Source organism: Mixophyes fleayi, chromosome 1 (assembly GCF_038048845.1).
Source record: "Mixophyes fleayi isolate aMixFle1 chromosome 1, aMixFle1.hap1, whole genome shotgun sequence".
Lineage (NCBI taxonomy): Eukaryota > Metazoa > Chordata > Amphibia > Anura > Limnodynastidae > Mixophyes > Mixophyes fleayi.
This window is the reverse complement of record NC_134402.1, coordinates 4127858-4199946: the sequence shown is the minus strand read 5'-3', so window position 1 is coordinate 4199946 and position 72089 is coordinate 4127858. Positions and strand designations below refer to the sequence as shown.

The following is a 72089-nucleotide window of genomic DNA, read 5'->3' as shown; positions in this document are numbered from 1 at the left end:
TCACATCAGTGGTACAACTTGCCTATTGCAGACCACTCACGTTATCCGGTTACATGCCTGCGCTAGGACAAGGCTTCCCTACACATTAGTGGTAAAACTTGCCAATTGCAGACCACTCACGTTATCCGGTTACATGCCTGCGCTAAGACAAGGCTTCTCTACACATCAGTGGTAAAACTTGCCAATCGCAGACCACTCACACTACCCTGTTATATGCCAGCACCTGGACAAGTCTTCTCTTCTCATCAGTGGTGTAAACTGCCAACTGCGGGTCACTCACGCTATTCCGTTACACACCTGCGCTGGACAAGTCTTCTCTACACATCTGTGGTGAAACCTACCAGCTGTAGACCACTTATGTTTCCTTGTGATATAGCTACTACTCCGTATGGTACCTATTAGCTGGACTAAGTCTACAAGTGCCTCTGTATTATAGCTGCAAGTCGCTGACTCTTCTACTGTATTGTTGATTGGTCTTTGCCTAATGTTATCCAGTTATCTAGTACTGGCCTGCTATATGCTACCTGCGTGCTAAGGCACTTGGACTCTTTCCTCATTGTATCCTGCTTACTAATCTGCTGTACCATCTCAGTTCCACGGTGCCAAGACTCAGCATTTATACTATTGACATTCCTTTCCTCTATTCTATTGTATGGGTCTACTGATTCACCACACTACCCAGAGGTCCATACCTCTGGTAAGTGTAGCTACATCTGGTGAATTCTGGGTAAAACTCCTAGTGCCCGTGACACTCGAGCAACAACAAAGAAGTCTGAACCTGCCATGCCATCACCTCAAACAAGAGGTTGTGACACGCTGGAACTCCACCCTCTATATGCTGCAGAGGATGGAGGAACAGCAAAAGGCCATTCAAGCCTACACAGCCACCTACGACATAGGCAAGGGAGTGGGGATGCGCCTGAGTCAAGCGCAGTGGAGACTGATTTCCGTGTTGTGCAAGGTTCTCTAGCCGTTTGAACTTGCCGCACGAGAAGTCAGTTCGACACTGCCAGCTTGAGTCAGGTGATTCCCCTGATCAGGCTTTTGCAGAAGCAGCTGGAGAAAGTGAGGGAGGAGCTGGTAAACCATTGCAATTCCACCAAGCATGTAGCTCTTGTGGATGAAGCCCTTCATACGCTTTGCCAGGATCCGAGGGTGGTCACTCTTTTAAAGTCAGAGGAATACATTCTGGCCACCGTGCTCGATCCTCGGTTTAAAGCGTATGTTGTGTCTCTGTTTACACAAGTCTACAGCGGTGCAAAGACCTGCTGGTGTCACAATTGAAAAAATGGTGGAGGATTACTTTGCTGACACCATCCAAGTAGACATGTCAGACAGTCCATATTCTTACTGGCAGGAAAAAAAGCCAGTTTGGAAGCCCCTGTACAAACTGGCTCTATTTTACCTGAGTTGTCCCCCCTCCAGTGTGTACTCGGAAAGAGTTTTTAGTGCAGCGGGGAACCTGGTCAGTGAGCGGCGAAGGAGGTTGCTTCCGCAGAACGTTGAAAAAATTATGTTCATAAAACAACATCAGGGTGGGTGGGAGGGCCCAAGGACAATTCCATCTTGCAACTCTTTTTTTTGGCATTATGTGCTCTTTGGGGCCTAGTTCTATCTCCATCAGAGATAGTCCTGCAGGCCATGTCACCGGCACAGCTATGTTGGTGTTAGACGTGCGTCTGGTGTCCGCCATCTGTGCAGTGGAATTTAGACAGTTGATGGAGGTATTGTGTCCCCGGTACCAAATCCCGTTGAGATTCCACTTTACTAGGCAGTCCAGAAATATTAGTATCAGATATTAAACTACATTCACTGTTCCTGCAGTGCAGAAATATTAGTATCAGATATTAAACTACGTTCACTGTTCCTGAAGTGCAGAAATATTAGTATCAGATATTAAACTACGTTCACTGTTCCTGCAGTGCAGAAATATTAGTATCAGATATTAAACTACGTTCACTGTTCCTGCTACATCAAAAAAGCATGAACCTGCCCTGCCATCAACTAAAACAAGAGGTAGTGACGCGCTGGAACTCCACCCTCTATATGCTGCAGAGGATGGAGGAGCAGAAAAAGGCCATTCAAGCCTACACAGCCACCTACGATGGGCCACGTGTTTGTGCCGCCCACTTGTGGCGCTTAGCTTAGACATCCAGCTACCTCGGTGCAACCTTTTGGCCTAAAAACAATATTGTGAGGTGTGAGGTGTTCAGAATAGACTGAAAATTAGTGGAAATTATTGTTATTGAATGTTATTGAGGTTAATAATAGCGTAGGAGTGAAAAAAAAAAATGGATTTTAGCACTTTTTATGCTTTTTTAAAAATAAATCAGAACCCAAAACCCTAAATCAGTACCAAAACCTTTCGTCGGGTGTTTTGGCAAAACAAATCAGAACCCAAAACCTCAAGCTAATCAGAACCCAAAACAGTAAAAGTGGCCGGTGCACACCCCTAGTCTATATAGGACTATTCAGGACTGGACAGCTAGCCAGGGGCCTCATCCGATTCATCAGACAGTGACTGTACAGCACATCTAGATGTATTCCATCTTGACCAGAACTTACAATATTTCTGTACTTCATACCTGCTATTGTAGTTGTATCTCTCATGCCCCACCGCCTCATTTACCAAAGCAACCTAATTGTGAAAGTTAGGGTTTTTATTGGCCATCCAGGTTCTGGAAATCACAACTTTAGCCAATACCAATATTTTAATAACATATTGAGATATACAGTTATTTAATGAGAAATCTAACGAGATTCCAGACAAGCATATTTTGGGATACAAGAGAGGAGCTTGCACACCTGTTCTTTGTATAACTTCCACAACAGCAGCCCAAAATTATTGAATCAATGGACACACCCATAATAAATGCCAGAATGAAGCAGAGTCACTTCCACATTTAGGGTCTCTGGAACTATTATTTCTTCCAAATAAGTTAAATCAAAGGCGTCCCACAATGCTTTGTTCTTAGCTTTCGCTCTCAACATTCCACAGAGACTGAGACTCCAAAATGCAACCATTGTGTTTACCCAGGAATTTAAATTTGAAATTCTCCTGTGTTGAATATATCTAACCCATCTGGCTTTATTTAAGAACACGGTGGGCCTCTTCAATCCATGTCCAAAGAATACCCTGATGTGATTAATAAAACTAAAATAAATGAATTTCATTAATGACTAGCTGAAGTACCCGTCGTCGCCCAGGTTTAAATCTTCAAGTTACTAAGTTATGGTAACTGTCAACATTTTAAAAAATAATTATCAACTTAGCAGCTTTTCCAACACACTCATGAGGTGACTGACCAGTGTTGTTTTTGTCTTTATATTAAATGTCATCCAATTCCATCCAGTGGAAGGCGCAGAACAGGCTCCCCGGGTCAAAGTCCTGCCCAGCGTACACCAACGGGAGGTCCAACTGGGATCCTAACCCCCCTAAAGCCTGGCCAGTATCCAACTGGATCACAAACAAACAAACTTCTTCTTTTATATATATAGATTACATGTTAGGGATTTTTTTTTATTATTATATTATAGTGGCATACTATTTCATTACCACTGGGGCAATAATTATTTTTTTCTGATGTGGCAACACTTAATATTTCGAGAGGGTGACAAGGTTGGGTGCATGATAAGAGGGACATCAACATTATGCAATTTATTTGGCCACCGTATGATAATTAAGAATAATTTTTGCCCCTCTAAACAAGAAATGATTACCCTCATAATTAAAACTTGTATTGTGCCCCTTATTATGTTAACATTGGCCAGCAGTGAAAAGCTGATGTGTTTGCAAGTCTCGCCTATCCAAAGCAGCGTGCTGAATCTGGCAATTTTCACAGCAATATCGGGCGAGATTGCAAAATCGCAGCCTCATACATACGGCGACATTTTTTGTCCAAACATCAGGACAGCGATTGTAGTAATTTGTAGCATGACGATTTTGGTAAAATCACTTTACTGGCGATTTACTATCAACTCGCACGTTTATACATCGGTGAGTTTAAACTCGCTCGAGAAAATCACTGAAAAACTAAAATCACAGCTTGATACATTTACCCCATGATGTCAAACCAATATAAGTACCACTCATTATAAATGTTCAAAGTCAGAAATGGGGAAGATTGTACATGTCAGAACCATCTTGTCACACATATAGGTTTCGGTTATATGTTCATAGGACAAGCAGGACACCAGCTTTCCACAAGATTTGATACATTCAGTAAAAATAAGAGAAGATCTTCTCGCCCCCTATATATAATTACTGAAAGGTTTAGCAATCCATCGAGTTCTAGACTGAGAGAAAGGACAAAACCTCCAACTGTTCTCAGTAGGGAAGTATCATAATAACATGGTGTATTGCAGTATAAAATACATTCTAAAGCAACTATAAACAGGGAAACTGATTAAAAACACATGGAGCAGGACAATTCATGCAGCAATGCAATTTGAACGCAACAAACGCAGCCCTGGTAGATGTATTTGTTAAATGTGTCTATGACTAATTCCCCCAGCTCACAGATGAAAATCTCTAAAGCGAGAAACAGCCATATTTGTATTCTCAAGTGAAGCCACTATTAGTACACCCAGCACACACCTCTATTTGACATGAGCAATGCTATGAAATGCCCTATATTTAAAAAAACTAAACAAAAATGTCACCCCTCAAAGGCACTCATCTATCACTATAGCTTTCTAGCAAAACAAACCCCTAGTCTTAAAAAAGCCCTGTATATGGAGTTACACTCTCCCAAAAAAATCTGAAAAAACAGGAAGTGGAAAAAAGGGTGAACTTTTTAAATTTAGATTATTCCAAATTTGTCATTTTTTTAGTCTTATTTTCTGAAATTTGGCAAGCAGTAACCATAGCCGATTCTCCATTTGCATGCCAAATTTCAGCTATATAGCACTAATAACTTTTAAGATGTTACCCTTCAAACACCATTTCCCCCCTCTTACAAAATTAACATTGCGGACTTATTAGAGTTAACCTTAATATAAGGACATGACTGTGCCCTTATAAAACATATACATCCTGATTCATTACTGATCTTATCTTGTGCGGAATTTGGTATGAGTATTTTAAGCAGAGCCATAACTTAGAATTCTAGCGCCCTGGGCGAGAAAGACAAATGCCGCCCCCCTAGCCCTCAATTTTAACCAAATTAACCTAAAATATTCCTAAATTGCGCCCTGGGCGGTCGCCCCTGTCGCACAGCCCTAGTTACAGCCCTGATTTAAAGTACAAACGGGGAGATAAGAAATTCACAATTCATCAAGGAGCGGAAAGTTTAAAGACACGCCCACCTTAAGTCTCTTACGCAACTGAAAATAAGATGCAATGGAACTTAAGCAATTAGCTCATCTTAAGATCCTCTTCTTATTTAAAGATAAGAAGGTGTGACGTAACGGCAAATGTGGGAAGTGTGAAGGGTTTATTTACACACCTAAAAACACAATCAGAGTGTATTATTATTACCATTTATTTATATAGCACCACTATTTCTGCAGCGCTGTACAGTAGATATATCAGGCAGAAAGCTTCTGTTTTTGGGTGGGAATATTATTAATTCAGTTTTTGAAAGATTGAGTTTCAGTTGGCGAGAAGACATCCAAGATGAAATGGCAGAAAGACAGTCAGTAACAGGAGACAACACAGATGGTGAGAGATCAGGAGAGGATAGATAGATTTGTGTATCATCCGCATAGAGATGATACTGAAATCCAAAGGAGCTTATTCGTTTTCCAAGAGAAGTGGTGTAGATAGAGAATAGCAGAGGACCTAGGACTGAGCCTTGTGGTCTCCAACTGATAAAGAAAGCAGAGCAGAGGTGGATCCAGAGAAATTAACACTGAAAGAGCGATTAGATAGGTAGGATGAGAACCAGGATAGGACAGTGCCTTCAAGACCTAGGGATTGTAGCGTTTGTATGAGGAGAGTGTGGTCAACAGTGTCAAATGCAGCAGAGAGATCCAGGAGAATTAGAAGAGAGTAATGGTTATTATTTTTTGCTGTGATCAAATCATTGACGACCTTGGTCAGCGCAGTCTCTCTGTAGTGTTGAGAGCGAAAGCCTGACTGAAGAGGATCCAATAGGTTGTTTGCTGTAAGAAAGTGTGTGAGGCGTGTGTAGGCAATTCTCTCGAGAAGCTTGGAGGGAGCTGGGAGATGGGGCGGTAATTTACGAGAGAGTTAGGGTCAGAATTCTGTTTTTTTTAAAATGGGAGTAATCTCTGCATGCTTGAATAGTGATGGAAAAATACCAGTAGAAAGAGATAGATTACAGATTTTAGTTAGAGGGGGAATGAGCACAGGAGACAGGGACATACCAACTTGTGAGGGAATAGGATCAAGAGGACAGGACGTAGAGTAGGAAGACGAGAAGAGAGTAGAAACTTTCTCTTCATTTGTGGGATGAAATGAAGAGAGAGTGTCATAGGGTGCTACAAAGGAATTGAGCTGATTGTTTGTCAAGGGAGATGATATCATTTCAAGTCTGATCTTATCAATTTTGTCCTTGAAATAGGAAGCAAGATCCTGGGCACTGATGGTAGTTGGAGGGTTTGGGGCAGGAGAATTCAGAAGAGATTTAAATGTGTTAATGAGGTGTTTGGGGTTAGAAGCCTGAGCATAGACGAGAGATTGGAAGTAGGTTTGTTTAGCAGGGTCCAGAGCATTTCTATAGGGGTGGTAGATATCAGTATATGTTATGAAATCATTAGAGGTGCAAGATTTACGCCAGTGATGTTCAGCTTTACCAGAAAGTTTGTAGTTTGTAGAGTTTGTGTTACTTTAGTGTGCCACGGTTGGCATTGAAGTCTATGTGGAGTATGTAGTGTCGCTGGAGCCACTTGATCAAGGGCAGTTGCTAGGGTTTGGTGAAAATGAGGTACTGCCCGATCAGGGGAGGAGAATGTAGAAATTGGGGAGAAAAGGTGTTGGAAAGAGGTGGAAAACTGTTGAAGATTAATAGAGTTGATATTCCTGCGGGTACGAGGAGGCTTGGGAGAGTTTGACACTAGGGAGAGTAAAGAACTGGGGGTGAGCGAGTAGCTAATTAGGTGATGATCCGAGAGGGGAAAAGGAATGTTAAGGAAATCAGAAACTGAGCATAGTCTAGAGAAAACAAGATCAAGACAGTGGCCGTCCTGATGAGTAGCGGATTCAATCCACTGGGAGAGGTCAAGTGAGGATGTTAAAGAGAGTAGTTTGGAAGCAGCATTGGAACGTGGTTTAGCAAAAGGGATGTTGAAATCACCCATGATGATGGTGGGGATATCAGAGGATAGGAAGTGAGGGAGTCACTCAAAGAAGTGTTCAATAAATTGTTGGTGTATTCCAGGGGGGCGATAGTTGACAGCAACACGCATAGAGAATGAGTTAAAAATCCTAACAGCATTTACTACCAAAGATGTGAACGTGAGTGATGGGACATTTGGAAGAACTGTGAACATGCACTGTGTGGAGAGAAGTAGTCCAAACCCACCTCCTTGTCTGCCTCCAGGTCTGGGGTGGGAGTGAGATGGAGGCCACCATGTGAGAGGGCTGCAGGTGAGGCAGTGTCTGATTGCATGAGCCATGTTTCTGTTAATGCCAGAAGGTTGAGGTTTTTTGAGAGGAAGAGATCATGAATGGAGGTAAGTTTGTTACAAACAGAGCGCGCATTCCAAAGGGCACATTTAAGGGACTTTGGAAGAGAGGAGAGACAGGTGATGTGTTTGAGGTTTGCTGGATTTCTGTAATGTTCAGATATATGCGTGTGGGAGACAGTGGCAGATCCAGGGGGGGGGATCGGGGCAATCGCCCCCCCCCTAGCGGGGACTTGCCGCTGATGGCTGCACACTATGTGCAGGTCCATTCGGCAGTGACAGTGTGCTGCCCGGCTGCTCTGATTGTGTTTAAAATACAATCTGAGCAGCCGGGCAGCACATTGTCACTGCCGAGTGGACCTGCACATAGTGTGCAGCCGCTGGCAGCCTCAGAAGTCAGAAGGGGGCGGGGCCTAAATCGCCCGGGGTACAACCATTTTATAGATCCGGCCTGGTGGGAGAAGGGAGGGTGACCTGGATTAGGTGATATATCACCAACTAATAGAAGCAGGGAATAAGAAAGGTAGGAAAGATGATTGTAAGATCTGTCTCTTTTTAGTTTCTTGTGACAGGATTAGGCTGTTAAAGTTATTGAATTTAAATAGGAAAAGAGTGTTAACTAGAGGTGAGTGAAGTAATGAAGGTGTAATGTGGACAGAAGTTTGTGGTGCAGGATGAGTGGGGGATGATATAGTCCAAAAGATAATGCCATGAAAAGAGAGAAAGAAAAATATTTTGGCAAGCATTGGGATTTGTGAGTAAAATAGCAAATAATGGGGGAATTAAAAGAATTACCTAACTGCAATGTCCTGTGTAATCAGAGAAGTAGTGCAGAGTGAGGCTGTAGTAGATGTAGTTTATTTGTGGATGTCTGGACAGCATGGAGTAATGATGTGGGTGGAAGTGTTGAATGGAGAGTAATAAAGAACAGGCGATGGAGTAGCTGAGCTCTAGCAGAGTCATGAGAGACAAAAAACAGGGATACTCTGTACTCACCAAACACATTCCCTGTTTTTAATATAGAAAAGTAAAGAGTACAGCATTAATTATGTGTATCCCTGCTTTTTGTCTATACATTGTGGGCAACCCCCTCTTACACCCCAGTCTGTACATGGTGAGTGCAGAGGATCTACGTCTGTTTTTGTTTATACAATGTAAGTCCTGTCAGTCTTGCACCCCATTCTTTACATTAATTAATTCCAAATTGTGTCAGGTGAGTCCCAGGTCTCCCATGGCTGCTAGTGCTTGGGAGAGACTTGCCTTTACTAGCTGTGTGCAGGTCAGCCTTAAGCCCAGATAAATAGCATAGCATTTGATCATGTTAGGACTGACCAGAATGGGAAGACTTTGGTGTCAATTGGTCAGCTTAACATATGTTGCAATATGTGGAACTAACATTCCCTGTTTTTAATATAGAAAGGTATTTAGTACAGCATTAATTATGTGTTTGGAGAGTGCAGAGTATCACTGTTTCTTGTCTATACAATGTGGGCAACCCCCTCTGGCACCCCAGTCTGTACATGGGGAGTGCAGAGGATCTACGTCTGTTTTTGTTTATACAATGAGAGTCATGAGAGAGAGGAGTGGTTCATTTCTTCCTACTTGTGATGGCAGACAAAGCCTTGAGTAGAATTGTAAGTACAATGATGAGATAGGGGACTGAAATAGCTGTAGCATGGGTAAGGAGTGGCTGAGCAAGTAGTGTAGCAGGCTGATTAAACAGAGGGGATTTTGCAGGGAAAATAAACTGACAGATAAAACAAACGTTTATGAGCTGAGTAGAAAATAGGAGCAGACTCCAAAACAGTCGTCTTGTGGTGTGAAGCTTGTAGCCAGAGAGAGATGGAAACATCAGGCGTAGAATATGGAGTTTCAGGTGAATACTGACTGTTGTCCTTGTGTAGCTGCGGTAATAGACAGAATGTTCTTCTCCTGTTTAACTCCGCTATAACTCCGCTATAACTCTGAAATATGTTTTTTAAAGTTTTTTCACTTAGAGCTATACACACTACCTATGCAGCCATTCTACAATGAATATATCTGGTTAACAAACACATGTGATCAGTGTTCTTCAATCGAGCCCTCAATAAACTCCCCCAACAAACACTTGTAATAAAAGGTTTAAACAAACAGTGAAAGGACAACATAACATTAGAAATACAAATGCACTTTCTTAATTCAGTTCAAACACTAGTGCAATAAGGTTGAAGTAATTACCATTACAAATAAAAATGCACTAAATTGGTTCCTCAACTACTTCTGTGCATTTGATCAGACGAGTATTATTACCCTGCTGACCAGCAGATCTTCAGCAAGTAAAGGATCAAAAGAATAATTTATATTTCCAGGGACATTTTGCTGCTGAGCCACTGTACCCGAGCACATTACACCATACTATCCCCCACGATCTTGAGGCTCTGCAGTTCCCATCATGTCATGTTTGCAGAACTTAATTACAATGTGCGTTTTTTTTAACAAAAATAAAAAAATTATATATACAGTAGATGCACAATAACTTTTACGCTATAAGTAGAAATGATGATAACGAGGGGCAGGCTGGGCTGGGGGGCAGGGGCCACATGCCACCCGGGCTGGCCCCATAGTAGGCTACTTTGGGCTGGGTCACCTACATTTTTTTTTCCTATAAATTGTTCCTAATAGGCTGCTGAGTCGAGTCTGCCCCATGGGCTAAAATTTGCCAGCCCCCCATTGATGATACCCTAAAAATTCCACTTGTGAATGGTTGAAAAAAATCGTAATTGCCACAAATTTCTCAAACAGCGATTGGCTCGCCAAAATGTAAAAATTCAAGTGTTTTCACAGAGTGGAGATGGCTATGGTCCCTTCCGCACACAAGTAATGCCCTTAAAAAAGCTAATTCTTCACCCTTTTATGTTGTTAAATAATCTTCCTTGGCAAACAAAATCCTGCTTTGTGCCCTGATCAACAACAGTAGGTGCAGTACACTCTCAGCAAGTAATGACCTCTCTCCGCTCAGCTCCCACCATTGGCTGATACAAATACCACTAATCTGCCCTGTAAACCCACCCACGTTGGCAGGAAAGCTAGGTACACCGGCAGATGCCAAGTCATGTGGTGGCACTAAGGAGGATTCCACAGTTATTCACATAGTAACAGTAATTGTCAAGGCGTTGTCAGACTGGAAAAATAGTCTGATGATTGTGTAACCCTTTATGGAGATGCTTCTATTGGATCAAAGTCATGTTTTAGTATATCATTATATTTCTTGTTATATATTTAATATGTCTGAGCTGTCTTTTTTTTACCGTATTCCTGTGACACTGTATATTACATTACATTTTATCTATCTGTATCCTTATCTCACTTAGATTGATCGTTGCATATAACAGTTACCCTGATCTGCAAACCATCATGTATCCTAAGAGGGTTCTGCTGAAAAATTAAACATTTATGATAAAACGTTTGTATTAAGACTTTAACATTTCAGTGAATGTAGTGTCTCTGTACTTGTATATCACCCATGTTATTCTAACGAGCTTGTCTGTGAATTTGGTTGCGTAAGTAGTATGTGTGCGTGTCTGAAGCCAATCTTATTGTACAGTCTGATGGCATCACCCTGACTCGTAGTGGTGGACAGGATCGCTGCTTCACACTCTGACTTCCGGCCAAAGGTAAGCAATGTCCTACACAAGAGTTTAGCGATTCCTTTGCCCCGATGGCCATATGCCCAGTCGTGTGTCTAGGCCCAAAGCAGGTCCCGTTGGGTCTTCTGGTTATCATTCAATCACATACTAAATTGCTGCACACACTGTATGACTCTAACGCGCTGACTCTGTGATATCAGAATTATGACACAGGAGACAGAGATTTGCTCTGCTTAGAGGTAACACATTGCCCCGTGTTTCTTACTAATCAGCACATCTCATCATATACAGGTAAATAGTTACAAAAAATGATTAAACAAGATGCTAATTACAAATCAGCAATTAGCATCCAGTCTGTGCGTATCACCATTTACATTTATATATGGATAGAACCTGTGAGTCTTTTAAACGTTAAGCAAAACTCCATATTAAGATATGTTAGAAGTACAGATACAGTTACATTTCTCAGAGAGAATTATTTAAATTTAATAGAAGAAAGTTTCTTTCTGGGACATTTGAACTTCATGTTGGACACATTTTAATAAGTAAACAAACCCCATGAAAGTACATTGCTCAAAGGTGCAAATAAAAAATGGTAAAACTTGGTCGTTATGCTGTTAGTGCAGATTTACACCCATCACAATATTAGTAAATAACCTTCTCTATTCTGTTCTTATAGGAAAGAGCAACTTCCTGTATAGATTGAAATTGGCCTTAAATCACATTGTCAAGTCTCACTCTAGGAGACCCCATTTCAATCTAGAAATGTCTCCTGCCATTACCGGGACTCACCAATCACCCGCTCTACACATTTTATTTCATTTTACAAATGCTGAGTAAGTAAAACGTCTTCTCTCCCTGACCTTCATACAGTCAATCTCTATCTGGAACGAGTGATCATGTACAGAAGACAACTCCCTGATGGGTCCATATAGCTTCAATAATACACTATTCTTTCAGTGCTAGAATGTCGTACTTATAGAATAAGTGCTTAAAATCTACAAGTTTTGCAAATGGGTGTTTCGGAAATATTGAACGTTGCCACTTGAAGCCCATACTTTGGTACAAACCATGAGCAGCCTGATGGCTCTGTGTTGTCTCCAAGATTACCGCACTACAACCGTGGTGACGGGCAAAGTCAATGACTGCTCTACAAAGTACTTTGCCGATTCCTCTGCCTCTGTGGCTTTTGGTCACTGACATTCTCTTTAGTTCAACATGGTTCTCTCCTCCAGCGTGTGATGATGGTAAGGCTACCACCATTCCTACAACTTCTCCAGAAGACTCGGCCACCCAGAAGCAGTAACCATCTCTCTGCAAGTAGTATTTCTGGATGTCCAACATGTCGTCAGAGAGTGCACGTCTTATGAGGGAATCAAAAAGCTCTCTTGTGCCAAACCAGAGGACAACGAAGGCTATGAAAACAGATATGAAGGAGAAGGCGATTGATCCAAAGTTTAATAGAGGAATTAAGAAGACAACTAATAGCAATAACCAGATATGTGGAAGGGACAGGCCATGCTTGAAGGCTATTCGCGTGTGTTCCAGGGTCCCCTGAGCAAACAAATCTCTCACCGTCTCATAATCTGAGTCCTTGTACAGCCGGATGATGTAATCGGACATGTTTCCTGTAGATTAGAGATCAGTTACACGGTTGTATTACAAAGGTTGTACCACCAAAGCTAGTGCTGTACTCGTCTGTACCTCGGGCTACAGCTACCGACATCGCTTATTATTATATTATGCTATTTTATATTATTCAATGAAGATACAGTTAAATCTCAGTTATTCTCTTCTAATTTGACATTTCAATTCAGTCCAAGCTGGTTGTATCCTCGTCCATCTGGACGATACAAATGTAGCAGTATAAATATATATATATATATATATGTAAATAATATAATAACATCTTTTGTATTAATATATTTTTCCACTGATGGCACAGTAGTCATCACTATAGAGTGGTTACAATTATATTTCTTCCTTCTATTTTGACCAGCTTGTTGTTTAAGTGATGATGAAATTATTTTACACCAGTGTTAGCTGTTATATATGGTTTGTTTACAATACTATTTTCACCTTGTTGTTGCTCTTTTATCACTTGGCTTCTTATAGAGCTACTTAGATATCAGGTCATGATATTTTAATTAGTATTAATAGATTCTATTTGGTTATTTCTTCTTTAGTAAAGCGGAACTACTATCCTAACAATTAATGATTAGTGACGGCAGATTCATTATATGTCCTTTTTATATAACTGCATTTGTAAATGATAGTACTCTGTTCCATAAATCTACAAATATGTGGTTTATCTTCAATATACAACTTAATGAGATAACATTAATATCTTATATCTAGACCTTAACATACCCATCACTACATTATCCATCTAATTGATTAATGTATTTTGTAATGTGCTGTGCTATGAAGCCCGTGGCTAGGCTTCAGTGTGGAATATTTTCACATACTTGTCCACTCTCCCTGAATTCTGGGTAGTTCTCCCGCACTCCTAGAGGCGTCCTGCCCACTACACTAGGTAGCACCCTTGACGCGATTCACAGCATATCACGCCCCCTGCCCTCCTCGGTCCTCCTCCGTTCCCCTTTTCTCTGGGATCTCTCTGAGAATTGATAAGTGAAAAGTCGGCAAGTATGTATTATCAGCCTTCTTTACAAATAGTGCACTTATTTATTATTGTGTATTTATATAGCGCCGATCATATCAAGCCGCGCCGTAGAGAGGATATGTAGTCATTGTGGTTCCAGAATACTTTTCTCCATTTTCATGAGAACTTATGTGGAATACTCATCTGCCTTCAGTTAACTACGACCTGTCCCCTAGTTATGTAACATGTTTTACTGATATCCATTGAGATTAGTCTATCATCTATTACATTTTACGTGTCATTTTCGCCATTTAAGTTTATGGGCCTGATTCAAAGTAAGGCAAAAAAACCAGTAGGTTTTCTCCTGGACAAACCACGTTACAATGCAAGGGGCGGAAATTAGTTTATTATTTTGCACATGAGCTGATCTGTGTCGCACTTTGTCCTGATCTTACCTTCTGAAGTGCAGTAGTCGGATTTTATTCATTTTAAAATAAACCTGACGCCCACAGATACATGAATCAGCCCGTGTGTGTGCTGGACCCACACGGGGTAACCATTCACCCAGCAGGTAGTAGATGATTGTTAAATTCTTGTATGGATCACAGACACAAATACGTAACACAAATGCATTAATCTGCTTCCTGAGGACATGCAAATCCAGGTCAGATATAGGCAGTGGCATTAGAATGTATTTTAAGCTAGAATACACAATATTATTATGATACTCTTCTACTGAGAAATATAACAGAGGGATGGCATGAGACCGAGGTGATATAAACGCTGAGGGGGCTGGCAGTAGAAAAAGTACAGGCATACCAGGAGTTAACTTATCTGGGTGGTGGTAAGAATCTGAGTTACCGATCAGTAGAACCGGAAGGGGAGGAGTTAGGTTCCCAGAAGAGGCTTATAACATATAGGAAAAGGATATGACTTCCTCTTGCCTCTGGAGTTGTTACCCACCCACCCATCCCATAATTATAGTATTGGTATTGGTATTTGTGTTTGCAAGTGGCGGTAAGCAGCCCAATCAGCGGCCATTTTGTTACATTTAAGGCGTAGTAGGCACTCTCACCTTAAAGGAATTGGGCAATTAGTCAGAATAGCCCTTCGGGGTTAAGGGGCTCCGCTTAGGCGGGCGGGCCTCAACTAATATGCCAAACTGGGGAGTTTTGGCTTTTTACGCCTGGTTGGGTTCAAATTAGTTCGGACGGAATTTACAGCTAGTAGGTGTGGCCTGGATGCTGATTGGTCTGTTTATATTGGCCACCAATTTTCCCCAGCAGGTTCGCATTCAATAAATTCCTGATCTTTCAAACGCCAATTCAAGTCTCTGTGTCTTTATTATAGTTTGTAAGTTTACTCTGGTAAAGGTAAAAAATGGTATTGTATGTGGTCCACCATAAGCGGTTTATAGTTATGGGTTCCTGTCCTTCCTCTCAGTCTAGAACTCAATGTCTTTCCACATATTCCAGCAACTATATTTAAGGGGCTCAGTATATTTTCAGTGTATTCATCTATCAAACCTTGTAGCCAGCTGTCCAACTGGTGTCCTGAATTCAGTAAGTGTGGACAGCACTGCTTGGTACATGAACACGGAATTGGCACATGTATGATGACTCTTCATGTAAATACTTGGACAGAACTGAAGAACAGATTATTAATTTAATACATTTCCTAGAGTCAGTCAAGCCAAGGAGCGCTGCTATAAATTAATGAGATGTGTACAAGTGAATAAAATCAATTGAGAGAGTGCAGCCACGGGAGTATTGTGTATGTGCAAACAAAATAAAATATATTCCAGTGCTCTAACAATATATAAATCACTAAGTGTCAGCAGATACAAGGAGTCCTGGAAGTGATGATATGGCCCCCACAGAGCTCTGATCTCAACATCATCCAGTCTGTCTGGGATTACATGAAGAGACAGAAGGATGTGAGCAAGTGGTTAGTTCTCCAAGATATTTGGCTTTGCCTTTACATTTCCACTTTGACCACTTATTTTATCTCTCTCTCTCTCTCTCTCTCTCTCTCTCTCTCTCTCTCTCTCTCTCTCTCTATATCTATATATATATATATATATATATATATATATCTCCAGAGCATCGCATATATATGACACATGACCCTCAAAGGACAAATCAATGCATTTTACCCCTTAATTCCTAAATATCTGCAGTTAAATAATCAGACATTGGCGGAGTTTAATAATGTGCATAAATGCTCTACACACTCCATATTGATGTGATCTATAATTAAATATTTTTGCATTTTCGCCTATGTCTTTTTTATGCATGTTATTGTAGCTGATAGACCATATTACTACCATACCTGTCCCAGTGAGTGTGAGAAATCCACACGTTTAGCCCTGTGTCCTGTACACGTCTCCAAGTACTGTACATTACCTGCTCATAGTGCAAAGTCTGGTGTCATGTGACTGCAGTACTGACCTCACATTTGCCAGGAGAGGCTGTGATCAGTGTTACAATGTAACACAGCTTGTGTCATGTGACTGCAGTACTGACCTCACATCTGCCAGGAGAGGCTGGGATCAGTGTTACAATGTAACACAGCTTGTGTCATGTGACTGCAGTACTGACCTCACATCTGTCAGGAGAGGCTGGGATCAGTGTTACAATGTAACACAGCTTGTGTCATGTGACTGCAGTACTGACCTTACATCTGCCAGGAGAAGCTGGGATCAGTGTTACAATGTAACACAGCTTGTGTCATGTGACTGCAGTACTGACCTCACATCTGCCAGGAGAGGCTGGGATCAGTGTTACAATGTAACACAGCTTGTGTCATGTGACTGCAGTGCTGACCTCACATCTGCCAGGAGAGGCTGGGATCAGTGTTACAATGTAACACAGCTTGTGTCATGTGACTGCAGTACTGACCTTACATCTGCCAGGAGAGGCTGGGATCAGTGTTACAATGTAACACAGCTTGTGTCATGTGACTGTAGTGCTGACCTCACATCTGCCAGGGGAGGTTGGGATCAGTGTAATCAGCTCAGTATAACGGTTCAGTAACTATTTATGTTCAATTCATAAAACTGCAGTTCCCATTGTGTCATTTATGTTCATGTACAATGGGGGGTAAGTTAAACATCATTGATATCTGCTCAAACCTCTATATGATGTTTTACAACCCTTATCCTGCAGAGTCTCATTATGCAAGACTCCAAAGGGACTTCGTAGATAATTGAGCTCCTCCCAATAAGTCTTATTTTACAAGTAGAAGTGTTTAAACCCCAAAAATCTATTTGAACTTTTTTTTTTTTACTAAAATTCATAATTGCGCCAAATTTCTCAAAATTGTGATTGGCTCCCCAACATTTCAAAGTGTTTTTGCAGAGTGGAGATTCTTCCCCAAAGAAGTCACACCTCACATATGTGGACTCTTCACCCCGTTATCTCATTTTAATATCCTCGCACCACAAAGAAAATCTCTCTTGTGTTTTGTGAGAATAAAAGTGTTGGCAATATAATCTTTATTCCCAATGTTCTTTTTTATTTATTCAATTTTAAATTGTTCATAATTATTATTTATCAGCAGAGTGCAGGGTTTCGGAATATTTTGTGTCTTTGTAATTGTAAAACAGCTTTTTGTAAGCCTGAATACCTATAATATCCGAATCTTCTCTGTGTGCCTCAGGGAGAATTTACCGTTTCTAAAATTTCACTTTTGGATCCACAAAACCTCTCTTCACCCATCTCCCATCCCAGTGGCCAATACAAATACCATTCTCCTGCCCGTAACCCCACCCACTTTGGCATGAAATCTAGGCACACCAGCGCATACCCAGGCATGTGATGTCACCATTTAGGATTTGGGCTATATGCTGCGGCAGATGCTTCTTTGGCTGGATCATTTATATATAGCTTAATTGTGGCTGGATCATGTAGAAATAACTTATTGTAGATATTTATTTTAATTAGAGGTGCAGTGAACCTCTGTATATAATTGCAGATGTACTTATCCTTTTATGTTGGTATGTATTTTTTTGGAAATGTATGGACTTCTGAGACAGTATGTCATGTTTGGGTTTTGTAACTGTCTGGAGACAGGTAATCTCTAATTAGACCTTTTCATCGCTGAGTGACCAAAATGTCTGTTGAGCCTTAAAGTAAAGGAGGAGGTGATTATACTTGCTGGTAGACTCCCTATGCAAGTATTCAAAGATGAATTTGAATTTTGCAAGTTAATTTGCATTAAAAGCAAGATTAGAGAAATGTTATATCCTGATGGTAAGCGCTCAATATAAAACCTCAGACGTAGTGGTGCCACTAGCAGCAATGTAAAAAGTTGATTTATGTACAGGCTGCATGAAGCACCTGGATTAGTTAGAGCGTAGGAGGCTGGATTACCTCCTGATAGACTAGCTGTTTAATCTGTATAAAATGCACGCTATTTGACCATGTATCAGTATTATACCATCTGTAACTTCTGGATATCACTAGTACCTCAAACTAGTGTGTAACTGTCCTTTTTAGGACTTCCTGAGCTAATAAACATAACTGCTTGAGGATCCTGCTTGGACACCTACTTACCTACTGTAATTCCTGTGACCTACAGATTAGACCCATTCTAATTCGTTATCCGTCTGTTCTCAGGCTGGGACCCAGCATCCAGTACCAAGGCTCTGCCTGCTACCCTGCAGCTCTGGCCACTGTAATAGGCCAGGGGGAACCATCCACTGCAACCTGATCCGAAGGCAAGAGGTCAGGGCTACCAGCAAGGGGGTACACTGGCAGGGACAGTTACGCAGAAGGTTGTGGTTCTAGGTGCTGCTTAGGAGCCCAGTGGTGGCAGCAGCAAAAGCCCCTCCTATTGCGTTTAGAGGGGGCATTTGAGATAAAGAAAGGGGACTGTGGCAAGGGAAGCCTAGCTGGTCCCCAGTAATGCAACAGACAGGGTGACATAGGAGGTCACAGGTTCTATTGGAGTTTAATCAGAGCTGTAATTTTATTTACTGTATTCCTGTGATACTGTATATTACATTGCATTTTATCTATCAATATACCACATTGAAACAAACTTTATTATCTCACTTAGATTGGTCGTTACATATAACAATTACTCAGTTCTGCATCTACACAAACATATATCCCAAAAGTGTTCTGCTGAAATATTAAAGAATTATGATAAAACATTAATGTGAATCATATGACGGCACACGCAGTGAGTGACCCATCAAACCTTCATGCACTACAAACCCCATAATGTCCTCTGATTATAATCTCATTATTTAAATAATCTCCTTTATTAAATAGTACCCTTTATATCCCAGAAATAAAGAACAAATGGTGACAATGCTACAAAAGAATATAATTATACAGAATTGGACACATTGTAACATGTAAAATAGGGACATTTGCAGGTAAAAATCTTTAATTCCTTGGACTGTTGCTGTGGATGGAATCACATTGTAAAAACTGAGCATCAATTTATCTTATCACGTAAGGAAATGTTAATGTGATGCCCGTTTGTAAAGCATTTTAATCAGTAACATTCTGAAATCCTGCTCCTGTAGCACAAGGAAAATATATCCAAAAACATTTGATAATTTTACACCCGTTTTTGACATTTTACTTTTAGTAGAAGTGTAGGATTTTGAAATTGGTAAAGAGCCGTATAAATTACACTGGTCATCAAGGGTTTTGTTAGATGGATAATTTTGACTGATTTTTACGTATTTTCTTGTGTTGATTCCAAAAATGAGGTCAGAATTGTTTTTTAAAACCAATTTTTTTCAAAACAATCTGGTATGTAAGTATTTTTACATTTTTTAAAAATGATTTATTTTTGGTTTATGATTTTCATAAGAATCAGTTATGTATATATAAGCAGAAAATAAAGTAGATAACTGTGCTGCGTATATGATAAACTGTATGAGTCACTCCTTCATTTTCATTTTCAGTTTATATTGTTACTGTGCATACTGCCACAAAAGTTTTGTTACGTGTGTGGAGAAAAGAAGACACATTAATCCTTTGGTAAGCAGATCGTATGGGCTCTAGTTTGGGTGAAAATTGGAGAACAGGACAAATCTTGGGCCCCTCATATCTATTGTTCTTCGTGTGTAGCTTTGCTTAATAGTTGGCTGAATGGTAAATCTCATCACATGCCATTTGCAGTTCCCATGGTATGGAGACAACCGAAGGACCAGTCCACAAACTGTTATTTTTGTATCTCAAAAATCAGTGGAATCACAAGCACGTTTAAGGATTCAGTTAAATATCCTGATATTACTTCGGCCATCAGACCTGTTCCTCACAGTGCAGAGCCACCAACTCCAGGGCCACCAGCAGCATGGAGCTTAGATTCAGAAGATGTTGGTGACGCAGTTTCCTAGATTAATTGAAGCAAAAATCAAAAAGGGTAAATTTATTGGACCACAAATACAAGAGTTCATGAAGGAGAATGATTTTGTAAGAAGCTTGAATGAGTCTGTGTCACAATCCGCTCCCCGGGTATCTCCACCCGAGCCTCAAGACACTGACTGTCACTTTAAACCTCTTCTTGGTACAGGCTGTCAGCCATGGTTTGCACCTGTGATTACTTCACCTGTGTTTTTAGTCAGTTCTGCCATTGGTCAGTCCACCTTTATAAGGCTCCTCCTTTCACCTAATCATTGCTGTTTCTTCAAGTCTACACCTGACCGGGTTCAGCTGCCTCTTCCCATTATTATCTATGCTGTTACCTGCTCTGCCTGCACCGCTGACTGCTACTGACTCGTTCCACATCCCTGTGGTAAGCTGTGGCTCATCGTTTGGTGCATATCTGGATTCCGCTGATCTCTGCTCATCTATTCCACTCATTTGTGGTAATCGATATCAACGCCCGCTATCTACTCTGCCTGCACCGCTGACTACTGCTGGCTCATTACTGGTTGTTGCTGTGATCATCTCTTGCTATTTACTCTGCATACATCGCAGTCCTCTGCTAATCCCATCCACAGCCATGTGGTGATAGTTGTGGCTCATCATCTGCAGTATACTCAGCAGTCCATTGAACTTTACATTTATATTCCACCTTAGTGGTACTTGCTGTAATGAACGCTCATTCTGTCTGCACTGCTGAACTCCGCTGACTGTTCCTACCCTCCTGTATAACAGCCGTGGCTCATCATCTGCAGTATACTCAGTACTCCATTGAACCTTGTATTTATGTTCCACTTTTAAGTGGTAATTGCTATTATTTATCATTTGATATCTGAACGGTATCTCTCTGTATGCTGTTTAGTTCTGTTTTCTCATCTGTCTCATTGGAAACTTCCCTGGAGGGCCGCGAACTGCAGGGTGGAAGCTGCTGGAGTCCAAATTCTCTTGCGGGAATCCCTGTTGAATACCTCCCATCCTGTTAGACTCCGCGCCTCTAGGGAAGTCTAGTCAATACCAGTTGAGACAGCAGGATCTCTCTCATTTCTTCGTTACCGACCTTCCTTTACTGAGTGGAAGGTCGGTAACGAAGTCCATACTGATATGAGTCCAGGGTTTAGTGGGTATGGACAAAGGTTGTAATAGACCCAAAGAACCTGCCCGGGGACTTTTATGTTGAGCACATACGTTACAGGCGGCTACAAAATCCTAGACGTCTGGTCGATGAGTGGGCCACCAATAGGAGCGGGATACCAGCTCATAGGTTTTAAGAAAGCCAGCGTGTCTAGAGAACCTGGAGACATGAAACCAGCGGAGCAGCTTCTTCCGAAGAGAGATGGGAACAAATGCCTTCCCAGGAGGAGGAGAATTGGTAGCAGTTAGTTCTAACAAACATTTAGGATCCAAGATGGGACGACTGAGGGGTAGATCAGAGTTCAGGTCAGAGTTGAAGGAGGTTAAAACGAGAGAAAAACAGTGACCAATGGGCCTGGCGAGGGTTGAGGTACTGGGCAGATTGTAGATATAATAGATTCTTATGATCGGTATGTTATGCACGTTTTGTCACTATCCAATAACGATTGTCGAATCTCGATTTGTGTTTCCAACGCACAAAGATATTTATTATCCAAAAGTAGCAGAATAATTCAAGCAAAATAAAATAAGTACAGCCATTACTTATCGCAGGCGCCCTGGATCCAGTGAACAGTCATTCAGGTCTGAAGTCTATGGTCAAAGAAGACTGGTCACTAGATCAAGAGCTCCCACTGATATGTAATCAGAAATACAGTAAAACAATGCAGATGATGTGGCTTGCTTCTATTGGCCAGGTTTCAGGAAGGTCCAGGATGTTGCAGATTATAGGCCAGTTCAAACCAAAATATCCAAAGGTGGGGGTCATCTCTCCAGGGGATGGGCTCCGACTTTCCCGCCAAGAATCCAGTTTCAACTAGTCTATTAGCATTTTATAGTTAGTATCTCTTTAAACATTTATTCCCTAACATCGCTAACTAAAGTATCCAATGTGCGATCTCTTCGGCGAAAGAACCGGACAGCTGCTGGTGAATAGGGGATTAAAATGATACCAGACATGTCACATTTCGTATAACCTGAACCTTATGTTTTACTAACATGCATATAACTTATAATATTAAACATAAATACTACAATATTTTGACATAAATAACTATGTGCTGCAACTACAATTAATGTGTACTAATTACAAATGTGTGTGTTTGTGCGGTGTGTAAAAGTGAGAAAACTGTTATTGCCACGTGTTGCGGCTGGATACGCCCTTCCACGCCGTAGCGTGCTCTACGCATATTTTCAGACAAAGACAACCAAGTTTGCTTGATATTAATTGAAATTACTTTATCCAATTTGCTGACTTCGACAGGTAAATATGGTGACCACATGCTGAGCCTCCTCCAAAAGGTAGCGCCATTCCGAAAGAGCCAACTTCATGGCCAACAGCTCCCTGTCCCCAATCGTATAGTTCTGCTCCGTGGGTAGAAACTTGCAGTAGAAGAAGGCACAAGGAAGAAGTCTGTTAGGTGGATACTTCTGGGCGAGCACTGCTCCTACTCCAATGGCGGAGGCATCCACTTCTAGGAAGAAGGGTTGCAAGAGGTTGGGTTGTCTGAGGATGAGTGCAGAAGAGAAGGCCAGTTTCAAAAACGTAAATGCCTCCACGGCCTCCTTCGTCCAATCCTTGCTATTGGCCCCTTTTTTAGTGAGAGCTGTAATGGGGTGACAATAGTGGAATAACCCTGAATAAACTGTCTGTAGTAGTTAGAAAAACATAAGAAGCGTTGCACCGCTTCAAGCGTGGCCAGACGTTGCCAATCCAGGATCACCTGAACTTTCTCAAGGTCCATCTGGAGCCCAGAACCGGAGATGATATATCCTAGAAATGGCATGGAAGAGGCTTCAAAGGAGCACTTCTCTAATTTACAATACAGTCGATTCTTCCGTAGTCTGGACAGGACCTCAATGACATGTTTGTGATGTGAATGAATATCCTGGGAGAAGATGTGGATGTCGTCCAGGTAGACCACCACATATGAGTAGAGCAGGTCTCTGAAGATTTCGTTACTGAAACTTTGGAAGACAGCTGGGGCATTACAAAGTCCGAAGTGCATAACTAAGTACTTGTAATGAACGTCACGGGTATTGAATGCTGTCTTCCATTCGTCTCCGGAGCGTATGTGGATAATGTTGTAGGCCACTCGTAGATCCAGCTTAAAGAAGACTTTGGCCCCCTTGATGCAGTCAAACAACTCGGTAATGAGAGTATGTAATGCGACTGTATTAAGACCTCAGTAATCAATACAGGGGCGGAGAGATTCGTCCATCTTCTTGACAAAAAAGAAACCCACTCCGGCTGGAGAGACAGACGACCTGATAAAGCCCCGTAGGAGATTTTCCTTGACGTATACTGACATCGCAGACGTCTCTGGCTGGAAGAGTGGAAAGATTCGTCCTCTGGGAGGGTTCTTTGCCTGGGAGCAATTCTATAGGACAATCCCACTGGGGGGGGGGGGCGAAAGTTCAGCCTGGACCTTATCGAATACATCTGCAAAATCCTGCGATTGAGGAGGTAACCCCAGAAGGAAAGTTTTAGTAGAGGAGGATACAATTCGTACCGGTTTGAATTGAGTTAGGCAACTGGACCGACAATGAGATCCCCAGGCCAGAACTTCAGAGGTATTCCAATCCAATTTAGGGGAATGTACACATAGCCAAGGAAGACCCAGGATGACAGGAGTGGTGGAGATTGGTAAAAGAGAAAAATGTGATTACTTCGGAGTGGAGAACACCAATACGGACAGTGAGTGGCTTAGATTGGTAGCGAACCACAGTTCCAGGGAGTTGGGAACCATCAATGGCAGTGATGGTAACAGGTGCCTCTAAGGGTAAGATAGGGATAGAACATTGAGACTCTAGAGACCAGGAAATAAAATTCCCCACAGCACCCGAATCCACTAGTGCTTGTGAGAATTTTTGGAAAAATCCCGTAACAAGGAGACTGTGAGAAAACAGGTGGAAGGTGGGGAGGTTTTATATGTCCCCAATCTGACCTCCCCGGAGCAGACTAGGGCCTGGCATTTCCCGACCTTCTGGGACAGGAATTCAGAAAGTGGCCCGGCTCGCCACAATAAATACATAACTTGTTAAGGCGTCTCCTATCCCTTTCCTTGGGTGTTAACCGGGTCCTCCCGATCTGCATAGGCTTCTCAGGAGTGGGAGTGGTAGAATGGGGACAAAGAGCCGAGTTGAAGGATGGGCGGTTGGGATGTTCTTTGTCCACCGACCTTTCGCGGAAGCGAAGGTTCACTTTATTGCAAAGAGAGATTATGGCATCCAGAGTGGTAGGAAGTTCTTGGGATGCCAGTACATCCTTAATCCTGTCCGAGGTGTCATTATTCCGAGTTAGTTCTGACGAGAGAGTACGAAACTCTATGACATACTGGGCAACTGAATGAGAACCTTGACGAAGCCTGAGAATGCTGGCAGAGCCTGAGGAAACTTGTCCGGGCTCGTCAAAGATCCGTCGGAAGGTAGTTATGAAAACTGTGTAGTTACTGAGTATAGGATCTTCTCGCTCCCAAAGCAGAAAAACCCAGGCCAGGGCCTTACCAGACAACAAAGAGATGATATAGGCTATTTTGGACCTATCGGAAGGAAAATTTTGGGGCTGTAATTCAAACTGAATGGAGCATTGGTTAAGGAAACCACAACAGAGTTTAGGGTCACCATCAAATTTTGCAGGTGTGGGCAGTTTAAGAGAGGAAGGCGAACTCTCTGAGTAGAGCGCTGGTCTAGAGGAGAGGTGAAATCCTCTATAATGTGCAGAAACTAACGGAAAACCATATATACTGTGCAGAGACTAAAAGTAAATCTTATATACTATGCAGAGACTAAGGGGAAATCCTATATAATGCGCAGGGACTAAGGAGAAATCATATGTACAGAGACTAAGAGCTAGATTTACTAAGCTGCGGGTTTGAAAAAGTGGGGATGTTGCCTATAGCAACCAATCAGATTCTAGCTGTCATTTTGTAGAAGGTAATAAATAAATGAAAGCTAGAATCTGATTGGTTGCTATTGGCAAAATCCCCACTTTTTCAAACCCGCAGTTTAGTAAATCTAGCCCTAAGGGTAAATTCTATATATACTGTGCAGAGACTAAGGGGAAATCCTATATACTGTGTATAGAATAATAGGGAATTCTATATACTGTGCGGAGACAAAGAGGAAATCCTATATATTGTGCAGAGAGTATGGGTAAATCCTATAAACTATGCAGAGACCATTAGGAAATCCTCTATACTGTGCAGAGACTAATGGGAAATTCTATATACTGTGCAGAGACTAAGGGCAAATACTATATACTGTGCGGGGTCTAAGGGGAAATACTATATCATTTACAAAGACTAAGGGAAAATCCTATATACTGTGCAGAGACTAAAATAAAATCCTATATACTGTGCAGGGACTAAAGGGAGATAATATGCAGAGACTAGGAGGAAATCATATGTACTGTGAAGAGACTAAGGCAAAATCTATTTAATGTGCAGAGACTAAGAGAAAATATATATACTGTGCAGAGACTAAGGGGAAATCCTTACTCATGTGCAGAGACTAAGTAGAAATAATATATGCTGTGCAGAGATTAAGGGGAAATTCTATATACTGTACAGAGACTAAGGGTAAATCCTATATACTATGCAGAGACAAAGGGTAAATCCTATATACCATGCAGAGACTAAGGGCAAATCCTATATACTGTACAGAGACTATTAGGAAATCCTATATACTGTGCAGAGACTAAGGGGGAATTCTATATACTGTGCAGAGTCCTTCTGGCTTCTGACCCCTGGCTTGTCTGATCCTCCTTTTGTCTGATTCTCTTTTGAATCCTCAAGTGCCTCATGTCTCCTGGTTAACCTGGACATCTGTATTACCTGTGCCTGCAGATTATCGTTACCACTTGATATCCAGCTTCCAAGTTTCCCATCTTATCAGGACATCCGTGCTACCTTTACTTACAGACTATCGCTATTACCTGGTAACCCTGTCTCTATGTGCCTGCACTTCACCTGTAATATCTGTAATCCACTGTTTATCTTGGAAAACCAGAGTCTACAGCTTTTCTGTTTTATCTGGCAAACCAGGCATCTTGTATCTACAATCCAGAGTATAACTTGGTATACCAGAGTCACCAGCTTCCCAGCCTGACCTGGTTACTCTGTCTAACCCATACCTGCAGTTCACCAGTGATATTCATAATAAGTATCGTGTGCTAACAGTTGTAAAGTACTCAAACTAGGAAAGGCAGGGTGTTGCGAAGTTGGTACTTGTCTGATCCCAGTTATGTTAGGTTGTTTCTCCATTGAGTACGTTGACAATCGCGTGTTATTGTTCAGTGGTACTCAGTGACGTGGAGTTGAGGGGACGTACCTGTGGAGCTGGCCAATTGTGTGCTGCCTAAGAAATGGCCGGTTGTTGCGGCAAGGTATATTATGCATAATATATATGGTGCATACGCAACGGCGTACTGCGACAAATGGGTCAAGATGACCCGGGAGTGTGTGAGACCTTTCCCAAACATCGTTAGGTTCAAGTCAGAGGTGTTAAATAATGTTAAATAATGTTAGAGATAAAGTGCGGTTGATTAAATCAACAAAAATGAGAATTGAGCATGATGACTGTTTAAAATTGTGGCAATGAGAAGGGTACACGTGCCAAGGGAGCGCGTGCTCAGCGGAAGTAAGCGTTCCGCAAAGCGCGCACACAATGGAAGTGAGCGTTGCAAAGCGTGGAGAACTGAGCGCATGCGCGCCCCCGGCTGAAAAATGCGGTTGGAGTGGTATGTACAGCCGATACCAAAAAATTTGAAAAATGTAATGAGTAATTTGTATGATGTATTAAGTTATGATGAGAGTAATGTTTCAGAAGAAAATGTACCCACTGCCATTTCAGCCATTGCCCATGCCAGTAACATGCAGGAAGCATCACACGGACAAGGAAAAGGAACGGTCCCACCAGCAAGGGCAGCGGCTGGAATTGGTGAGAATAATATAGAAATTAATGGAAAGAGGGACATTCATTGTATTGCACCAGTAATTCCAGCAAGTAGTCCAAAATGTAGTGATTTGGTAGGTTTACACCCTGTCCGCACAACAGCAGTTCCCAATGGGAAGGCGGACAAAAATGGTTTAGTTCCCATAAAACATGAAGTAATGCATTTTTCATGGACTAGGACTGAACTGTTTTCAATTATGTCTGATTTCCCTGATCCTAGGAAAGATTTGGCCAGAAATGTATTAGACATTTAGGTAATGCACATGAGCCTACTAATAAATATTGGCGAGTGGTGTTTTGAGCTTGTCTTCCTCTCGATACTGATATACAAAAGTTCATTAAGGATTGTATGTTGGAGGAGGATAAATCCTTAACCGAGGATGATAATCAGGACAATATTAGACGTATCATCACACAGTTGGCCATATATTTTCCAGTGATAGTGGACTGGAGTAAATTTTAACTATCAAACAAAAAAGTAGTGAGATTGCAGCTGACTATTTTGCTAGGGCTCTGGCAGCCATGACTAAGTGCACAGGGACACCAGATATAAAGGAAAATGTGGAACACAGGAAGGTGACTGTTGCTGTACTAATGGATGGTCTCAGGGAGGATCTAAAGACCAGGATACAAACCTCATTGCCTTATTGGAGAGGTCTCACGGTAAATGAAATTAGAGAGTCTGCCGTGGAACATGATAAAAACATATGTAAAAGGGAAAAGGCGCAGAGTGATAGGCTAATGATGGTGAGTATCCAGGCTTTAGAAAGATTACATTCACAACCTCAGATTTATAAAACCCACTATAAGGGACGAAAGAAATAGAAATCTTTGAAGTGTTCTAACTGCCTTAAAAGGGGACACCTGAGGAAAGATTGTAAAGAGAATATATAAGAGCGAAAGCTAGGAGATTAGGACCAGGCAAGGCAAATGCTAATCAGTTGTAAGTATCATTGTGCAGGTTTAGAATGAAATTGAGTTAAAAATATACTTTGTTGTCATTGCTTGTTTGTTTTATGGTGTCTTGTGTTTACTTTCCTGATCACTGGCCAATGGTAAGGAGTGGAAATGTTTGTTTCCTTTGTTGTTTAAGAATAACTATCTTGCTTTTTTTCCTTTTTTTCATAGATAAGGACAAAACAAAAGTCTTTACTTCCCTTGTCAGTATCTCATTTTTTTCTTGTAAAGAGGATACGAAAACACGTACACATGGTCTCATTCATGGGGCTAAGACGGAGTCAGAGATACACACACTAGATTGACATAAGTCACAGAAGCAGCTAGGAGTTTGTTTTATGTGTATAGAAGCTGCTGATTCTAAGCAGAAAGTTTTTTTGTTGTGGAAATATGATTCATGTTTTATAGATTGCATATCTGCCATTTTGTCTCCTGTGCAAAGTGTGCCTTTATATATTTGCAAAAAGGGTGGAGATCGCTGGAGGTTAGACATATAGATATGCATCCCTGTGTAGAACATTGGAGTAGGATTTTTGCCACAAGACCTGACATAAGTGAAACCCGAGAAAATGTGAAATTTTCTTATTTTTATATTTTTCACTGTTAGACAGACATGTACTGGATACTGTTATATTTGAAAAAAAAGTGTTATAGAAATAGACCCTTTTACCCTTCTCACTTAGCCAAGTAGCTGAACATGTGTGATTGAAAATGGCATGTGAGTTGGCAGAGGGAAAATCAGTTGACATACATTGGTCTTCAACATTTTTCTAGTCTAGGGAGCGACGTTGAGGCGACTGAAGAGCTTTTATAGCAATGCCAGTAAATAAAGTAGGACATTAGATGGAGGACTTGAGACAGTGACACAGTTACCAACTGAAGTAGCTGTTAGTAAAGTCAACACTTACACACGACTGTACATGACTGTCACAGCAGGTTGGACATGGCTGTCAAATAGACAGCAGGGTTTTAAGTGACAGCTGGCAAATCTATGTTTTGTTTTGTTTTTCGTTGTATTGTTTTAAATTGTGTACACACACACACACACACATGCACACAAACTAGTTAATATATGAGATTTGTGTTACCTGAAGAATAAACAGTCTGGAATTTGAAGGGAGGTGGTCAGGAGTCTTCTGGACCCTGGAGAGATGGACAAGGTAGACCAGTAGCTCCCAGAGTGTATCTTCCAGACCCAGCGGAGGCAGCACATGGTCTGGCTCAGCTGGGTACAGAAGATATGTGCAAGCTGGTAAGATTATATTGGGGTGCACCAGACATTTCTTCTCAAGCTAGTAGGAAGGCAATGTCCTGTCTTGATTGAGAGAATGTCAGGAAGATGATACCAATAGAGCCATCCCATACCCTCCTACAGATGGCTTTTCTCCAGGTAAAACAAATCCACGTCATCCAATTACCACCTTGCAGGATCCTCAAATATGCACTGGTGTACCGATGAAATATATCTGGGTAAAGGTGTATTGAAATGTTGTTAATGTATTGCTGTATCATACTCAGGAATTTTGTTATTCAATGTGATATCTCTAGAGTTATAAAAGGTGATTGGGGTTTTCCTGTTATTGGTAATAACTGTATAATGTATGAGCAGTGATAGTGAGTTACATACTTTAAATTAGCCACAAACCAGTGTGAAAATAAAGTAATGGTACTAGCTAGAACGAATTGAATAGAATGAGGGTTGAAACTTGATTGGAGTGGCTGATAGCTTTGGCCACTAGTCCTCCCCACTATCAAGATCACACCTAAGCTGCCTCTTAACCTGTTGTCTTTTGAAATCTTTTTGACTTTTTCTTGTGATGAGTTTGTAACGGAGAGGCTGTTCTAGAACTTAGAGAGGAAAAGTAAACAGTGAGACAGCAACCGAGAACGTTCAAAACACTGTCTCCTGAGGTATTACACTAACTGTCAGGATGTTGGACCGGGAGAGTAAGTTGTGGAGCTGTAATTTTCTATGCTCAGGTTGTTTGACAGACAGGTACCAAGTGTTGACGACAAGCATCACGTCCTTAGGGGTAGAAGAGAGACACCGGTACCCATTCCATCCACTGCAGAGGAGCCAACACCCAGAGAAGGTTCCAATTACACTCGTGAATCTGTTCTGGGAGACCCCAATTGCAGTCAACAACACCTGAGCCAAGGACTTTGCAAAGACAGTTGTCCAGCATGAAGTAGTAGTTTTTCCTGTTCTGTGTTTCTCTCATTCTCTTTTCAGGACAGTCAATTCTTTCAATTGTAAACAGGTGACAGAGGCTGGTTCAGGTAGTGATATTGAGGAGTTGGGGATGAAGGAGAAGTTGGTAGAACAATTGGGCCAGCCAATTACTCTATTCAATTCAGGGGTAAAGGAAAATTTGGAAACCTTGGAGCTTGGAGAAAGTGCGAGGGGCTATTGTCTGAGGATTATTGTGTCCGTAAGTACGTTGACCCCATAGTTGAAGAGAGGTAAATCCAGCAATGCCAGTCCAGTAATATTCAGACTTGAGCAGGCATCCTTGAGAATGATTATCATTCTTGGGTGGGTAAGGTTGTAGACCAAACAGTGCTGGGTGTGCTCTCACGTGCCTCGGAGACTATATCAAGTAGGACTAGTTCTCTTTCCACTAAATATTCCTGAGATACCCGAATTATGTGGTGGGAGGTTACTAAGGGAAAGTTAAGACAGAAGTGTCCCTTAGTTTGGAGTCTTTTTACATTCATCTATTTATATATTACATAATTATAATGGTTCCATTCCACAGTAGTTTATGTGCAGATGGCATTTGGTTTATAGTTATATATATTAAGGTCATATGTACACTTTAGTGATATTTAAGGTTCAGGTTACAGGAAATATGTCATCATTTTGATCCCCTATTTATCGGCAGTTGTCCGGTTAATTCGCTAAAGGGATCTCACATTGCATACTCTAGTTAGCGATGTTAGGGAATAAATGTTTAAAATGATACTGTCTGTGTTATGTAAATAGACTAGTTTAAACTGGATTCTGGGCAGGAAAATTGGAGTCATCATCTGGAGAGCAGACCCCCACCCTTGGAATGTTAACCTCCACCTTTGGAGGGGGTTGTTTGAACTGGCCTATGACCTGCATTACACTAGACCCTCCTGAAGCCTGGACCTATAGAACAACATCATCTGTATTGTTTTCTCTGTATCACTGAGTGTATATATATATATATATATATATATATATACAGCACTGCTAGAACCAGCTAACAGTCATCTCTGACCACAGTTTTCTGGACTGAAGTTCTGTAGCTGGTACTAGTGGAGTGCAGCGGTATGTATGTATTTGGTATCGGCTGTACTATATTATAATTATGTATTGAACTGCTAAAACTTTTGCTTTTGGTAAATACATTGTTTGTGCTTTGGAAACACATGAAATCGCTTAGACAAAGCTTATTGGAAAACGATGAGTGTACTTTAATAATATTGATAGAACCTGTGAGTCTTTTAAACGCTAAACAAAACTCCATATTAAGATATGTTAGAAGTACAGATACAGTTACAATTCTCAGAGAACTATTTCAGTTTAATAGAAGAAAGTTTATTTCTGGGACATTTGAACTCCATGCTGGACACATTTTAATAAGTAAATCAAACACCACGAAAGTACATTGCTCAAAGGTGCAAATCAAAAATGCTAAAACTTCGTCTTTATGTTGTTAATGCAGATTTACACCCATCAAAATATAGTAAATAACCTTCTTTATTCTGTTCTTATAGGAAAGAGCAACTTCCTCTATAGATTGAAATTGGCCTTAAATCACATTGTCAAGTCTCACTCTAGGAGACACCCATTTCAATCTAGAAATGTCTCCTGCCATTACCGACTCACCAATCACCCGCTCTACACATTTTATTTCATTTTACAAATGCTGAGCAAGCAAAACGTCTTCTCTCCCTGACCTTCATACAGTCAATCTCTATCTGGAACGAGTGATCATGTGACTGTAGAGAAGACAACTCCCTGATGGGTCCATATATCTTCAATAATACACTATTCTTTCAGTGCTGGAATGTCGTACTTATAGAATAAGAACTTAAAATCTACAAGTTTTGCAAATGGGTGTTTCAAAAATGTTGAATGTTGCCACTTGAAGCCCATACTTTGGTACAAACCATGAGCAGCCTGATGGCTCGATGTTGTCTCCAAGATTACCGCACTGCAACCGCGGTGACGGGCAAAGTCAATGACTGCTCTACAAAGTAGTTTGGCGATTCCTCTGCCTCTGTGGCTTTTGGTCACCGACATTCTCCTTAGTTCAATATGGTTCTCTCCTCCAGCGTGTGATGATGGTAAGGCTACCACCATTCCTACAACTTCTCCAGAAGACTCGGCCACCCAGAAGCAGTAACCATCTCTCTGCAAGTAGTATTTCTGGATGTCCAACATGTCGTCAGAGAGTGCATGTCTTACATAATGATCATAGAGCTCTCTTGTGCCAAACCAGAGGACAACGAAGGCTATGAAAACAGATATGAAGGAGAAGGCGAATGATCCAAAGGTTAATAGGGGAATTAAGAAGACAACTAATAGCAATAACCAAATATGTGGAAGGGACAGGCCATGCTTGAAGGCTATTCGCGTGTGTTCCAGGGTCCCCTGGGCAAACAAATCTCTCACCGTCTCATAATCTGAGTCCTTGTACAGCCGGATGATGTAATCGGACATGTTTCCTGTAGATTACAGATCAGTTACACGATTGTATTACAAAGGTTGTACCACCAAAGCTAGTGCTGTACTCGTCTGTACCTCGGGCTACAGCTACCGACATTGCTTATTATTATATTATACTATTTTATATTATTCAATGAAGAAGTGGTTACAATTATATTTCTTCCCTCTATTTTGACCAGCTTGTTGTTTAAGTGATGATGAAATTATTTTACACCAGTGTTAGCTATTATATATGGTTTGTTTATAATCCTATTTTCACCTTGTTGTTGCTCTTTTATCTCTTGGCTCTTTATAGAGCTACTTAGATATCAGGTCATGATATTTTAATTAGTATTAATAGCTTCTATTTCGTAATTTATTCTTTAGTTAAGTGGAACTACTATTCAAACAATTAATGATTAGTTACGGCAGATTAATTATATGTCCTTTTTATATGACTGCATTTGTAAATGATAGTACTCTGTTCCATAAATCTACAAATCTGCGGTTTATCTTCAATATACAACTTAATGAGATAACATTAATATCTTATATCTAGACCTTAACATACCCATCACTACATTATCCATCTAATTGATTAATGTATTTTGTAATGTGCTGTGCTATGAAGCCCGTGGCTAGGTTTCAGTGTGGAATATTTTCACGTACTTGTCCACTCTCCCTGAATGTCCAGGTGACTCCCGAATTCAAATAGGTCTCCCGTTCTCTCAGTGGCATCCTGCCCACTTCCTAGTGTAGTGGGCAGGACAGGAGCACCCATGACGCGATTCACGGCATATCACGCCCCGTCCTCCTCCTCCGTTCCCCTCTTCTCTGGGATCTCTCAGAGGCGATGAGTATTGATGTATTATCAGCCTTCTCTACAAATAGTGCGCTTACTTATTATTGTGTATTTATACAGCGCCGTAGAGAGGTTGTGTGGTCATTGTGGTTCCAGAATCCTTTTCTCCATTTTCATGAGAACTTATGTGGAATACTCATCTGCTTTTAGTTTATTACATGATATTTGCAGTGTTTCCTATTGCGCAACCTGTCCCTTAGTTATATAACATGTTTTACTGATATCCATTCAGATTACTCTTTTATCTATTACATTTTACGGGGGTATTCAATTGTTATGAAATCCCGTCGCGTAAAATCTACTACCATTATTACGATAGTAGTTAGCTGGATTTCAGCTCGCGACTCAGGGAGCTGCGAGCTGAAATCCAGCGAGAAAATTACCGTAGTAACGTTTTTTCCGCGCACTATTACCGTAATAACGGCGTTTCCGCCGACAATTGAATACGCCTCTATGTGTCATTTTCGCCATTTAAGTTTATTGGCCTGATTCATTAAGGAAAGTAAAGCAAAAGAAAGAAGCAACCTGGTTTTGCCAAGATGAAAAGTTACTCATTTTTTTTGCTTTTCTTTTGGCATTAGAATGTATTTTAAGCTAGAATATACATTATTATTATGATACTCTTCTGCTGAGAATAATTATGGGTTCTTGTCCTTCCTCTCAGTCTAGAACTCAAAGTCTTTCCACATATTCCAGCAACTATATTTAAGGGGCTCAGTATATTTTCTTTCTTACTGGAGCTGAATGTATTCATCTATCAAACCTTGTAGCCAGCTGTCCAACTGGTGCCCTGAATTCTGAGTGTGGACAGCACTGCTTGGCCCATGAACACTTAATTGAAACATGTATGATGCACTAACATCCTAGGCCTTTCTTTAGTGGTTAGAGTGGTGGTGGTGTCCTCGTGGGGCTCATTGTATAAAGCTCCAATGGCCATGGGCGGCCAGAGGGTATTACGGTTTGTACAGTCACATAGAGGGAACCTGTGGGTTATGGTGGTGCAGTCTGGTAGGTCCACAAGTTGGCAGTCGATATAACTTGTTATAAAGATGTTAAATCAGACTTTCAGTGTGGTGTATTTACTTACAGGACAGGCAGCTGAGGATCGCCTAAATATACCAGGGTCATAACAATTACCATCACTACCCCTACTGCCTTCATTGTAAAACTATCACATTATAAAACTAACAAATTCCATTCACTTACATTTACCATAACACCGCCTTTACATTTACACTTTGACCACTAATTTTATATCTATATATATATATATATATATATATATTTATTTTTTAACCAGAGCATCGCATATATATGACACATGACCCTCAACAGACAAATCAATGCATTTTACCCCTTAATTCCTAAATATCTGCAGTTAAAAAAACAGACATTGGCGGAGTTTAATAATGTGCATAAATGCCCTACACACTCCATATTGATGTGATCTATAAAGAAAGATTTTTGCATTTTCTCCTATGTTTTTTCTATGCATGTTATTGTAGCTGATAGACCATATTACTACCATACCTGTTCTCCCAGTGAGTGTGAGACATCCACACGTTTATCCCTGTGTCCTGTACACGTCTCCAAGTACTGTACATTTCCTGCTCTTAGTGCAAAGTCTGGTGTCACGTGACTGCAGTACTGACATCACATCTGCCAGGAGAGGCTGGGATCAGTGTTACAATGTAACACAGCTGGTGTCACATGACTGCAGTACTGACCTCACATCTGCCAGGAGAGGTTGGGATCAGTGTTACAATGTAACACAGCTTGTGTCATGTGACTGCAGTACTGACCTCACATCTGCCAGGAGAGGCTGGGATCAGTGTTACAATGTAACACAGCTTGTGTCATGTGACTGCAGTACTGACCTCACATCTGCCAGGAGAGGCTGGGATCAGTGTTACAATGTAACACAGCTTGTGTCATGTGACTGCAGTACTGACCTCACATCTGCCAGGAGAGGCTGGGATCAGTGTTACAATGTAACACAGCTTGTGTCATGTGACTGCAGTACTGACCTCACTTCTGCCAGGAGAGGTTGGGATAAGTGTTACAATGTTACACAGCTTGTGTCATGTGACTGCAGTACTGACCTCACATCTGCCAGGAGAGGTTGGGATCAGTGTTACAATGTTACACAGCTTGTGTCATGTGACTGCAGTACTGACCTCACATCTGCCAGGAGAGGTTGGGATCAGTGTTACAATGTTACACAGCTTGTGTCATGTGACTGCAGTACTGACCTCACATCTGCCAGGAGAGGCTGAGATCAGTGTTACAATGTAACACAGCTTGTGTCATGTGACTGCAGTGCTGACCTTACATCTGTCAGGAGAGGCTGAGATCAGTGTTACAATGTAACACAGCTTGTGTCATGTGACTGCAGTACTGACATCACATCTGCCAGGAGAGGCTGGGATCAGTGTTACAATGTAACACAGCTTGTGTCATGTGACTGCAGTACTGACATCACATCTGCCAGGAGAGGCTGAGATCAGTGTTACAATGTAACACAGCTTGTGTCATGTGACTGCAGTACTGACCTCACTTCTGCCAGGAGAGGCTGGGATCAGTGTTACAATCAGAGCCGGATTTAGACCTCATAGGGCCCTAGGCAGGATACTGGTTTTGGGCCCCCTCCCTGAAACAATCCATCGCACTATATTTTTGCAGCCTACAATATACCTCTATAGTTAAGCAGAAGTGAAAGCATGTGCCGCCGCTGCCACCAAAGGAGGTGGGGGCGTGGCTTGCATCTTTGGGGGCGTACCTAACATGTGAAAAGAGCAAGGCCACCCTGCTGCAGAAAAAGGCACCCCTAACTAAATACTGAGCAGTCCCGTTTTTTTAAGTAGTTGGGTCAAAACAACCTAATAAGTATTCAGTCAGGACAAAAATACTTATTAAGTTGTTTGCAAAAATAATACCATAAATCCAAGGATGTGCCCTTGTTACTTTTGTCCCTCAATCATCACACTATGCCCATTTATTGCTACTTTTGCCCCATCACAATATCAAAGAGAAGAATGCGCAAATTCACTTCTTATTAAACATATAATTAAAGTTTAATAGTAATAAAATATTAGACCATAATGATCTCACATATACACAAGTAAAAAATACACAAATATCCTAGTATATGCTCTTGAGAAATTTGAAATATATAAGTAGCAACCAATGAGTGCTCCTTGAAAAACTGCAATTAGCAGACTCTAAGATCTTGACTTCATATCATGATATGTAGGAAAGCTTTTTCATTTCATATGACCAAGCATGATGAAATTCTGTTGGTATGAATATATATAACATCAGTAGATCTCCTTAGAAAATGAGAGGTTTAAATAACTCCACAGTCATTATATACTTTGTATCCGGCAATGTGACACTCAGTGTGAGTCAATTAATACAAACAGCATTCCTCCGTATAAGAGGTATATGGAGTACCACTTGTTCAGCAGTCCTAGCGGTAATAGCCCACTATATATTTAAGCATAAAAGGCTTACCCAACTCTGGGACAAGAGAAGAATAGTTCTCGCCTCATTACCGCACCAGCGGCTCTTGAAATCAGCTGTTCCTTTGGGTGCGCACCAAACTAATCTGTTCAGACAGAAAATCACTCCCAATGAAGATGGTTCCTCTTGTAAGCAAAGTTAAGCGATAGCTTAGTGCACAGGAGCTATAATTGTCCTCGCGATCCTCTCGTTGAATAGAGATTACAAGCACTTAACAATAAGGAAGTCTCAGGTCCCGGCAGTCTCAGGTCCCGGCAGTCTCTCTTCCTCATTTTTTTTTTTAAGTCTGTTTCCGGCCGCAGTATATTTTAGTATGTCGGCGGACAGAGAGGGATGGCAGGCGGAGGGGAGCGCTCCTCCGCCTTGCCTACCCCGCTCACCGCCAGTCCTGACTGGGCCCTCTGGGGACCGCTAGGCCCTAGGCAGTTGCCTAGGTTGCCTAGCGGTAAATCCGGCCCTGGTTACAATGTAACACAGCTTGTGTCATGTGACTGCAGTACTGACCTCACATCTGCCAGGGGAGGCTGGGATCAGTGTAACCAGCTCAGTATAACGGTTCAGTAACTATTTCTGTTCAATTCATAAAACTGCAGTTCCCATCATGTCATGTTAATAGAAATTGATTAAAATTCGCTTTTTAGAATTTTTACATGTTCATGTACAATGGGGGATAAGTTAAATGTTACTGATATCTGCTCAAACCTCTATATGATGTTTTATAGCCCTTATCCTGCAGAGTCTCATTATACAAGACTCCGAAAGAAACTTTGTAGATAATTGAGCTCCTCCCAATAAGTCTTATTTTACAAGTAGAAATGTTTAAACCCCGAAATTCTATTTGAACTTTTTACTTTTACTAAAATTCATAATTGCCGCAAATTTCTCAAAATTGCGATTTGCTCACCAACATTTCAAAGTGTTTTGCAGAGATTAATATTTCTGCTGAATAAAACATTAATGTGAATCATATGATGGCACACGCAGTGAGTGACCCATCAAACCTTCATGCACTACAAATCCCATAATGTCCTCTGATTATAATCTCATTATTTTAATCCTCTCCTTTATTAAATATTATTCTTTATATCCCAGAAATAAAGAACAAATGGTGACAATGTTACAAAATAATATAATTATACAGAACTGGACACATTGTAACAAGTAGTTTTTTTACTATGATAAAATAGGGACATTTGCAGGTAAAAATCTTTAATTCCTTGGACTGTCGCTGTGGATGGAATCACATTGTAAAAACTGAGCATCAATATATGTTATCACGTAAGGAAATGTTAATGTGATGCCCATTTGTAGAGGGTTTTTAAATTGTAACATTCTGAAATCCTGCTCATGTAGCACATGGAAAATATATCCAAAAACGTGATCATTTTAAACCCATTTTCGACATTTTACTTTTAGAAATGTAGGATCTTGAAATTGGCAAAGAGCCGTGTAAATTACTCCCGTCATTAATGGTTTTGGTAAATGGATAATTTTGAATGATTTTTATGTACTCTCTTGTGCTGATTCCAAACATGAGGTCAGAATTAAAAATTGTTTTGAATTATTTATTATTGTATTATGATTTTCATAATGAACAATCATGTTAAATGCATTAGTCATTCTCTATGAATCAGTTATGTATGTATAAGCAAAAAATAAAGTAGATAAATCTGCTGCGTATATGATGAACTGTATGAGTTACTCCTCCATTTTCAGTTTCAGTTTATAAGTATACTGTGTGCATACTGCCACAAAAATTTTGTTATGTGTGCGGTGAATTAACTTTCAAGTTGCAAAGAAGAAGCATTACTCCTCTGGTAAGCAGATCGTATGAGCTCTAGTTTGGGTGTAAAATTGGAGATCAGGACAAATCTTGGGCCCCTCATATCTGTTGTGCTTCGTGTGTAGCTTTGCTTAATAGTTGGCAGACTGGTAAATCTCGTAACATGCCACTTACAGTTCCCATGGTAGGGAGACAACCGAAGGACCAGTCCACAGACTGTTATTTTTGTATCTCAAAAATCAGTGGAATCACAAGAAAGTTTAAGGATTCAGTTAAATATCCTGATATTCCTTCAGCCATCAGACCTGTCCCTCACAGTGCAGAGCCACCAACTCCAGGGCCACCAGAAGCATTGAGCTTAGACTTAGAAGATGTTGGTGACGCAGTTTCCTAGATTAATTGAAGCAAAAATCAAAAAGGGGATATTTGTTGGACCACAAATACGAGAGCTCATGAAGGATGAAGATTTTGTGAGAAGCTTGAATGAGTCTGAGACAGCTGCCTGGGGATCATTCCAATAACTTGTGAAAAAAGTCCTGGCAAACAATAAGGCTGAGAACAAAGAACTAGTTAGACAACTTCTTGAAGGCTGCAGAACCCTGGGATACAATATGTCTTTGAAAATCATTTTTTGGGGGATTCACATTTGAACTTTTTACCAGATGTTAGTGACGAGCACGCTGACGCTTCCACCAGGATATAGTAACGATGGAAACCTGATACCAAAGAAAATGGAATCCATATGTATTATATTGTAAATATTAAAGGAAAATGTAAATTATTTTTAACAGCATTTTACTCAAAAACCCAGACCTCCATGTAAATCTGGCAAACAGATTCGGCTCAAAAAAATTCTATAAGAAACACCTTATCCGATCAATTGAACATTAGAAAAGTAAAGCTTTGTAGACCAATATTATTTTTAAAAATTTAACAACACACTGGACATAATTTACAAAGTAAAGGTTGTCCATTCCACAGCGAAAATACAGCTTTGTACCCTCAGTGTGCCACAATTTGTACAAATGCACCTAAATATACACCAGAGGGGGGAATGGGTTTTGCCACATTTGCAGAGGAGCAAAAGTTCCACACTCAGAGGGGAGGAATGGACCAGAATGTCAAACCAATCAGAAAATGGACCCTGGACTCCCCTTTATCGTCCAACCAATAATAAGTGTTTCCCCCGCTGGACATTTGCCACCGACTTTCGGTGAATGGAACGGGGAAGGCTTTGATCATTTTACATTAGGCTGCCATAGTGTGCAGAGGGGTTTTATTACGGGTTTTTGTTATGTTTTGTTTCTGCCCCATTTGCACTATGACGGATCAAGAAATAAGAATAATTCTCATTAATAAAGATGTGATCACAGAGTTTTGTAGTCTTTGTTTGAGAATTCTGTGTATGTCTTTTGTGTTTTTACTTGTTCTATATAAAGGGCAGGGGGTTTAGGGACACCTTTCCTATTTGGTGGGTTCCCAGTTTTGTTGACTACACTGAGCTCCATAGCCCATCGGGTTTGGGCAGAGCTGGCTCTTGAGCCCCCGTAGAGGTTCAGCACTGCACTGACCAGCCTTGGGGGTGGTTTTCACAATAGTTGGGTCTCACACGCTCATGGTCTCCCTGGTGGTGGTAATTAGCCTAAGATGACTAGTGTGCACCTTGATGTGCGCTGGGTGAACCATGGAGGAAAACTGGTGCAAAAGAAAGGTGTTTTCTGCTGCTCATTGAGTGCACTTCATGTCCAAACTCCTGTCTATGTTATACATCAATTGTGAAACTACATAAAAAACAGGACCAGTTTTACTGTCCATGATCGTCTGTAATATAAGTAAATATCGAAAAAAATAAGACTTTTTCTTTAAAAATTGATCTTATTAAATTGAATAATCAAAAAAAAAAGGTAAGAAAAACTATCAGCTTTTCAGAATGTCGTATTTGTATATCACATATGTTATTCTAACGAGCCTCTCTGTGAATTTGGTTGCGTAAGTGGTATGTGCGTGTCTGAAGCCAATCCTCTCGTACAGTCTCAGAGCATCATCCTGAACCGTTGTGGTGGACAGGACCACTGCTTCACACTCCGACTTCCGGGCAAAGTTAATCAATGTCCTACACAAGAGTTTAGCGATTCCTTTGCCTCGATGGGTTCTAGCCACCGACATTCTTTTGAGCTCAATATGTTTCTCTCCTCCTGGGAGATGTGATATGGCAGCAGCCACCATCCCTACCACCTCCCCAGCTGGTGACTCCACCACCCAGAAGCAATAACCCTCCCGCTGCAGATAATATCTTGTTATGTCCTTCAAATCATCCAACAAAGCATGTTTAGCGTAGGAATGGAAAAACTCTCTCCCAGAAAGCCAGAGCATGAGCAATACAATGACCACATCTAGGATGGAGAGCAAAATGGATCCAATGGTGACCAGGGGAAGCAAAAACACAACCAGCAAGAGAAGCCAGTTGTGAGGGAGCTTTAAGGCTTTGTAGAAGGCGGCAGCCGTGTGTCCATGACAACCATGAGTAAAAATCCTTCTGACCGCAAGAAAGTCGGAGTCCTGGTACAGACGGACATTGTAAGTGGACATATTGTTTACCTGCCAAGAAGACAAAATGTAAGTTAGATTTACCCAAGATGTATCTCCTTCTGGGTATCTGAATTAAGGTTTATATTATCTGTAGTGGACAGTATTAATTTATCTTATAAGTTTCAATGTGAGTGCTGACTCATCCATGCTATTACCAAATTGGAGCGATCCAGTGAAACTCTACTTTACTCTTCTAGGAAAACAAGGCCTAGAAGAACCTATTCATGTGCTACACACCCCTAGGTTCACTCTTACAGACTGTACAGCGCTCAGACTGAGATAATCCTGTAAGAAATGTATTCACACCAATCATGGGGGATGAACAAGTGATCGACACTAGAGATTCTGTTGACAAGAAGATATCAAGGCATACTTGGATCTACAGTTGGGCATTAGGACAGTGGTCTACAAGTCCATAGGTATGAATCTTATGTCGGAGAGCTTATTATAGATGTAGGTCTTGCGCATTAGAACAAACATGGAGGTAGAGTTATCATTTTCTAGAATATAAAATGTACTAGATTAATGTCCAAATATTGCAAAACTCCAAAAAGCTTCAGAACAAAATGTGGTTTAGATAAACAGAGCAGTAGTATTATGGGAAATCCCATATCAGATTTCTGCACCATAGAATGAAAATATTTACATCAGTTCTATATATTGTGGATGAAATAATGAACCAGGAAATTATGGCCGGTTCTCTCACCTCTGTTAACAGAACTAAATCTAAGAGCAGGAATACATGTGCAGGGTGCAAAGGAAAATCTTACTGGTCAGCAAATTGAAATAAATTCTACAAATCAAAATATTCTCAGCAATGTATGGAAACTTTTACATATGTTTTTCACTGTAATACTCTCTCCATGGGAGAAATGTTACTACTATGTCCCTATTATATACAATTAGCATAGAGAGGGTGGGGGTTTTAGAGCAGACTCTGCCATTGGTGGTGCAAGTGAATACCCTGAGTAATACTGCTGTAGGCATATGTCTGTATGGTAAATACAAGCCCGAAAAAAAACATAGATCAGGACAAAGTGCTTTCTGTCATTTGGATTGTTGTCAGGAAAAACAGACTGCCCAATTCTGCAGCTAAACTCTAATACAAGGAATAGAGAATGACTTCTACATAGGTGAAAGGATATCCAGCTGCCACTAAAAGATTGTTGCAGAATCATCTGCACATTAATATCCTGTTATAATTTGGACTGTTAATTGCAATGTTACATCCTAGCCGACCTAAATCATTCACTATATGGTAATGCTCTGCTTTTATAACTTTTGTCTAATTGCAGTATTCTGAGCTGCTTGACCTAATTGCAGTTAAATACATTGTTATTAATATAAATTATCACATCAAGAACCTGCTATAAGGATTATTATGTAAATGACATACCTGTTACAGGTTGTGTTTGGGATCCTGTTTCCCAGTTGTTCTCTGTTCTGAGTTGAAATTAGAATTGTTTTATCTGGGCAAACAGATCTCTATGGAGTAACTCCAGCCTCTTGGCGAGGAACCAGCCCCAGCCCCCCCCCCCCCCCCCCCCCAAGGATTACATAACCAACTGACCACTGAATGACTCCCTTCTTCCTACACAACTCAATTAACATATTAACCGATTTTTAAATGATTATTAATAGAAGTCCATTGAAAGCAAGAGAACCTTCTCATCATTAACGTATTAACTTGAAGGAAACATGTTTTATTTAAAAAACACAGTAGTTTTATTTATAAATGAAAAAGATTGTGTAGCACTCAGGTATCCACAGTGTGAGCAAAGAATGGAAGAGGTGAGAAGAGAGAGGGTACATCTAATATAGCATGACTCCACCCACTGCGTAGAAGCTGAACTCCTCCCCTGCTGAGACGATAATACATACACCGAGAAACAAACACGCAGCCAGGTATGTAACTGAATGGTAGCTTTAGTCACAGTAACAAACAGTAACAATACAGGACATACATAAACAACAACCCAGCGCAGACCCTCATGCAGCGTGGTCTGTGGTCACAAGAACCCCCAATCTCCATAGGTCCCAGGGTAGTGGTACCCATATATGCCAGCCTGTAATATAACTGGGTACCTATAGAGGTTCTAACTATGAGATTCAGATACAGGCTCCAAACAATGCATCCTACACACTTCCAGCTAACTTCTAAAGATCCATCCTTGTCTCCGACTGCTAGTGATGATGGCAGAACAACATTATAATCTACATATAAGTGATGATGGTGAAGATGATAATGAATATCTACAAGGCTCTGTCCCTGAGCTATATACCGGGTAAATCCTTTATGCTGTGCAGAGACTAAGGGTAAATCCTTTATACTGTGCAGAGACTAAGGGGAAATCCTACATACTGTGCAGAGACTAAGGGTTAATCCTATATTCTGTGCAAAGACTATTGGGAAATCCTATATACTGTGCAAAGACAAAGGGGAAAATCTCTATATTGTGCAGACACTAAGGGGAAATTCTATATACTGTGCAGAGACAAAGGTAAAATCATGTATACTGTGTGGAGATTAAGGATAAATACTATTTGCTGTGCAGAGACTAAGGGGAAATCCTATATAATGTGCAGAGACTAAGAGGAAATCCTGTATACAGCACAGAGACTAATTATAAATCCTATATGCTGTGCAGAGACAAAGGGGAAATCCTATATAATGAGCAGAGACTAAGAGGAAATCCTATATACTGTGCAGGTACAAAGGGAAGCCCTGTATACTGCGCAGAGACTAAGGGGAAATTCTCTGTACTGTGCAGAGACTAAGGGTAAATCCTCTATACTGTACAAAGACTAAGGGTAAATCCTATATGCTGTGCAGAGACTAAGGGGAAATCCTATTTACTGTGCAGAGAAAAAGGGGGAATCCTGTATACTGTGTAGAGTCTAAGAGGAAATTCTCTATACTGTGCAGAGACTAAGGTAAAATCCTATATACTGTGCAGAGACTAAGAGGAAATCCTATATACTGTGCAGAGACTAAGGGAAATCCTATATACTGTGTAGAGTCTAAGAGGAAATTCTCTATACTGTGCAGAGACTAAGGTAAAATCCTATAAACTGTGCAGAGACTAAGAGGAAATCCTATATACTGCGCAGAGACTAAGGGAAATCCTATATACTGTGTAGAGTCTTAGAGGAAATTCTCTATACTGTGCAGAGACTAAGGTAAAATCATATATACTGTACAGAGAATAAGGATCAATACTATATTCTGTGCAGAGACTAAGCGTAAATCCTATAAATGTGCAGAGACTCTGAGGAAATCCTATATACTGTGTAGAGACTGAGGGAAATCCTATACACTGGGCAGAGAATAAGAGGAAATCATATATGCTGTGCAGAGACAAAGAGGAAATCCAATATACTCTGCAAGGACTAATGAAAATCCTATATGCTGTGTAGAGACTAAGGGAAATCCTGTATGGTGAGAATAGCATATACTGTGTAGAGTATAATGTTAATCCTATAATCTGTCCATAGAATGAACGGAATCCTATATACTGTGCAGAGACTAAGAAGAAACCCTATTTTCTCTGCAGAGACTACAGGGAAATCCTATATACTGTGCAGAGACTAAGGTGAAATCGTATGATCTGAATAGAATGAGGGGAAATCCTATATACTGTCCAGAGACAAAAGGAAAATCCTATTTACTGCGCAGAGACTAAGCGGAAATACTATAAAATGTGCAGAGACTAAGGGAAATCCAATATACTGTGGATAGACTAAGTGAAATCCTATACACTTTTCACTGTGTGCCTCTAGTTGCAGTTCTGCATGTTTTTGTTTTCCCTAGATGCTGCTTTGCTTTTCCCTGATCCTGCCTACTAAGGGTTAAGCTCTCATCATTGGGTCCTGATCATGTTCATCTGTCTCTCGCCTTTAAAAGATTGCCTCTCCCTGCAGTCTGGGCCAGTTTATCAACTGACTTTGCTGCTGCTGTTTCCTCAGTGTAACTCCTGTGTTCTGATCCTGACTGACTTTCTGGTATTGACTCCTGCTTGTCCCTCTATTTGCTCCTCATCTTATGACCCAGACCTTTGCTTCCATTTGACTTTGCTCCTGCTTTCTCCCTGGTATCATTGTGGACCTTCTGGCTTCGGACCTTTGGCTTGTCTGATCCTTTTTTTGTCTGATGCTCTCATGGTTAACATGGACAACTGTATTACCTTTGCATGCAGACTACAGATCACTACCACCTTATATCCAGCTTCAAAGATTCCCAGGTTATCAGGACATTCCGGGCTATCTTTACTTGCAGAATATCGGTACTGCCTGGTAATCCAGTCTCTTTGTGCCTGCAATTTACCTGTAATATCTGCAATCCACTGTTTAACTTGGGAAACCAGAGTCTACAGATTCCCTTCTTTATCTGGAAAATCAGGCATCTTGTATCTACAATCCACAGTTTAACTTGTAATATAAGAGTCACCAGCTTCCCAGCCTGACCTGCTTACTCTGTCTAACCTGTAACTGTAGTTTACTGTTGGGACAGGTATCCAGTACTCCTTTCCCTTAGTTCCTGGATATCCTGGGATCCTGTTTTCACTGTTTCTATGGACCTTAGTTATTTGCCTTATCATTTATTGCATTTCTGTTTTAACTGTATGACCTGTGTTGAAAATAAACAGTTTCTTCCATTTTACATTTCTCTCTGTGGTGTTTATACAAGGGATCCTGACAATAGTGTGCAGATACTAAAGTGAAATCCTATATACTGTGCAGAGTCTAAGGGGAAATCTATATAGTGTGCAGAGACTAAGGGAAATTATATATACTGTTCAGAGACTAAGGGGAAATACTATATACTGTGCAGACTAAGGGAAATTGACATTTCTAAACTATTTGGTGCAAAAATGAATTGGGGAAGTCCAGACCGGACATAGGGAAAGAAAGTAATTTGCAATTCTCAGTAGGGGCTGGCAGGACTACAAGAAGCTGTTTCTTGAAGAGAGTCCGTCCTACAGAGCAGGAGGTCTTTCTCGAGATGCTGTGCTCAAGCCCAGTATGAAACAGAAAACCCCTAATGGGTTTTAAACAACAAGAGCGGAGCCGTCAATGGTCAAGAGGTAAAATCAAAAATTGCCATAAACCTACTAAAACTAAGAGAACTCTCAAAGCCATAGTCCCACTCCACCCACAGGGATTTTCAGTTTTAATTCAATTAGACAACTAGACTACAGTCTCCCACTTAAACAGAATGGGAGGCACAGGCTCCGGAGCCCTATGGAAGGCAGCTTTAGAATTTTGGACTTGGGCATAATGAAACAAATTCACCTCTTCGCTTTATACCTCTTACGAGAAGTGAAAAGTTAGTAGACTAATTGTCCTGCCAAAAGCTTTCTCTACTCATTGCATCCTAAAGATTGCCTTATTTAAAAAAAAGATATAACTAACATACAGAGACATAAATGCAGTCTTATTTTTCAATCCATCAAATTCACAGTTTGTATCAGTGTCTGGCCCAAAGGAGCTTGGAAGATGGACACTATGTAGTTTCTATGGTAGACCCTGACACTCCCATGTGTCTTTCCTCCCCCAGATATATTACTAAGAGTCTTACACAACAGGTCGATCTCATCAGGATTATTTTGCTAATTTACACAATTTGGGCATCCAGGATCTGGTTCCTGGTCAGTCTACTAATCAAGGGTTCACAGATTCTCCTAGGGTACTCTCAGTACTGCTTCCAGGGGATGCCAGACCTTCTATAGAAGCTTCCTCGGTCAATGTGGGTGACAGGTTTATTATGTTGCCAGGGCAGTTCTACTACCCTGGCAACATAATAGCAGCAGAAGCGACTCAGATCCTAATTTCTACCTCCTAAGACCAGAACAATGGCCAGGTAGCTTATGACAATACAAGAGTTTAACACAAAAAGAACTCTAATTGTAATGTTAATTCAACAACCCTGTCAAGCTAAATATGGCTTCAGATTTTCAATGAGGAAAATTGCAAGACGGCTTCTATAACTCTGATCAACACTCATTTTACTGCCAATCACAATTGAGTGATTTTGGGGTAACTTTCTGGTGCAGATTCTGAATATGACATCTGTTTTGCTAGATTGGCTCTAAATTTTGAGATAATTGGTTCCTCATTGAAAAACATAAAAATGCAAAGAATGTAATGGTCAGGCTGAGCCTACTTATAAATCTCATTGAAATTGTCTCAAGTCATCCAAAAGTAAACACCTGAAATATATAACGGCATTTCATTCGGTGTAATAACAGATAACCATGGTGAGCTGATTCAGATAATTACACTACATACATAGTAAAATGATTTTTGTACAATTTTCTTTTATGTGGGTTATCAGGACAATAACGTTAGAGGCTCCAGCAGTAGTCTGCCATCATGTATCTGTCCCATCTGCCTTGATAGCTTTCCTCCATCACATTTATATCTTGATGAAACCTCTCCCCATGTTCCTGACTAAAATCACCCAGATTAGCCAGAAACCTGTGTAAGTGGTTATGGAGAAAGTGTACCTTTATGCACATATTAGTACCCACATTTTTAAAGTAAGTGAGCATGTTTTGCACCAGTCAGCTCTGTGGTTAACCAAGAAGTTATTTACAACTGAGACATAACTGTACCAGGCAGAAGCTTTAACACCATTCATAAATATTGTGTAATTAGAATCTTTGTTAAGTTTACGTATTTGAGGGTCATCAAAGATTCCAGCTTTTAGTTTTTACACACTTATTCCAGGGAACGATCTACAAATGTATTTGAAGCAATCGCCATCTTTGTCCAAGGCCTTAACAAATTGTTTTATTAGTACCAGCTTGATATGAGGTGAGGTGGTGGGAGAATGTTTTTTTTCCTGTCAGCCAATTGACTTTATTCTTTCTTGAAAAGCTCTCCATATATAAATTGTTACTACAATCACTACATGTACAGCTTGACTTATTTACACTAATTACATGTATACAAATATATTACACAGGCGAGAAACAAGAAAAACACAATAGACAACGCGTGTCGCTCAACTGTCCACTGGTTGGGTGACCTATCACTTATATATAGAGGGGACATATTATAGAATGATCACGGAGTGAACACCTTGAATATTCGCCTGTCTCACCTTCTAGAGTGTTCTGGTAAGATTACCATATGCGTGCATTATGGTTCCCTATTAATTGAGGGTGTCTGTTATCTGCTTTATCTCAAGAACTAGAGCCAATTCGAAAACAATTAAATACCCTGAATTTTTCAAATATCCTTAGCAACTAAAAACTGTTTTTTTTGTTTTATTGGGTTGTGTAATAATACGGTTCAGTCCGTTACATGGTAATTCCCAATCTAACAGAAGGAAAGTTGTACCTTAGATTAATGAGAGACTCCCTTTCTAGACCGCTCCCTTCTCCGTTCTGTCTCACGGAGGCTGGAAGGACTGTGGTCATGGGCAGAAGAAAATAAATTGTCTCTTTCACCCGGATGCTGGATAATATAAGTTTTCCATTAATAGTAAATGAAAATGTGCTTACTCAGAGTGATGCCACTTCTTAGCTGTACTGACAATATGGAAATATATAACTTTTATAGTCTTCGCACATCACTACTGAACCTTGTCCCCAGGTGGATTTTCTTCAGTGATTTCTCATTAAGGACTCACTGACCCCTGTCTGGAGAATAGAGTGATAATATGTGTAGAAAACTTTACTGATTGAAAGTGGAATTTTCTGACAAATATGTAGGTATTTCTTATAGAAGAGCTTGGGTGGCATTGGTTTGTTGATGATTGTGGAGGGAGTGATTGAGGGAGACACTGTCCAGTGATTACAGGTACTGCTTTGTACAAGGCCTAGACATGGAGACTGTGTATCCAGAGTGTTCTGGTTGTGCAGAATAGAATAAAGGTAACAACAGAATATAAGGCCATTTTACTTCCTTACAGGAAAATTACACTGATAAGTGTCAAGATCTCCCCTGTTGCCTGTCTTGTTCATCCTCATTTTCTATATGGATTGGTTAGAGGAATCATTATAATCAACACAATCTACCATTTAACCAGAGATTGTCGGGTAATGTCTGGCAAATAGAGAGGATGCTGTTCTCAATCCAATCTTTATAACAATAGGGTGAACTAAGAAGCTCCATCATGTCACACAATATCTTTGGTACATTGATGAACTCCCTGCTTTAGGCCAGCTGTAGACAGGTCAGTGAAGATAGCCATATGATCATTCTTATCGTGATAGGTGAAGATATACCACATGGGATTGATGTAGGTAGATACTTAGGTTTACGGATATGATGAACCCTATCCTTAGAAGAACTAGGGAGATAGGCAGTAATTCCAGAGGGATCTGTTTTCCAAACGCACAACTTTAGACCTTGTAGTCTCCCAGCTTCCTCTAGTTTCTTGTATTCCTTTGCGTCTGTTATAGTGTTAATTTCTGGGGAAGGGAAAAACCATCCACTCACTCACTCACTCACTCACTCACTAACTATGCTGCAGATTTAAGGGAATTGATGTGCAGTTTAAAAAACTTGGCTAACTTGTTTGGTCAATCTTTTTCCTGGTCTTCCCCATCACCAATGTTCTGTTTTTCGCTCCAAATCTGCTTCCCTCCTCTGCCAAACATTACACTGGCTTCCCTTCCTCTACAGAATCCTCTTCAAACTCCGCACCCTCACGTACAAGGTCCTCTCCAACTCCACTGCTCCCTACATCTCCAACCTCATCTCTATACACACTCCCTCTCGCCCTCTCCGGTCAGTCAATGACCATCGCCTTTTCTCCTCTCTGGTAACCACATCTCATTCCTGAATTCAAGATTTCTCCAGTGCTGCCCCCCACCACTGGAAAGATCTCCCACGTTCTATCAGACTATCCCTTAGCCTGTGCAGAATAGATGGTAAGAATTGCATTTAATATGCAGAAAAATATTAATAGGATGGGGCAGTTGCTTATACTAAAAATAGGGACATTTCCAGGGAGAGATCTTTAAGACCAGGGACTATTGCTGGAAATTAAGGAAAGTTGGCAGCTATTTGAAGACACAATTAAATTATGAGTATCAGTACAAGAAATGAATGAACACATTTAATATCATTTAAAGGGACAGTCTGAGCCTGAGGCAGTGAATCTTATGGCGGCAAATGCAGTGCATAACCTGGCAGGCTTTAGTGCACTACAAACCCCATAATGTCCACTGACTATAATGTAATTTATTGTAAATACTCTCCTTTATTAAATAGTAGCCTTTATATCCCATAAATGAAGAATAAATGGTGACAATATTACAAAATAATATAATTATACAGAACTGGACACATTGTAACAAGTAGTTTTTTACTAGGACAAAATAGGGACATTTGCAGAGAAAAATCTTTAATTCTTTGAACTGTCGCTGGTAATTGTGGACTTGGTGGCTGTGCATAGAATAATTTTGTAAAAACTGAACATTAAAATATGTAATTACATAAGGAAATGTAAATGTGCTGTCAGGTTGTAGAGCGTTTTTAATTTGTGGCCTTCTGAATTCCTGTTCCTCTAGCACAAAGAAAATGTGCCCAAAAACATTTGATAAATATAAACCTGTTTTCGAGAATTTTAATTCTGATGCAAATGTAGGATTTTGAAAATGGTAAAGAGCCGTGTAAATTATTTTTAAAAAGTAAACAAGACACTGGAGATAACATACAAAGAGCAATTGGTGCAAATATAACTAAACATTCGCCATGGGGGGAATAGGTTTGGCCACATTTGCAGAGAAGCAGAGGGGAGGATTGGAGGAGAACATTAAACCAATCTGAAATGACCATAGCCCTGGACTTCCCTTTACTGTCCATCCAATCACAAGGTTTCCCAAGCTGGTTGTTTGCCACTGACTGCCAGTGAAGGGAACGGGGAGGCTTTGATCATTTTACATTCGACCGCCATAGTGTGCAGAGAGGTCTTATTATGGAAATTTATGCTTTGTTATATTTTGTACTCTTACCTATTTGCATTATTATAGCTCAAGAAAAAATAATATTTTTTATTTAATAAAGATGTGATCACAGATTTTGTATCTTTATTTGAGAATTGTGTGTGTCTCTTTTGTGTTTTTACTCGTTCTATATAATGGGCAGGGGGTTTAGGGACACCTTTCCTATTTGTTGGGTTCCCAGTCTTGTTAATTACACTGACCTCCATAGCCCAGCGGGTTTGGGAAGAGCTGGTTCTTGAGCCCCCGTAGAGGTTCAGCACTGCACTGACCAGCCTTGGGGTGGTTTTCACAAAAGTAGAGTGTCATACGCTCATGGTCTCCCTGGTATAGTGGTAACCAGCCTAAGATGTCTAGCGTGCACCTTGATGTGCGCTGGGTGGATCATTGAGGAAAACTGGTGCAAAAGATAAGTGTTTTCTGCTCTTCATTGGGTGCACTTCATGTTCAAACTCCTGTGTATGTTATAGATCAATCGTGAAACTACACAGAACAAAACAGGACCATTAGTTTCACTGACCATGATCATCTGTAATATAAGTAAATATCAAAAAAAATCAAAAAACTTTCTCTTTAAAAATGTATCCCAATAAATTGAGTAATCAATGAATAAAGTTAAGAAAAACTATCAGCTTTTCAGAATGTCGTATTTGTATATCACATATGTTATTCTAACGAGCCTCTCTGTGAATTTGGTTGCGTAAGTGGTATGTGCGTGTCTGAAGCCAATTTTCTCGTACAGTCTCAGAGCATCAACCAGAATCGTTGTGGTGGACAGGACCACTGCTTCACACTCCGACTTCCGGGCAAAGTTAATCAATGTCCTACACAAGAGTTTAGCGATTCCTTTGCCTCGATGGGTTCTAGCCACCGACAGTCTTTTGAGCTCCATGTGTTTCGCTCCTCCAGAAGGATGTGAGATGGCAGCAGCCACCATCCCTACCACCTCCCCAATTGGTGACTCCACCACCCAGAAGCAGTATCCTTGCCGCTGCAGATAATATCTTGTTATGTCCTTCATATCTTCCAACAAAACATTTTTAGAGAAGGAATGGAAAAACTCTCTCCCACATAGCCAGAGCACAACCAATACAATGACCACATCTAGGATGGAGAGCAGAATGGATCCAATGGTGACCAGGGGAAGCACAAACACAACCAGCAAGAGAAGCCAGTTGTGAGGGAGCTTTAAGGCTTTGTAGAAGGCGGCAGCCGTGTGCTCATGACAACCACGAGTAAAAATCCTTCTGACCGCATGAAAGTCGGAGTCCTGGTACAGACGGACATTGTAAGTGGACATATTGTTTACCTGCCAAAAAGACAAAATGTTAGTTAGATTTACCCAAGATGTATCTCCTTCTGGGTATCTGAATTAAGGTTTATATTATCTGTAGTGGCCAGTATTAATTTATCTGACACGTTTCACGGTGAGTGTTGACTTATGTTTGCAATCACCAAATAGGAGCGATCCAGTGAAACTTTACTTACAGAAGCTATAAAGCTCAGATTGAAATAATCCTGTAAGAAATCTAGTAGCACCAATCATGGGGGATGATCAAGTGATCAACACTAGAGATTCTGTTGACAAGGAGATATTAATGCATACTTGGATCTACAGTTGGGCATTAGGACAGTGGTCTACAAGTACTTAGGTGCCAATCTTACTTTGGAAAGAATATTGTAGAGGTAGTTCTGCACATGAGAGAAAACATGGGGGTAGATTTATCAAACCTTCTAAAAAGGAAAATTGGAGGTTTTGGCCATAGCATCCAATCAGATTCTAGCTATCATTTTCTAGAATGTGCTAGAAAAGTGTACTAGAAAAACATCAAAACATTGCACAAGTCTAAAAAGTTTCAGAGCAAAATGTGGCTCAGATAAACAGAGCAGAAGTATAATGGGAGAGAGCTCCATTGCTAATTGTCATTGCTGAAATAGAAATAATAGGGCTGGCCGGCTTGGTCTTCTAAATCTGCAGTCACATTGTACAGTGTTATATAGCTAACATGCAAACAGGAGAGCCTCATTGCTAATTGTCATTGCTGAAATAGAGATAATTGGGAAACAAAAATGTAAAAAAAACACCTTTTACCTTGGTCAAGAAAAAAAGACCTGTAATTCAGGCAAAGTTATCTGCAGAAAAAAATAATATTGCCAACATGCCATTCTACACACGCAGTAGCAAGGAAAGAATGAGGCCTTCTCCTTTCTCTATGAGTGCTAGTTCTGCAACTGTCACTGAGACATCTTCTTGTAAGGTCAATCATAACCAAGCAAGATCTTTCAGTCATTCAGACTTCAAAAGTGTTGTCCAAATACTGTTAGGTGTGAAAGCCGAGCTGGAAGAAAACAGTAAGGCATTAGAGGAAAATGTTTGTTCAGATTCAGAAATTACACAAATCCCTGAGGAGAGTCTATCCACGAGTGCTATGTGTAATCCTGACATTTCTGATAGTGTACCCATAAAGAGGGCCCCTCACAGCATTTCTGTAGATGTGTTCATGAACAGCCCAAGTGTAGCCGGTGATACACAAATTGAGCATGTCACTTTGGAATTGCAACAGGATGAGGGGGAAATTTGTGTAGCTCACAAGGGTGCTTATGAGGATGTTGATGAAAATGATGTTGTTTGTGTATGTCCTGCACCAGTGGAAGCAGTTCTTGCACGTGATAGGAAAAGGCCATTGTCAGACTAAAAAATCCCCCTCTTATGTGTGGAATTATTTTTACCCAAACCCTGACAACAGTTGTCTAGCCATTTGTAGCGTTTGGAAAGCCAAAGTCAATAGAGGCAAGGACCATAACCATCTAAGAACCTCATCCATGTTACGCCATTTGAAGCGAGAAAATAACAACAAGCAGTCCAGCATCAGCTAGATCTATTCTCTCAGCTAGTTCCCGACAACTGCAATCTATACCCACAACACCTTCCTCATCAATATCCTCAGTAGCGATCGGAGTTAGTCCTGCATCTAAGTTGGTAAGGCTAGATAACTCCTCCACTATCCTGGATTCCTCAGAAGAATTCTTGAGCGTTAGTCCCACTGCTGCTGCTGCTGCTGGGGGTGGATCTTTTAATCGATCCTTTGCAAGAGAAAGCAAGTATGAAAGCTGTCACCCAGTCGCAAAGCAGATCACAGACGCCATGGTGACTATGCTAGCATTAGATCTGCGTCCAATATGAACTATTAATGCAACTGGTTTTAGACAGTTACTTGAGGCCTTGTGTCCCTGTTACCAAATTCCATCGCGACACCATTTTACTAGAAAAGCTATTCCTCATCTCTACCATAAGGTTTGTAAAAATATAATTATTGGGCTACAAAATGCCATTCTACCCACTGTACACTTAACCACAGATATGTGGACAAGCGGAACTGGGCAAACTAAAGATTATATGATTGTGACAGCCCACTTGGTTGGTGATTCGCCTGCACAAGCAGAAACAGCAGCAGCATGTACCCAAGAACGTCACATTTGTCAGAGTCAGGCTGCTCTGTGTATCATCTGCTTCACTAAGACGCATACAGCTGACAATCTGTAACAAAAACAAAGGGATGTCATTGCAACATGGCTTATCCCGTTTGGACTCTCCTCAGGATCTGTCATTTCTGATAACGCCACCAATATTATGAGAGCATTACAGCTTCCATCACATTCCCTGTTTTGCTCACACAATAAACTTGATGGTGCAGAACTTTTTAAAAAATGACAGGGACGTGCAGTAGATTTTGTCAGTGGCCTGTAAAATATCTGGACATTTCCAGCATTCGGCAACAGCATGCAGGAGATTGCAGCAGCTACAGGAGCAATTTAATTTGCCCTGCCACCAACTGAAGCAAGAGGTGGTGACAAGGTGGAATTCCACCCTGTATATAGTTCTGCTGATGGAGGAACAGCGAAAAGCCATCCATGCTTACTCCACAAGCCGTGACATTGGGAAAGGAGGAAGGATGTATTTCACTTAAGCACAGTGGAGAATACTACTTTCCGTGTTGTGCAAGGTGCTGAAGCCATTTGAAGTAGTCACCTGTGAAGTGAGTTCAGACACTGCTAGCTTGAGCCAAGTGATTCCCTTAATTAGACTTTTGGAAAAGAAGCTTGAGAAACTGAAGGAATTACGCTAAGTATTTCAGACCTGTAAATCATGTACTTTAATTCGCTTCGCCAGGTTTCAAGAGTTATCAAAATCTTGAAATCGGATCACTACATTTTGGTGACTGTGCATGATCCTAGGTTCAAGAGCTCTGTCTTCTCTATCTTTCCAACTGATCCAGATCTCAAGAGATGCAAGGAGCTCCTGGTGAACAAGATGACAGCTCAAGTTCTACGTGACAGGATGGCGTCTCCTCCCACAGTTTCTCAGTCAACTGCTGCTAGGAAATATCTTAACTTTTCCAAGAGACCCAGGGATGATACAGATGACTCAGCACAACATTTTGACATCTGGCCTGGTCTAAATGAATTGACCAAAAAACATGACACAACAACTCCACCTGATCCTACTATCAACATCCAAAGGATGGTGGAGGATTATTTTTAACTTTTTTGAACATTATAAAGACAACAGTTTTATTAACAAAGAACAATGTTGCATGCAGAAGTAATGTAAGCATGGGTGTATAAATAGATGCGCATATGTAGTACCTTCTATTTTACTTCTGTTTCATTGCACAAAGTGTTTCTAATCTGCACTTTACGTCAAAGATACCTAACTATATTATATTTTTTTGTGAATTGGGGCTGATTCGAAGCTCAGTGATGAAATTGCTTTTTGCTGTGAATTACATTGGCTATTTTTAGTGCATTGTCTGGCACCCTGGATTGGTCTGGGTCTGATAAAATCACGCAACCCAGGAGGGTCAGCGCTCATCTCCATGTATTAGCTGTAGAATTACCACAGTTATCCAAGGAATGGGTGGAGCGATCAAATGAACCATTTCATGATCCAAGGACAATTCCATCTTGCACCACTTTTCTTTTCTGCCACTGCTGTGTGCCAATGTGTCCTAGATGTGGTAGGAACTGCCGTGTGTTTGTGTCATTGCTCTGTCGCTTACCATCCAGCCAGGTCACTGCAGTCTTTTTTTGAAAGTGTATTAAAATAATGTTGTGACCTGTGAGGTGGTCAAAATTGACTGCAAATGACTTGAAATTAGTATTTATGAGGTTAATAATAATGTAGGGGAAAAAAAGCAAAACTTTGTGATATTAGCAAAAAAAATAGAAATTTTAGAGGAAAAAATAGGGATCCAAAACCAAAACCAAAAGGCGCAAGGACGGATTTGCCAGAACCAAAACACAAAGTTAATTTAGATTCAAAACCAAAATCAAAACCAGAACACGGAGGTGTGAACATCTCTAATTGTAATTATTTACACTAATAAAGGCATCTCTATTTATGTATTTAATGTAAATAAAAAATATATTTCTTTAAATCCATATTTTAATTAAGGATTATACGGTCAAGAGTAATTAATTTATGTTCAAATATTTATTACAAATTGGATGCGTTCTGATGTGACCTTATATTGCATATACTCACCTTCAAATGGAAACGTATCTTGAGATCCACTTGGATTTGAATACGGTCGGACCTACACTCAAGTTCAGTCCTCTTTTTTTAAAACACAACCTGCTTTCCATTGTCAATCAAGTCCAATGTATGTAGCTCACACCAACTCTTTGTGCTTCTCTCTTGTCAGCAAATCTTTGATTAATAAAAATAAAGTGCATCATCTGAGGAACAAACAATTTTATAAGGAAAAATTACAAGAGAAATTATCACAGAACTACCCTAGACTGCTCCGGGTCAGATTCTGATGACCAAATCAGGTATGAACCTTAGAAGACACTTACAGGGAAAGAACAGCCCATGTTTCTCCTTTTGCGGAAGTCTAAAAAACCTCACACTACCACCATGAACAGAGATACTTGTTCAAGCACCATTTCCTCATTTCCTACCCAGTGCCATCAAGACGACAATGGCCAGAACCACCACAACAATTCTGCCCATAGCAGGCAAAACAGAAACTCCCGTAACAACATCTGTCCATTGCTGGCACACTAGTTATAGAGATTTGCCCCCTTTGATATGAAATCACTAGAAACCTACCTCATTACCCCAGACAATGGCCTTTACTCCTAAATCAGAGGTCTGTGATTATTCTAAAACAGTCTTCTGCTCCACCCTGATGAGGGAAAATGAGCTATTAATAATAAATCATATCTGGATCCCCAATATCTCTGCACTATTTTCCCCAGACATTGGTCCAGTCTGATTGCATATGGTACCTTTAAGACAGATCAGGCTGATAAATTATTAAAAGAAGATCCGGTTCAAAGTGGCAGATTCTGGTGGTCCACTGTTACTGATGCCGATCAAGGCTGAAAGAGAAGGAGACAGAAGTTCCTCTGCAGATACTCTAATGCACTCAAAATGAGCTCCTTTAAAGGCCATTAGTAGGATGATCTTTATTATCGGGCAAATCTTTAATTACATCATAAATGCCCGTAGAACATGATTATTTACAAAAGCAGGTTTCTCAGACTTGGCAGCAACGTTTCATGCCTTACCGAACTTGACATTTCTAATCTATTTGGTCCAAAAATGAATTGGGGATGTTAAGACCAGATGAAATGAAAGAAAATCATTTGCAAATTCACTTGATATAACATATTTACACTGCAGTTATGATTAGGCCTTAATCCGTCCAGTTATGTTATTGGTTAATCCTTATAACAATAATTCCTCTCTGCTCACTACAGTAATGCTTTAATTAAAATAAAAATGTTCTTTAAAGTGTGTGCTGTGGCGCTGGGTGTAAGTACCCAGCGTTGCCACATAGAAGGAGTTAAATCCCTTTCCGGAGCTACGGGGAGGGTAATAACAGCTGTTCTAAATGTATTTAATAAAATGAATGTTGATATGTAATGTGTAGGCACTGCAGCGCCGGCAGTAAAGCGGCGCGCAGCACTGATTGGGTTGACTCCCGGGGCCAGGCGTCGGGAGTGTAAGAACGTGTAAAATGTGTATTTTAAATGTGTAATGTGCAAATTACTTTATTTAATGTGTATAGGTGCTAGGCGCCAGGAGTGTATTATAACTGTTTATATGTGAATGTTTATAATTAATTAGGAAAATGCACTTAACACATATGATGGTCCGGTGGCTGCCCTTCACCCCCTGGGAGCCAGCTTCAGCAGCTGCCGGAGGGACTTCCACTTTAGACTCCTAGATGTACATAGATCCAGGAGCTGCAGCATACTGGAGCACAAAGAACCTCAGCTAGCGGCAGAGCAGGGGCCGCTGGCCCAGAACCTGCTCTCTCTCCATCTGGTACTATTTTTGGCCAGGGGGAGAGCCAGATCCCGGAGCACGATCCCTGGAGGAAGATTTAAAATATAAATCCCCAGCCTCAGACAGGCACCAAGGAAGTGAGTGGGCTGAACACTCCTCTCCCTGGCACCTCATGGACAGGGGAAAAATACATTCCCCCCTGCCACTGGCTTCAATGATAAAAGGTGTTAACCCCTCCAGACTGATTCACATGCAGGCTGCATGAATCAGTCCAGATTGGTTAAAGGGGCAGGAGGCTGGATTACCTTCTGCCAAGCTAGTCTCCAAAACTGTATAAATAGAGATCTGTTTTACACTGTAATGTATTATTCCATCTGTACCTTTCTGGATACCACTAGTACCTTCAACTAGTGAATGTAACTGTCCTTTTCAGGACTTCCTGAGCTAATAAACATCAACTGCTTGAGGAACCTGCTTTGACGCCTACTTACCTGCTGTAATTCCTGTGACCACAGATTAGACCAATCTAATCCGTTATTCGGCTGTTCTGAGGTTAGGACCCAGCATTCTAGAACCAAAGCTTTGCCCGCTACCTGCAGCTCTGGCCAGTGTGATAGGCCAGGGGTAACTATCTACAGCAACCCTGATCTGAAGGCAAGAGATCAGCTCAGGTGTATCAGCAAGGGGGTACACTAGCAGTGAGAGTTACCCAGAAGGACGTGGCTCTGGACGCCGCAATGGAGTCTAGTGGTGGCAGCAGCATAAGCCCCTCCTACTGCAGTTAGAGGGCGCATTTGGGATAAAGAAAAGGGGGCGGTGGCAAGACAAGCCCAACCGATCCCCAGCAACACAACAAACAGGGTGGCATAGGAGGTCCATCCTGTTACAGTCAGTCTTACAGAGCAGGAGGTCCATCCCGAGATCGCTGTGCTCAAGCCCAGTATGAAAGAGGAAACACCTAAGAGGTCTTAAACAGCAACAGGGGAGCCGCCAGTGTTCAAGAAGTAGAAATAAAAAATGCCCATAAACATAATATAGGAAATCATTAGAAACCTACCATGCGAAGCCCTAGTCTAACTTCACCGCTTCATATGTCTTAGGAGAATTAAATTGTAAGCAGACTCATTGTCCTGCCAAAAGCTTTCTCTATCCTTTGCATGCTAAAAATTACTAATAAAATTAACATACAGAGAAATAATTTGACTTATTTGTCAATCCATCCAATCCACATACACCACAGTTTGTATCAGTGTCTGGTCCAAAGGAGCTTGGAAGATGGACACCATGTTGTTTCAATTGTAGACCCTGACACTTCCTTGTGCCTTTCCTCTCCCAGATCTATTACTAAGAGTCTTACAAATATAAAGGGCGATCAGGTCAAGAATATTGTGTTAATTTGCCCCAATTTGGGCCTCCAGGATCTGGTTCCTGATCAGACTGCTAATCAAGGGTTCAAAGATTCCCCTAAGGTTTTCTAAAAGTTGCTTCCAAGGGATGCCCAGCCTTCTATAGAAGCTTCCTCGGTCAATCTGGAGGACAGCTTTATTATGTTGCCAGGGCAAATCTACCTAGTAGAAGCAACTCAGCTCCTCATTTCCAGAACAGGGGTCACGTACCTTAAGACAATACAAGAGTTTAACAAATAGAAGTCTAATGATAATTATAATTTTATTTCACAATCCCTCTCAGAGGGATGGCTTTGGATTTTCTATGGGAAAAATTCCAAGAAGGATTCTATAATCATACGGTTCAGCCCTTTACCTGGTGATTCCCAATATAACAGAAGGAAAGTTGTACCTTAGAGCAATGACAGACTCCCTTTCTAGACCGCTCCGTTCTGTCTCATGGAGGCTGGAAGGACTATGGTCATGGGCAGAAGAAAATAAATTGTCTCTTTCACCCGGAAGCTGGATAATATAAGTTTTCCATTAATAGTAAATGAAAATGTGCTTACTCAGAGTGATGCCACTTCTTAGCTGTACTGACAATATCGAAATATATAACTTTTATAGTCTTCGCACATCACTACTGAACCTTGTCCCCAGGTGCATTTTCTTCAGTGATTTCTCATGAAGCACTCACTGACCCCTGTCTGGAGAATAGAGTGATAATATGTGTAGAAAACTTTACTGATTGAAAGTGGAGTTTGCTGAAAAATATGTAGGTATTTATTATAGAAGAGCTTGGGTGGCATTGGTTTGTTGTTTTTTTAAAATCTGTTTATTTTCGACAACAACAGCAACATAAAGTGAAAAACAATTAGCATTAGATATTTCACTGCTAAATAAAAATGACATTATTGCATATAATAGTTATAGCTAGAAAATAGAGTCTATACATGTGATACTAAATATATTCGAAGAGTATGGAGCAAGTTCCAAAACAACTTATTGCAATAGTGAAATACAGAAAACTGGTGTCTGACAGGTAATGCCTGGATCTGAATCTAATTCTGGAATCCAGGCTGGGAAAAGCACAATGTTGTTAGACTTTTCTGTATAAATGTAAGAAAAAGGAAGGGATCAGGGAAGGGAAAGGGGGTGGTAAGGGAAGACAAGATGTCCATCTAGGGTGGAGTGAGCTGCACCGCTACCGCCCCAGGGAGTAAAAGAGACAATACTTTGGGAGAAAGAAGAAAAGAGATTTAAATGGCATTGGTTTGTTGATGATTGCGGAGGGAGTGATTGAGGGAGACATTCTCCAGTGATTACAGGTCCTGCTTTGTACAAGGCCTAGACATGGAGACTGTGTATCCAGAGTGTTCTGGTTGTACAGAATAGAATAAAGGTAATAACAGCACATAAGGACATTTTACTTCCTTACAGGAAAATTACAGACAAGAGTCAAGATCTCTCCTGTTGTCAGTCTTGGTTCATCCTCATTTTTTAGCTCGATGGTTCAGATAAATAACTATATCCTTCGCAATGCCCCATTTAACCAGACTTTGGAGGGCCTTCTCTGGCAAGTGGAGAGGATGCTGTACTCCTTTCAAATTGTTGTATCAATAGGTTGAACTAAGAAGTCCCATCATGGAAGTCCCATCATCCCTCACAATATCTCGGTCCCATTAATCACTTATCGCTCTTTTTTTATATTCTTTTATACTACATTCTACATTCGATTTCTTGCTTTGTACTTGGTTAAACTTATGGATTTTTTATGCTGTTCCAATTCCAACAAAATTGACAAATAGGAAAACAGGTCGTATACACTAAGACAATACTAAAGTCTACTATTAAACAAATAACAAACATGAGGGGAAAATTATTTGTAAGTAACAAGGATTCATATAAATTTATGCAGAAATATTAAATCCATCAACAACAATAAGCTCTGAAAACAAAAACAGTAAATGGCAAAGTTCATGGGTTAATCTATGGATTATTGAACATAACTCTATGTGATTATCAGAACACAATTGTAACACTCAGACTGAACGTTTCACCTATCTCATGTAACAAGATCTATGTCTCTATACGTCAGCAACGACTTTATATTAAGACTACACTTCACTTCTCTCGCCCATGGTCTATTTACTGTTTTAACGACACTGGTAAAATTGTTTTTTCTGGATTTAATTTTTGTTTTCCAATAGTTTTATCTCAATGTACAGCAAGCAAACAGGTTACACATATACTGAGGACAAATTCCAGTCATCGTTGAGTGACCTGAGAACACCTTCTGCCCACATGGCATTAAGCCCACTGACACAGAACAACAGGTGACACAAGGATAATATGTGCTTAAGCCAAGCAGGAATAGGATAAACTGCAATACAAAATATGCACCGATCAGAGAAATCGTACATCTCATTTCCTTCTGCATGTTAATATTTTATAGAGCACCGTCCTAAATTCCAATTGGAAGATATCTATTTATGGAAGGGTGAAAAAGCTCTATTGGAGTATTAAAATGCTTAACGGCTGATAACTCTCACCTCAACTTAAACCTCTTAATGCCTTATTTAACTTGTCTGAATAATTAACACAAGACTTAATTGTGGCAACTAAAAGGAGTTTGTTTGTCAAAACAATATGTTAGTGGAGAAAATAGCAGGCAGTATAACAAAGGATCAAACTGGGCAGCCCAACGCAGGTCGACTTTCCCTTTGTATAGCCACAATGTGGGTGGTTTAACAAGAAGCACCCGGGCGCATATATCTACCTTACCGGAATCGCTTATCACGGGCACTAAAGAACCCGCAACCCCTCTGGGGCGGTACTTGCACCAAGACTATAATCAACCCTTCGAAGGGAGGAAGGTTCTGGATGCCCAATACCGTAATGTGCACCCTCAACCATTGGCCGTTGACTGCACCGCGTTTTCCGGCAACACACCATCCAGGACCTCCACAATACGAATTTCATACCAGGCCAGGAATGGACAAGAATAAAAAGCCATATAAAAATAGAACAGCCCGACAAACCATAGCAGATGCAGAAGTCCATCCAAACCAGGGAGGGTGGATGGGTAACGTCCTGGATCTCTAGAGACTGATTTACACTCTGTACATCACTTTTATAGACTATTTCTTAGCCCTCCCATAGTGACATCAGATGGGTGTACACATCCCAGTTAAACTTTTAAACTTAGAGGGATAAATTTATTTAAGTGAAATGGCCTCAGTGTTTAATTCGCTTCTTAGTTAATTTAGCCTTCAGTTCTTATTCTGGCAATAGGCCTTGTTATTGCACAGCTCTATACATGCCGCACCGGTGTGAAGGACATAATTACCAAAAATCTAGTGCTCACCGCCTTCTAGAATTTGATGAATCTAATCTTATTTTGCAAATAGCCAATAACAGATTCTACTTTTTCATAATTTAGTCAACAAAAACTTCAGTCAGCATGAAGAAGTCATGTGTGAATAATTAAGTGCCCCCCAATATTCAGTATCTTGCACAACTTTAGAAGCAATAATATGAAATATTCATTCTTTGTTACAGTTTATTAACCTGTTAGATCGTATTTGAGGAATTGTGACCTCCTCCTTCTTGTGATTTATCAGAGCGTTATACGATCTGATCTTTGGGTGGATTTGCTGGAATGCCTACTTCTTGGGAAGTACAGCGAGTGTCTTGAATGTTCTCCATTTGTAAATAGTCTCTCTCATTGGAGAATGATTGTCTTCAAATTGTTTTAAATCGATGTATAACCTTTTCTTACCCGATAGCAATAACGATTCTCTGAGATCACTACAAATGTCTTTTCTCCTTGGCACAACGTTAACACAAACCTGAAATCTCCAGACCGACCTGTCAAGGGTTCTTCTCTTAGAGAGAGGTGGGCGCACTTCCCGATGATGATGACCACGTGATTATAAATTCTATCCATATGGAAGCAGTAGGGATGTATACATTTCTCACACATAGCGTCTTCATATTAGCTTATTTTTGTTGATTAAAAAAAGTAAAATCTGATATTATTGACTGACTATCTGTCACATGATATTTTAGGACTTTAAGTCTAGATGATTATTAATTATGTCCTGGTATGTAAAAACACAGATTTGAATTATACTTTCTTTTTCATATTAGTGTATATGCTGGTAACATAAATTGTCCATATTTTTATTCCGCCATGAAGCATATATATAGTCTTACTGATTTTGTGCTTGCTGCAAATCACTATTAGAAATATATACATAGTAGTGTCGCCTTTATGGGAGAAGACTTACTAATCCACCAAACAGTGGGGTGTTTTTTGCAGACTTGGCTTTCTGTATGTATTGCATTGACGCAGGCATACTTCTGGTGATGTATACACGAACAACTTCTTGCTGTATAAATGGTACTTTTATAGTTCTATCACAATAAACCAGGATAAAATTCCGTCAGGATGACACCAGGAGACCTAACACTCACTAGACACAGTCATTCTGTCTAGACACCGGCCACTATATGGTATCATTCGCACTCTACAAATGCAGAATTCAGGTTTATATACTTGACACTCCTCCCACAGTCCAAGTTTGATGGACAGGTGACACTCCCACTTTGCCTTTCAAGGGGAGTTCTCTGCAGGTGTTCTGTAATTACTCTTCACTGCAGACACACCCTGTCAGCTTTGCTGCTAGCTGTGGAAAAAGACACTTTCAATACATTTTTAAACATATAAGTTAAACCACACTCTATACTATTTTTTTTTCACACATATGTCCTCCACCTGTTTATGTTGGAACTAGGTGCACTGCTGTATAAGTGTGTAATATCTGCAGCCTTGCTCTGTAGACTGTCAGCGGAATATCTAATTCCTCTCTTAGAGGCCTGTGGAAAATCACTCCCTTTGTCAGAGTATCAATAAAGCTATTATGGATTGTCATTACGGATTGTCATTATGGATTGTTATTATGGATTGTTAATAAGGATTGTTTTTGACTATTTATGTGTGCTGGTTTCGGCATGTCTCAGCCTCTTGTTTCAGGAGGAGTACTCAAGTACTCAAGTTGAATACTCAAGTCTTAGTTTCACCAGGTCTTACTACATGAAGTCCCTAGATAAGATGATTGACACAAGGAGAAGGGGATGGTCAGTCAGACTAGCTGGTCAGGTATTTTTAAAGCAGTTTGTAATCATTGCCTATGATTTGAAATAAGGACATAGAAAAATATATAGCTATATAGATGTTTAGAACCTATCATTTTAAACTTCAAAACATAAGAGTAAAAGGATATAGATTTATCTATGTTAAATTTACATATGCATCACCAAAACAAAAATAATCTAAACGGATGTAGCTTAGCAGAGCTGTAGCAGACTATCCAGCAGTACTACAAGTGTGTGAGACAAGAAAAAACTATAAATCACTTTTGGTCTCTTATTCATGGACAATAAATCCAAAATTAGCAGTTTTCTTTGAGACTAAGGGGTATATTTACTAAACTGCGGGTTTGAAAAAGTGGAGATGTTGTCTATAGCAACCAATCACATTTTAGCTGTTATTTATTTAGTACATTCTTTAGAATGACATCTAGAATGTGATTGGTTAGTAAATATACCCCTAAATGAATGCATTTTCTGCCAAAAAGGATAAGCGACTTGCTTGTCATAATCACTTTCCCTAGCAATGTATTTACAGTTGTAAAAAAATTAGAATGAATAGAGTAAATACACTAATGTAGTTTATTTAAAAAATAGTGTGTTTTATTCTTGGTTTAACCACATATTTAAAGTTTACCCACCTCAAACTAATCTCATAATAACAAACTAACCAAACAATCCACCATCCGCTTGTGCACCCACAAACGCTTACACCGTCCGTGTTTGTGCCCTCCTTACCTTGCAGAATGTAGGAATGTTTAATTTATATTGATGGCACAATGCACCTTGTATATAATAATTTAAATGCAGTATTGACTTGAATTACTGATGTGTTTGTGATGTCCATTAACATCTATAGATGTATATCGCATGGTATGTTTCCAGGAGGACTCAGCCATGGACAGTGTACACCTAATACGTCAAAAATAAAGGTCTGCCTGGCCAGGAAACAAATGGAGATTGCCCAATTACTCAATATTTTATAGTGATGTTTCATGTCTATACATAGGTAGCTTTATACTCTGTTCATTGCAGGTCTTATTATGATTTTGTGAGAGGAAAAGTATATATAAGAATTTCAAGCTATTCTTGAATATACTATGTTTCACATCTAGGTATGAAGTCGCCCCTATTAGCATATACACTGCCTTTCTGAGCAACCTCAGAGGGAGGCAGCTGAGGAACGATGCTGTTCTTTTAAAACCACAATGAGGGCAGAGCATCTTTGTTCCTTTAACCTTGTGACCAATCTGATTGGAGTTATGGTCTGACCCATATTTCTTCATTCTCTTGCAACAGAGATAAGAAATCGAGTACGTTTTACTGCTTCTGTATTTTCTCCCTTTTATTTTAAGAAATGGTTTTCACATTACTGTATGTCATTTTGCTATCTTATTTTATATACCTTAAGCCTTGTGACTATTCCGCCATATAAAATTACATTTAATGATGTTCTATGTGTTCTTAACAAATTCATGTGCTAGTTAAGCTGCATCATTTATAACGCTACATACAAAAAATACAGGCTATTATTTGGTTAATTAATTCTGAATGGCTGAAATTTTGATTTTAGTTTGAAATAGGTCAGAGAGTAATCATAGGATTTCTGTGAGAGATCCACTCCGGAATTTTGGAATTAATTGTCAGTGTGTGATATAAATATGGAATTGTATTGTTAGACAGACAAGGCGGGTTTTCTGTGATAAACACTTTGTCACATACACATCACACAGGCTCAGGTGATTGTTGTTTGTGACACAAGATACAGAACAAATATATAGCAAAGTACAGAACATACAAGATACATAGTACAAGGACGCACAGGATAACGAGGTGAAAGAGGGCAAGAAGATTGTGGCAGACAATGATCGGATTGTGATGGTTTACAATCTATTGGGTCTTTGGTCATTGGTCTTGTAAATTCTCAGCCTGCTTGGATGATTGGTGCAGTCTACTCCCTGTACAAGATCCCCACCCCCTAGGACTGGCACAGTTATATAAGTGCATATTTGAATATTTTGGCAGGATGGAAAATGTTTCTGGGTTATATAGGTGTTTAATATCTAATGTACAGTATCTGTTTTTCTGTGTGTATTATATATGTGCTGTGTAACAGCTCTTGTAAGAGCAATTTGAGCAATAAAAAAACTTACAGATAACATCCTGCTTTGTTCCTTTGATCTGCTTAGTGCTAAGACGCTAATCCATTTTGTGACTATTCAGCATTGAGACCGGTGTCCAACCTCAGCGCTCTGCCTAAACTCAGCAGCACTGATGCAAATCAGAAGGAATTATGTGGACTAATCAGCAAACAGGAGCTGCAGCAGATATACATAATCCCCAGCAGCATAGGCAGTTTCAAATCCCAGTGAAGGAGTCTGGTGGTGGCAGTGATACCGTCCTAAACCGAGGGCACCATGTTGGTACACAGTTGCCACTTACAATTACACTTACAACTTACAATCCCACGTTCATTCCCTTGCCCAAGCCTGTCGCTTTCAACTACGCAACATCACCCGCATCTGTCCTTTTCTCTCTCAGGATGCCACCAAAACTATCATCCACGCACTCATCATCTCCCGCCTCGATTATTGTAACCTCCTCCTCACTGGCCTCCCCCACTCCCGTCTCTACCCCTTCCGCTCTACACTCAATGCGGCCGCAAGACTCATCTTCCTCTCACGCTGCTCCTCCTCTGCCTCCCCTCTCTGCCTTGCCTTACACTGGCTCCCCTTTCCCTACAGAATCCTTTTCAAACTCCTCACCACCACTTACAAGGCTCTCTCCCAGTCTATTGCCCCTTATATCTCTAACCTCCTCTCCATTCACACTCCTGCCCGGTCCCTGCGCTCGGCCAACGACAGCCGCCTCTCCTCCACTCTGATCACCTCTTCCCACTCCAGAATACAAGATTTTTCCCGTGCAGCCCCCCTTCTCTGGAACGACCTCCCTCTTTCCATCCGCCTCTCTCCTACTCTGTGCTCCTTCAAACGTGCACTCAAAACTCACCTCTTCCTCAAAGCCTACCAACCATCTACTTAACCCCCATCTCCTCCCTTTGCTCGTCCTCCCTTCTCTCCTCTTGCCTCAACTGGCTCCTCTTGTGCCTGGTCTGTTTACCCTCCCTTAGGATGTAAGCTCGTATGAGCAGGGCCCCCTCCCCTCCTGTCTCCTCACCTGTTCCTCCGCTCCATCTTTAATGCATATGACTGGCCGGAGTTTCTGAAGTATTGGTACTTTTTGTTCATTGCTCTGTATGGTTTCACCCTGTATAGTCTACTGTTAGTACTGTATGCGGCGCTGCGGATACCTTGTGGCGCCTAACAAATAAATGATAATAATAATAATAATAATAATAATTGCTGAGTGGCTGGTTTGACCAAGTGGCCACAGTAGGAGTAACCAGTGACAAGTTACTATGATCCTTTGGTTCTAGGTATATTATTCTAGGTATATATTAAAGAAGTACTGCAGCAGCTACAGCACTACCCAGAAGTGTAAGTAGTTCCTGGTGCCAGTGTTGGAGACTGCCATACATCTCCCCAAACTGAGGACACAACATTAGTGCGCAGTTTATCCTTAGCTGGTGGCAGTGGCAGTGGGAGCCACCATTGAAAAGCACCAGTATATAACCGACAGGGTGGCAGAATAAGCCCCCTGTCATTAATTACATTTCATACCCACATACAATCTGAGTTGATTGATTTTGCCTTTATGAATGTATAAAACAGAAGGTATAGCAGAGGACACACAGAGAATAGTTAATAAGGGCTGCTATGGGACCAATTGTTAGGAGTCCTGACCATATTGGTCCAAGTATTTAGTGTCTGGGCACATTTTTGTGCATATTAAAAATCTACAATTTTGCATTCAACTCTCTGCAAAATTGAAAGAGAAGACTGTCAACATTTATAGAAGAATGTCAATATTTTCAGGGAGTGCAAGACAGCCATTCCCATACCAGGAACATTCTGTCTGGGAACAAAAAACAAATAATGGTCATATTAAAATCCAGAACATTATATTACATACATCCTTTAACAAAACGTTTCTGCTCTACAGGTAGAAATGATAATTTCTGCAAGTCTAATCATTTCATTTCAAAACGCTTTGGAGATATCCTTCATTATCTGTGTGGTTTCTATGTGCAAAGAGGATTTATTAATGTTATAGTATATGTGTGACTCTGTTTGTGTTTAATAGTTCAGCCTTGTGTTGTAATATCATACTGGTAGTATATGTTAAGGAAGTCAAGGAATTTTGCAAAGAAGTAATCTGGGTAACAGGTTTGAGTTCTCCTGAAACCCATCTTCTCGTACAGCTTCCAAGAACTGATCTGACACATTGAGGTGTCCAAATTCAGGGCCTCAAAACCTTCCTTTCGGGCAAAGTCAATGACTGTCCTGCACAAGGCTTTAGCAATCCCTTTGCCTCTGTGTCTTCTGGGAACTGATAATCTCTTGAGCTCCATTTGTTTTTTCCCACAAAGGTGATGTAAGGGAGCAGCAGCCACCGTTCCCACAATCTCCCCAGCTGACTCTGCCACCCAGAAACAGTGGCCCTCTCGCTGTAAATAATATTTCCGAATGTCCAACATGTCTTCAACCAGGCTTTGCTGGACATAGGAAGTGAAGATATGTCTGTTGATGGACCAGATAATGACCAGTATGATGGATACTGCCATTAGAGAGATTATTAAAGATCCCGTGGTCAGGAGAGGAAGCACTGATGCCACCACAAGAAGTAACCAAACGTGGGGAAGGTTAAGTGAATGGCGGAAGGCCACATTGGTGTGTTCTTTAATGCCACAAGCAAATATCTCTCTTACAATCTTGTAATCTGAGTCCTGGTAGAGCCGGATGTAGTAATCTGACATGTTCTTGTCCTGTAAGAAAATTATAATATACCGTTATTAGTGCACAGGAGTTTCAAGGTATGTATTATACATAGTATCCAGTATGTTTCCACAAAAGCCATGAATTCTAGTTCTAGAAAAAGTGGAGAAACTTCCTGTTATCCCCATTGTTGTAAATGTGCATAACACTAGTACCACGGGCACTTGTAGGCTTTGTCTCCTGAACCTGGTCATAGACAGTAATACACCGTTTTTCAGGGCATGACAGGCCAACAACAGGGACTCTTTCAGAGATCTGAACTGCTTTACTTAGAGTAGTAAAGCAGATGAGCATTATCTCATCTGATATTCTGGGAGGTGACAAGGTCCGGTATTCACTCAGTAAACTATTATACATCTTATTCATCTGACACTTTCCCTTCACAAAACTTAACAAACTAAATTATTGACTGAGAGAACCATGACAATATTGACTATCCATGTTATTTTTCTTGAAGAACTAGCCTAAAATATGGTAGTCAAGGCCTCATATATCTGTGCCATAAAATTTTCACCCAACATTTGGTTTCAAAATTTTGCCTGCAGAATTGCCCAGTTCTACCCCAATATACCACACAACAGAATAAAATCACTATTGTCACCTCAGCTCTATTCATAGACATATTATTTCCACAAAATGCAAATTTACAAATATAGTGTGGAATGGAGATGCAAAGGCAGAATTAGAAGATTGTATCCTCTGTGAAATAAACTGTTGACCTAAAATACTTGATATGTGCAAAATATCTACCTAAGTTTCTCTCATCTCTAGTGTAATTGTCTGGCTGAGGTGGAAGAAGATAGAAATGAAGCACAGAAGCTGTAAGTATGGTTGAAACACAATGTTTTAAGAAATGTGAAGTAAATTATATTATTTCTGGCAGGGAGAAAAATACTTTCATCTTTATGACTAGTAATGAAGGATACAGATATATTTAACAGCATGAATTATAATTTATATTACATTATGATTTCATCATGTAAATTAATTTAAACTATTTCTGTAACTTGTCTGCTTTTTCATTGAATCATTTGTTCAAATATTTTATTTAGCTTGTCATGACATCCATTAAAACTATTACATTTAACCCATAACTTCAAATTGTTTAGCATTTGCTTTATTATACTACATGCACAGGGGCACCTGGATATGTTTAGTGCTCGTTACAAACAGCAATGATCATAAATGGTAATAATCCCTTCAAAAAAACAGTATCAGTATGATGGTACAATGTTTCCTTCTTTTAAAGAACAAATAATTCAAATGAAGATATTTTAAATATTGTGTTTTGTTGCGCTGAAAATATACATGGAATATCTGGCATTTTTAAAATTAACGAAACATGTCCACCATGCTCCCTGTAACACATCTGCCGCAGGAGCCATGTTTGGAGGGAGGTACTTATGTAACTGAGCAAGCACAGAATGATTCACAGGCTTGCAGACTTTCTCTGGAGAAATGCACTGTGTGAATTGGTTGATTCATACACAGGGGCTGGGTCAGTGAAGTCACAGAACCTCAGAAGTCAGCACAATTGGCTTTTTGACGTGTCCCATCAGGACACTGTCTTAAAGATGTGGGAGGAGTGTCACCTGTCTGTAAGCGAGAAGGGGGTGTAATACTTTAATCTATAATAGAGCTGCAGTGGAATATTGGGGTACATTAAACAAAGAACCTCAATGGTTCATCTATAGTGATTTATCTCCTTGGTA

The 72089-nt window shown here is 40.5% G+C and overlaps 5 protein-coding genes across 5 annotated transcripts; all 5 read right to left on the bottom strand.

The window, feature by feature from the left end:
* Positions 1-11622: 11622 nt before the first annotated feature.
* LOC142098887 (putative N-acetyltransferase camello) lies at positions 11623-13696 on the bottom strand. Its single transcript, XM_075181815.1, has one exon. It carries the CDS (start codon positions 12837-12839, stop codon positions 12165-12167), a length of 675 nt encoding a protein of 224 aa, XP_075037916.1. The 5' UTR covers positions 12840-13696; the 3' UTR covers positions 11623-12164.
* Positions 13697-31670: 17974 nt separating this feature from the next.
* Positions 31671-35488, bottom strand: LOC142098828 (N-acetyltransferase 8F1-like). The gene is made up of 2 exons (XM_075181675.1): positions 35324-35488; positions 31671-32951 (listed from the first exon to the last, which is right to left on the bottom strand). Exon 2 carries the CDS (start codon positions 32944-32946, stop codon positions 32272-32274), a length of 675 nt encoding a protein of 224 aa, XP_075037776.1. The 5' UTR covers positions 32947-32951; positions 35324-35488; the 3' UTR covers positions 31671-32271.
* A 2975-nt stretch (positions 35489-38463) lies between these two features.
* On the bottom strand, positions 38464-43177 carry LOC142103738 (N-acetyltransferase 8B-like). The gene is made up of 2 exons (XM_075187902.1): positions 43084-43177; positions 38464-41696 (listed from the first exon to the last, which is right to left on the bottom strand). Exon 2 carries the CDS (start codon positions 41685-41687, stop codon positions 41016-41018), a length of 672 nt encoding a protein of 223 aa, XP_075044003.1. The 5' UTR covers positions 41688-41696; positions 43084-43177; the 3' UTR covers positions 38464-41015.
* Positions 43178-52271: 9094 nt separating this feature from the next.
* Positions 52272-52943, bottom strand: LOC142110838 (N-acetyltransferase 8B-like). Its single transcript, XM_075193782.1, has one exon. The coding sequence runs from the start codon at positions 52941-52943 to the stop codon at positions 52272-52274; it is 672 nt and encodes a 223-aa protein (XP_075049883.1).
* A 16743-nt stretch (positions 52944-69686) lies between these two features.
* Positions 69687-70358, bottom strand: LOC142110822 (N-acetyltransferase 8-like). Its single transcript, XM_075193781.1, has one exon. It carries the CDS (start codon positions 70356-70358, stop codon positions 69687-69689), a length of 672 nt encoding a protein of 223 aa, XP_075049882.1.
* Between the last annotated feature and the right edge of the window lie 1731 nt (positions 70359-72089).

Coding starts and splice junctions, on each gene's coding strand:
- LOC142098887 (XM_075181815.1), bottom strand. CDS start 12,839: ATGTCCGATTACATCATCCGGCTGTACAAGGACTCAGATTATGAGACG.
- LOC142110838 (XM_075193782.1), bottom strand. CDS start 52,943: ATGTCCACTTACAATGTCCGTCTGTACCAGGACTCCGACTTTCATGCG.
- LOC142098828 (XM_075181675.1), bottom strand. CDS start 32,946: ATGTCCGATTACATCATCCGGCTGTACAAGGACTCAGATTATGAGACG.
- LOC142103738 (XM_075187902.1), bottom strand. CDS start 41,687: ATGTCCACTTACAATGTCCGTCTGTACCAGGACTCCGACTTTCTTGCG.
- LOC142110822 (XM_075193781.1), bottom strand. CDS start 70,358: ATGTCAGATTACTACATCCGGCTCTACCAGGACTCAGATTACAAGATT.